This window comes from Amblyraja radiata, chromosome 30, assembly GCF_010909765.2.
Source record: "Amblyraja radiata isolate CabotCenter1 chromosome 30, sAmbRad1.1.pri, whole genome shotgun sequence".
In the NCBI taxonomy this organism is placed as follows: domain Eukaryota; kingdom Metazoa; phylum Chordata; class Chondrichthyes; order Rajiformes; family Rajidae; genus Amblyraja; species Amblyraja radiata.
In genome coordinates, this window is record NC_045985.1 from 21021217 (window position 1) to 21093305 (window position 72089).

Sequence of the window (72089 nt, forward strand, 5' to 3'; positions counted from 1 at the left end):
ATCTGACGCTGGAGGCAGGGCACGGGCCGATAGGAACGCACCCCTTTGTAACAAAATTCATGAAGGGAATTTCCAATTCAATACCTCCAAGGCCAAGGTACACGGACACATGGGATGTGAGCGTGGTACTAACCCTACTTCGTCAGTGGGAACCGCCTATGGCCTTATCATTGTCAAAACTAACACTGAAGGTGGTTATGCTAATGGCTCTAATAACAGCCCAAAGAGTTCAGACACTACAAAAGCTACGACTGGACTACATGACCAACTATACGAATAATATAACATTCATTATAAAGGACCTGATCAAACAGAGCAGGCCAGGAATGCCAGGGATGAAGATCCAGTTCCTGGCATATCCAGAGGACCAACGATTGTGTGTGGTAACATATTTACACCACTACCTGAGAGTTACGGAGAACCTCAGAGGCTCAGAACAATCGGTCCTCATCAGCCACAAAAAACACACCAAAAGGTGTCAACACAAACTATCTCCAGATGGTTATAGGAGGTAATGGTGGCAGCGGGAGTAAACACTCATATCTTCAAATCTCACTCCACCAGGGCTGCATCTACGTCAGCAGCAAGAACGATGGACGTACCCCTTGATGACATCCTAGCGGCTGCAGGATGGGCGAATGAAAGAACGTTCCAACGGTTTTATAACAATCCCATAACCGGACCAGGGGTATTTGCTCGTGCCATCTTAAGTTCTGTTACCTAGTTTTCCCGCAGGTTGGGAGGGGAAACTATTAAAGATGTTATTTTCTTTAAAGCTTCAGTGTCTTTACTAACTACGTAATGTCTGAATGCTTTAATAATACGCTCATCCATGGTCAATCCATTCAGTGTGTGATGCCTGGATTCGTAACCGGTGTGAAATCACAGAGCTTTGAAATCTTCATGTAGGCACTCACGTGACTCCAAAGTAAAATAGTAAGATTAAACGAGAACTTACCGGTTTGAAGTTTGATCTTGATTTTTTGAGGAGTTACGATGAGCGATTACGTGCCCACCGCTCGCACCTTCATACTATTAAGGCCATCTGGAAGTTCTAGTTTTCTTCACAATCTTACTATTCTCAGGTCTTCATTTTTATCTGTGATTTAACACCGCTGCTTCGAAGGCTGACGTGCACGCAGACGGACGGCCCGTCTTCACGTAATCGCTCATCGTAACTCCTCATAAAATCAAGATCAAACTTCAAACTGGTAAGTTCTCGTTTAATCTTACTATTTCCCTTCAGTCGAAAATACAATTAATCTTTGCATCTAGGCATTACTTAAAGATGTACAGGAATGAACTGCAGATGCTGGTTTAAACCGAAGATAGACTTAAAGAGCTGGAGTAACTCAGCGGGACAGGCAGCATCTCTGCGTGACGTTTTGGTTCAAGACCCTTCTTCAGACTGGTTAGGGATAAGGGAATCAAGAGATATAGGCGATGATGTAAAGAGATAAAGAACAATGAATGGAAGATATGCAAAAAATAACGATAAGATGAAACAGGCCATTGCTAGCTGTTTGTTAGGTGAAAACGAGAAACCAGTGTGACTTGGGTGGGGGAGGAATAGAGAGAGAGAGAGAGAATGCCGGTGCTACCTGAAGTTAGAGAAATCAACATTTCATACCATTGGGCTGTAAGCTGCCCAAGAGAAATATGAGATGCTGGTACTCCAACTGTAACTGCTCAGCAGGAAGGCTCTGCAGAGGGTAGTAAGGGGAGCAGAGAGGATCATTGGCATCTCCCTACCCTCGGTACAAGAACTGTTCCAGAGCCACTGTCTGAAAAAAGCTCTGAGAATAGCTAAGGACAAACTACACCCCCTCCATATACACCTGGATCTCCTGCCATCAGGCAAGCATCAAAGCCTGGACTACCAGACTGCTAAACAGCTTCCTGCCACAGGCTGTGAGGCTGCTAAGCAGTCACTCCACCTGATTCTGCGGCTTTGCACTGACATTTTAATAACTCTGGCACTGACCACTCAAATCAGCTGCCCTGGACATTTTAATGACTGTTTTTACTGTATTTTAATGTTGCTGTTTTACCTGCTTTTAACTATTTATACTGTTTCATCAGGGACTGGATTGTTTTTACTGTTATTATATGTGAAATGTTTTAAGTTTCATGTGTGGTGCTGTCTGGGAAACGTCTTCTCATTTTGCACTGTACAACTGTTGCTTTGTAAGATGGGAATAAAGGTTGATTGATTGATTGATTGATTGATTGATTGATTGATTGATTGTGTTTAAACTCACTCTGACAATGGAGGAGACCTAGGACAGAAAGGTCTGTGTGGGAAGGGGAATTAAAGTGTTCAGCAATTGAGAGATCAGGTACGTTCAAGCCGTCTGAGCGAAGGTGTTCAGCAAAACGATCGCCCAGTCTGCGTTTGGTCTCATCGATGTATAAGAGTCCACATCTTGAACAACGGATACAGTAGATGAGGTTGGAGGAGGTGCAAGTGAACTTCTGCCGAACCTGAAAGCACTGTTGGGGTTCCTGGAGGAGAGGAGGTACAGGGACCGGTGTTGCATCTTCTGCGGTTGCATGGGAACGTACTGGGGAGGGAGTGGTTTAGGTGGGAAGGGATGAGTTAACCAAGGAGTTGCAGAGGGAATGGTCTCTGCAGAAGGTAGAAAGGGGAGAGATGGGAAAATGTGACCAGTGTTGGGATCCCGTTGGAGGTGGCGGAAATTTTGGAGGATTATGTGTTGTGGCAGCTGATGGGGTGAAAGGTAAGGACAAGGGGGACTGTCTGTGTTGTGACTAGGGTGAGGGGGAGCAAGAGCTGCAGAGTACCGAGGAGACACGAGTGTGGGCCTCATCTACGATGGGAGAGGGGAACCCCCATTCCCTAAAGAATGAGGACATCTCTGATGTCCTGGTATGGAACACCTCATCTTGGCAGATGCGGCGTAGACGGAGGAATTGGGAGTAGCGGATGGATTCTTTGCATTAAGCAGGGTGGGGAGAAGTGTAGTTGAGATAGTTGTGGGAGTCAGTGGATTTGTAATAGATGTCTATCGATAGTCTATTTCCTGTAGTGGAGACTGAGATCAAGAAAGGCGAGGGAGGTGTCTGTGATGATCCAAGTAAATTTGATTGCAGGATGGAAATTGGTGGTGGAGTTGATGAAGTCCATGAGTTCTGCATGGGTGCAGGCGGTAGCACTGAGGCAGGCATCAATGTAATGGAGATAGAGTTCGGGGATTTGCCCTTGGAGGAAGTGGGAGGGTTCGAAGGAGAAATTATTAAGAGTGAGAACCAACTCCGCTAGGCGGAGTAATGTTAGTAGAGGGAAATTGGATGGTTCTGCGGTCGAGGAAGAAACGGAGGGCTTTAAATCCTTCCTGGTGGGGGATGGAGGTGTAGAGTGACTGAACGTCCATGGTAAAGATGAGGGGGTGGGGAATGGACCAGGGGGATAGGATGGAATTTATTAAAGGGACGAAGGGCATGCGACGTATCTTATAACCATATAACAATTACAGCACGGAAACAGGCCATCTCGGCCCTACAAGTCCGTGCCGAACAATTATTTTCCCTTAGTCCCACCTGCCTGCACTCATACCATAACCCTCCATTCCCTTCTCATCCATATGCCTATCCAATTTATTTTTAAATGATATCAACGAACCTGCCTCCACCACTTCCACTGGAAGCTCATTCCACACCGCTACCACTCTCTGAGTAAAGATGACCTTGGACATAGGTCGGTAGGAATTGGACCAGGGGGGATAGGATGGAATCGAGGTACGTGGATATCATTTCAGTGGGACAGGTCAGTTGTATTTATGGATTTTGTGGGGAAGTTAAAACCGGGCTGTTCGATGCTGGAAAATGATAAGGTGTCAGGTGTATGGCTTAAAGATGTCAGAAACAAGAATAATGGAAAAGGTAAAAGCTTTACCTTGCTTGCAGTCATCAGATATTTCTTTGAATGTCATGTTGAACGAAACAGGGCAATGAAACTTTTCAATCGGCAAGGCTTCATCTACCACCGACAGTGGTTTGGCTTCATCACAAACCCTGGAAATATTTAACAGCTGGTTATAAACAGAGCATTAGAAATGTTTTGAGCTGTTCGACAAAAATTTACAATGTTTCCATCAAGACAATGTCCTACCTTCGCTTACGACCAGCGTCCTCTAGGTATGTTGCAAAGCCTACCTGAAGCGTCGCTGAAAATCTGCCGTTGCGGGTGTGTGCGATTTTGGCGCCGTTTAGAGGGGGGCGGGTTTAAAACGCGATTTTCTCTAGGCTGTTCAAATCGAAGATGTTCAGATGTTAATTATTAACGAAAAATCGCTGGAAGACCCCGTCGCAAAAGCTATTATTAGTTTTAAAGGCCTCGTATAATAGTTATAGTAGTTTAAAAATCAATCTCTAAACCCGCGAACAACGGCAGCCGTCAGGGTCCCATAGAGCAAACCACAGAAGGTATGTAGCTTATTTTTACATTAAAAAGGGCTTCTTAACATCCCTTTATACAAAGTTTAATATTGCGAGTAGCTAATTTTGGGCCCATTATATCCCGCAGTATTTTTCTGGGCATTTGAGGCACAAATCTACCGCAATGTGAACGTTCTAAACCAGCGCGTTCACAGGATCCCACTAGAAAGCTGGTTTAAAATGGACTTTAATTTACAGCAATTAAACACTAAATTCCTTCCATTTGGCCTATAAATTAATGTAAATGAGATTTAAAAATCATGTTTAATTGTGAATTATTTATGAATATTATTTGCACACTTAGGCTATTTAAAAATGTTAATCATTTATTAAGAAATGGATAGATGTTTAGATCTAGTAATTGAAGTTTGAAATTAGCTACACTTGGGTAACTAACTAATTATATGCTTTAATTTCAGGTCATCCAAGTAAGATTATTTTATATTTGTTTCAGAATAGTTCAATCTATGATAACTGAAAATTTCATTCAGTTCTCTTAATTTTTAAGAAAGTTATGGGCTTTTGACTGTCCACGAATACAGCTTTTTTGTTACGTCCATAGAAAATCAATAGGGAACAAGATGCTAATTTCCGAGTATGAAAATGGCCATAACTTTTTAAATACATGAGATATGAAAGTGAATTAGGTGTCAAATTAAACTTCTTTTTATGCGTTATCTGATGGGATAAATTAGACTTGATTTTTTAAATCTCAAAATTTTGTAACATTGCTACACAGACCACCCCCACACACACACCACACACAGACCCCCCCACACACACACCACACCCCCCCCCCCACACACACACACACGCACAGACTCCCCCACACACACCCAGACCACCCCCCCCCCACACACACACACACTCCCCCCCCACACACAAACACAAACCACCCCCCCACACACACTCCCCCCCATACACACACCACCCCCCCCCCCCCCCCACACACACACACACACCCACACCCCCACATCCCACACACACCCTCCCCCACCAATCCCCTGTAGTGTGTGTGGGTGAGTGTGGGCACGTGATCAAGTCCCCCATGGCAGCTGATCCAGAAGATTAAGATACAAGAGATCCACGGTGATTTACTTGAGTTACTTTGGAGATACAGCATGGAAACAGGCCCTTCAGCCCACCCAGTTCATGCTGACCATCGATCACCCATTCACGGAGAGAGATGGGGGGAAAAGGGGGATGGAGAGGGGGGGATAGAGAGGGGGATAGAGAGGGAGATAGAGAGGGAGATAGAGAGATAGAGAGGGAGATAGAGAGGGAGATAGAGAGGGAGAGAGGGAGGGAGAGAGGGAGGGAGAGGGGAGAGAGAGATGGGAGAGAGAGGGTTAGGGAGTGGGGAGGAAGAAGTGAGGGGAGAGAGAGAGGGGGAGAGATAGGGAGAGAGAGGGGGAGATGGGGAGGGGGGAGAGAGTCGGGGGAGAGAGAGTTTGGGGGAGTGAGAGAGCAGAGAGACGGATGAGAGGGGGGGGAGAGAGTGGAGAGAGGGGGTGGAAGGGGAGAGAGCTAGGAGAGGGAGTGGGGGGGAATGGGGAAAAGAGGGGGGGAGAAAGGGGAGAGAGGGGGCAGGGAGAGAGGGAGGGAGGGAGAGAGAGGGGGGGAGAGAGGGAAGCAGGGTGAGGGAGAGAGGGAGAGGGAAGAGAGGGGTAGATGGGGAGAGAGAGAGGGGAAAAGAGAGGGGGGAGAGAGAAAGAGGGGGGTGAGAGAGGTGGAGAGAGTCGGGGACAGAGAGTCTGGGAGAGAGGGGGGTCAGGGGGAGGGGAAGAAGGGGGAGGGAGCGTGAGTGGGGAGAGAGGGGAGAGAGGAGGGGAGAGAGGAGGGGAGAGGGGAGAGAGGGGGAAGAGAAGGGGGAGAGAGGACAGAAGTGGGGCGAGAGGTGGGGGAGAGAAGGGAAGAGAATGGGAGAGGAGAGACGGGTGAGATCTAGAGGGAGAGAGGAGGGAGATTGATTGTGAGGGAGAGGAGAGAGGGGGTGAGGGGAGGGAGAGTGAGGGGGAGAGAGAGGGAGTGGGTGGGGTGGAGGGGGAGAGAGCGAGGGGGGAGGGATAGGGAGGAGATAGAGAGGGAGCGAGGGGGAGAGGCAGAGCGAGGGGAGTGGGGGAGAGCGGGGGGTAGAGAGGGAGGGGGAAGGGGAGAGATGTAGAGGGGGGAGTTGGAGAGTGTAGAGGGAGGGGGGCAGAGAGAGGGGGAGAGGGGCAGAGCGGGAGAGAGAGGTGGGAGAGAGAGGGAGGGTGTAGAGGGAGAGAGAGGGGGAAGAGTGGGGAGGGTGCGAGGGGGAGACGGAGAGGGGAAGGGGGGGCGAGATTGTGGGGGGAGAGAGTGAGGGGGAGGGAGAGGTGGGGAGAGAGATGGGGTGAGACTGAGGGGGAGAGAGAGGTGTGAGATAGAGAGAGGGGAGAGAGAGAGAGGGATGGAGAGAGAGAGAGGGATGGAGAGAGAGAGCGGGAGGGAGAGGGGGGGCTAGGGAGAGAGAGGGTGGGAGAGAGAGGGAAAGGCGGAGAGGTGGGAGAGGGAGAGGGGAGAGATGGGGATAGGATGGGAGATGAGGGAGAGAGTGGGGCGAGAAAGGGGAGCATGGGGGGAGAGGGGGTAGAGAGGGGGAAGAGGGAGGGGAGAGAGGGGGGTTGAGGGAGTGGGAGAGGGAGAGTTCCATGTTATCCCACTTTCAAATCCATTTCCCACACACCAGGGATATTTTACAAAGGCCAATGAACCTGCACAATGTCCCCCACTAGAGGGCGTAGTTATAACCATATAACCATATAACAATTACAGCACGGAAACAGGCCATCTCGACCCCTCTAGTCCGTGCCGAACACATAATCTCCCCTAGTCCCATATACCTGCGCTCAGACCATAACCCTCCATTCCTTTCCCATCCATATAACTATCCAATTTATTTTTAAATGATAAAAACGAACCTGCCTCCACCACCTTCACTGGAAGCTCATTCCACACAGCTACCACTCTCTGAGTAAAGAAGTTCCCCCTCATGTTACCCCTAAACTTCAGTCCCTTAATCTGTACAGGGAAAGGTTACTTTACACAGAGTAGTGGGGGCCTGGAACACATTGCCGGGGGTGGTGGTGGAGGCAGATATTGTGTACTCTGGCCGGCTCCTGCCCTCGCACTGCCCGCCCAACGTCCACGCCTCGCCCAGCCTCCTGCATGGCCGTGCCTCGCCCATTAACGTGCCCGCACTGAGCTGTGCCCAGCACTGGGTCTCGGGGGTAAGACTCACAATCGCACAGTTCAACTCTTGTCATTGTGTGGCACCTTTTACCTCTTCATCTCTGCCCTTGTCCATCGACCCATCACCCCCCCCCCCCACCATGTATCCACCTATCACTCACCAGTCCCCCCCCCCACATATTCCAGCTTTCTGCCCAACCCCCACCGCAATCTGTCTGCTGTCTGAAGAAGGACCCGGCCTGAAACATCACCTGTCCATTTTCTCCAGAGATGCTGCTGACCTTTTGTAAACCAGCATCTGCAGGTCCTTATGTTCCCCACCCATGTACCTGTCCAAATGTCTTTTAAACAGTGTCATCAAACATTAGACTCAACACTGGGAAAAGACTGTGAGCATCCACTTTATAGAGGCTTGAGCATATGGAGGTGTATAAAATCATGAGGGGATTATCCAGGCTCGGAGAATCAAGAACCAGAGAGCACAGGTTTAAGGTGAGAGGGGCAAGATTTAATAACAACTTGGGGGCAGCTTTTTCACTCCAAGGGTGATGGGTGTTTGGACAGAGCTGCCAGAGGCCGGGTCAAACCTGTCCTCACCCTCAACACTTCTCCTTTCACCTCTCACTTTCTCCAAGTTAAAGGTGTAGCCATGAGCACTCGCGTGGGCCCCAGCTGTGCCTGCCTTTTTATTATGTACATCAAACAGTCCTAGAAACATAGAATAGGTGCAGCAGTAGGCCATTCAGCCCTTCATGCCAGCCCGCCATTCAATATGATCATGGCTGATCATCTAAAATCAATATCCCGTTCCTGCTTTTTCCCCATATCCCTTGACTCCTTCATAAATAATCTGCCGGAAATAGCAGGGGACCGGGGGTCAAATGAGATGGAGGAACTGAGTGAAATCCAGGTTAGCCGGGAAGTGGTGTTGGGTAAATTGAATGGATTAAAGGCCGATAAATCCCCAGGGCCAGATAGGCTGCATCCCAGAGTACTTAAGGAAGTAGCCCCAGAAATAGAGGATGCATTAGTGATAATTTTTCAAAACTCTTTAGATTCTGGAGTAGTTCCTGAGGATTGGAGGGTAGCTAACGTAACACCACTTTTTAAAAAGGGAGGGAGAGAGAAAACGGGGAATTACAGACCAGTTAGTCTAACGTCGGTAGTGGGGAAACTGCTAGAATCAGTTATTAAAGATGGGATAGCAGCACATTTGGAAAGTGGTGAAATCATTGGACAAAGTCAGCATGGATTTACGAAAGGTAAATCATGTCTGACGAATCTTATAGAATTTTTCGAGGATGTAACTAGTAGAGTGGATAAGGGAGAACCAGTGGATGTGTTATATCTGGACTTTCAGAAGGCTTTCGACAAGGTCCCACATAAGAGATTAGTATACAAACTTAAAGCACACGGTATTGGGGGTTCAGTATTGATGTGGATAGAGAACTGGCTGGCAGACAGGAAGCAAAGAGTAGGAGTAAACGGGTCCTTTTCACAATGGCAGGCAGTGACTAGTGGGGTACCGCAAGGCTCAGTTCTGGGACCCCAGCTATTTACAATATATATTAATGATTTGGACGAGGGAATTGAATGCAACATCTCCAAGTTTGCCGATGACACGAAGCTGGGGGGCAGTGTTAGCTGTGAGGAGGATGCTAGGAGGCTGCAAGGTGACTTGGATAGGCTGGGTGAGTGGGCAAATGCATGGCAGATGCAGTATAATGTGGATAAATGTGAGGTTATCTACTTTGGTGGCAAAAACAAGAAAGTAGATTATTATCTGAATGGTGGCCGATTAGGAAAGGGGGAGTTGCAACGAGACCTGGGTGTCATGGTACACCAGTCATTAAAAGTAGGCATGCAGGTGCAGCAGGCAGTGAAGAAGGCGAATAGTATGTTAGCATTCATAGCAAAAGGATTTGAGTATAGGAGCAGGGAGGTTCTACTGCAGTTGTACAGGGTCTTGGTGAGACCACACCTGGAGTATTGCGTACAGTTTTGGTCTCCTAAGAGGGAGTACAGAGAAGGTTCACCAGACTGATTCCTGGGATGTCAGGACTTTCATATGAAGAAAGACTGGATAGACTCGGTTTGTACTCGCTAGAATTTAGAAGATATGGGGGGATCTTATAGAAACGTACAAAATTCTTAAGGGGTTGGACAGGCTAGATGCAGGAAGATTGTTCCCGATGTTAGGGAAGTCCAGAACAAGGGGTCACAGTTTAAGGATAAAGGGGAAATCTTTTAGGACCGAGATGAGGAAAACTTTTTTCACACAAAGAGCGGTGAATCTCTGGAATTCTCTCCCGCAGAAGGTAGTTGAGGCCAGTTCATTGGCTATATTTAAGAGGAAGTTGGATGTGGCCCTTGTGGCTAAAGGGATCAGGGGGTATGGAGAGAAGGCAGGAACAGGATACTGAGTTGGATGATCAGCCATGATCATATTGAATGGCGGTGCAGGCTCGAAGGGCCGAATGGCCTACTCCTGCACCTATTTTCTATGTTTCTATCCCTAAAAGCTAAATCTAACTCTCTCTTGAATACATCCAGTGAATTGGCCTCCACTGCCTTCTGTGGCAGAGAATTCCACAGATTCACAACTCTCTTGGTGAAAATGTATATCCTCATCTCATTCCTAAATGGCCTACCCCTTATTCTTAAACTGTGGCTAGACAAAAATGCTGGAGAAACTCAGCGGGTGAGGCAGCATCAATGGAGCAAAGGAAATAGGCAATGTTTCGGCCTCGGACGTGTCTCAACGCATCCAAGATATCCTGAAATCAGAGGGAGAGGAACCTGAGGTTGTGGTACATATAGGTACCAATGACATAGGCAAAAAAATGGAAGAGGTCCTGAAGGGAGGATTTAGGGAGTTGGGCGGAGAGTTAAGGAAAAGGACCAAAAAGGTAACAATCTCAGGATTACTGCCTGTGCCACGCGACAGTGAGAGTAGGAATGGAGCGAGGTGGAGGATAAATGCGTGGCTGAAAGACTGGTGCAGAGGGCAGGGATTCAAGTTTCTGGATCATTGGGACTTCTTTTGGGGAAGGTGGGACCTGTACAGAAAGGATGGGTTGCACTTGAACCCGAGGGGGACCAATATCCTGGCGGGGAAATTTGCAAAGGCCACTGGGGAGACTTTAAACTAGAATGGTTGGGGCGAGGGACTCAAATAGAGAAAGCTAGTAGACAGAATGGGAGGCAGGAAGCAGAAAAGGGAAGCACTCGGACACAAGAGGAGAAATAAAAAAAAGGAAATAAACAGAGAATAAGAGACGGGGTGTTTCTTAAATGTGCATATTTTAATGCTAGGAGCATTGTAAGAAAGGTGGATGAGCTTAGAGTCTGGATAGACACCTGGAAGTATGATGTTGTGGCGATCAGTAAAACATGGTTGCAGGAGGGCTGTGATTGGAAACTAAATATTCCAGGATTTCGTTGCTTCAGGTGTGATAGGATTGGAGGGGCAAGAGGTGGAGGTGTTGCATTGCTAGTCAGGGAAGATATTACAGCAGTGCTTTGGCAGGATAGATTGGAGGGCTCATCTAGGGAGGCTATTTGGGTGGAACTGAGAAGTGGGAAAGGTGTAGCAACACTTATAGACCGCCAAATGGGGAACGAGGATTGGAAGAGCAAATATGTAAGGAGATAGCAGATATTAGTAGTAAGCACAAGGTAGTGATTGTGGGAGATTTCAACTTTCCACACATAGACCGGGAAACACATTCTGTAAATGGGCTGAATGGTTTGGAGTTTGTAAAATGTGTGCAGGATAGTTTTTTGCAGCAATACATAGAGGTACCTACTAGAGGAGGGGCAGTGCTGGACCTCCTGTTAGGAAATGAGACGGGACAGGTGGCGGAGGTATGCGTTGGGGAGCACTTCGGGTCCAGTGATCACAATACCATTAGTTTCAATATAATTATGGAGAAGGTCAGAACTGGACCTAGGGTTGAGATTTTTGATTGGAGAAAGGCTAACTTTGATGAGATACGAGATGATTTAAAAGGAGTGAACTGGGACATTTTGTTTTATGGGAAAGATGTAGAAGAGAAATGGAGGACATTTAAAGGGGAAATTTTAAGAGCACAGAATCTTTATGTTCCTGTTCGGTTGAAAGGAAACAGTAAAAATTGGAAAGAGCCCTGGTTTTCAAGGGAAATTGGACATCTTGTTCGGAAAAAGAGGGAGATCTACAATAATTATAGGCAGCATGAAGTAAATGAGGTGCTTGAGGAGTATAAGGAATGTAAAAAGAATCTTAAGAAATAAATTAGAAAAGCTAAAAGAAGATATGAGGTTGCTTTGCAAGTAAGGTGAAAGTAAATCCAAAGGGTTTCTACAGCTATATTAATAGCAAAAGGATAACGAGGGATAAAATTGGTCCATTGGAGAGACAGAGTGGACAGCTATCTGCAGAGCCAAAAGAGATGGGGGAGATATTGAACAATTTCTTTTCTTCGGTATTCACCAAGGAGAAGGATATTGAATTATGTGAGGTAAGGGAAACTAGTAGAGTAGCTATGGATACTATGAGTTTCAAAGTAAAAGAAGTACTGACACTTTTAAAAAATATAAAAGTGGATAAGTCACCAGGTCCTGACAGGATATTCCCTAGGGCATTGAGGGAAGTTAGTGTAGAAATAGCCGGGGCTATGACAGAAATATTTCAAATGTCATTAGAAACGGGAATAGTCCCCCAGGATTGCCGTACTGCGCATGTTGTTCCATTGTTTAAAAAGGGTTCTAAGAGTAAACCTAGCAATTATAGACCTGTTAGTTTGACTTCAGTGGTGGGAAAATTAATGGAAAAGATACTTAGAGATAATATATATAAGCATCTGGATAAACAGGGTATGATTAGGAACAGTCAACATGGATTTGTGCCTGGAAGGTCATGTTTCACTAATCTTCTTGAATTTTTTGAAGAGGTTATTAGGGAAATTGACGAGGGTAAAGCAGTGGATGTTGTCTATATGGACTTTAGTAAGGCCTTTGACAAGGTTCCTCATGGAAGGTTGGTTAAGAAGGTTCAACTGTTGGGTATAAATGCAGGAATAGCAAGATGGATTCAACAGTGGCAGAATGGGAGAAGCCAGAGGGTAATGGTGGGTGGCTGTTTGTCGGGTTGGAGGCAGGTGACTAGTGGGGTGCCTCAGGGATCTGTGTTGGGTCCTTTGTTGTTTGTCATGTACATCAATGATCTGGATGAAGGGGTGGTAAATTGGATTAGTAAGTATGCAGATGATACAAAGATAGGGGGTGTTGTGGATAATGAAGAGGATTTCCAAAGTCTACAGAGTGATTTAGGCCATTTGGAAAAATGGGCTGAAAGAGGGCAGATGGAGTTTAATGCTGATAAATGTGAGGTGCTACACCTTGGCAGGACAAATCAAAATAGGACGTACATGGTAAATGGTAGGGAGTTGAAGAATACAGTTGAACAGAGGGATCTGGGAATAACCGTGCATAGTTCCTTGAAGGTGGAATCTCATATAGATAGGGTGGTAAAGAAAGCTTTTGGTATGCTAGCCTTTATAAATCAGAGCATTGAGTATAGAAGCTGGGATGTAATGTTAAAATCTGGAGCATGGTGTACAATTTTGGTCGCCCAATTATAGGAAGGATGTCAACAAAATAGAGAGAGTACAGAGATTTACTAGAATGTTGCCTGGGTTTCAACAACTAAGTTATAGAGATAGGTTGAATAAGTTAGGTCTTTATTCTCTGGAGCGCAGAAGGTTAAGGGGGGACTTGATAGAGGTCTTTAAAATGATGAGAGGGATAGACAGAGTTGATGTGGACAAGCTTTTCCCTTTGAGAATAGGGAAGATTCAAACAAGAGGACATGCCTTCAGAATTAAGGGACAGAAGTTTAGGGGTAACATGAGGGGGAACTTCTTTACTCAGAGAGTGGTAACGGTGTGGAATGAGCTTCCAGTGGAAGTGGTGGCGGCAGGTTCGTTGGTACTGTATCATTTAAAAATAAATTGGATAGGCATATGGATGAGAAGGGAATGGAGGGTTATGGTATGAGTGCAGGCAGGTGGGACTAAGGGAAAAAAGTTGTTCGGCATGGACTTGTAGGGCCGAGATGGCCTGTAATTGTTATATGGTTATATGGTTATATTAGATGTATGTGAGGGTGGGAGGGGGGAGAAGACAGGAAGAGGTGGAGCCAGAGGGCTGAGGGAGAGCTGAGAAGGGGAGGAGACAGTAAGGACAACCTGAAATTTGAGAAGTCAATGTTCATACTGCTGGGGTGCAAGCTGCCCAAGCGAAATATGAGTTGCTGCTCCTCCAATTTACTTCTCCCCCCCTCCGAAAAAGTTCCTTCTAAAACTGTGGCTCCTGGTTCTGGACTCCCCCAACAGCGGGAAATTTTTTCCTGAATCTATCCTGTCCAACCCTTTAAGAATTGTATATGTTTCTATAAGTTCCCTTCTCATCCTTCTAAATTCCAGTGAATATAGGCCCAGTTGACCAATTATTTCATCAAATGTCAGTCCCGCCATCCCGGGATTAACCTGGTGAACCTACACTGCACTCCCTCAATAGCAATAATGTCCTTCCTCAAATTAAGAGACCAAAGTTGCACACAATACTCCAGGTGTGGTCTCATTGTACCGGTACCAAAAAATGCCTCCCCAGCCTGTCTGAATGACTACCGTCCGGTGGCCCTTACCTCGATAGTCATGAAATGCTTTGAGAGGTTGGTGAAGAAACACATCTGCGCCTTCCTCCCTCGGAACATGGACCCGTTGCAGTTCGCATATCGTCCGAACAGATCCACGGACGATGCGGTCTCCCAGGATTTGCACACCACTCTCTCCCATCTGGACAGAAGCCCCCCATTGTTGGCCGGTGTGGGCGAGTTGGGCCAAAGGGCCTGTTTCTACACTGTATCACTCAATGACAGGCAGCATCTGTGCAGAACATGGATAGATGTCGTTTCACAGAGTGCTGCATTAACTCAGCGGGTCAGGCAGCATCTGTGGAGAACTTGGATGGGTGACGTTTCAGGGTGCTGGAGTAACTCAGCGGGACAGGCAGCATCTCTGGAGAGAAGGAATAGGCAACGTTTCAGGTCGAGACCCTTTTCCAGACTGATGTCAGGGGATGGGGCGGGACAAATAGAATGTACTCGGTGACAGTAAGACTATTGGGAGAACTGGGACGGGGGAGGGGATGTAGATAGAGGGAAAGCAAGGGCTTTCTGAAGTTAGAGAAGTCAATGTTCATGCCGCTGGGGTGTAACCTACCCAAACGAAATATGAGGTGCTGTTCCTCCAATTTGCGCTGGGCCTCATTCTGACAATGGAGGTGGCCCAGGACAGAAAGGTCAGATTGGGAATGGGAGGGGGAGTTGAAGTGCTGAGCCACTGGGAGACCAGGTAGGTTAAGGCGGACTGAGCGGAGGTGTTGGGCGAAGTGTCCGCTGAGCCTGCGCTTGGTAGATGGACTGAGCGGAAGTGTTGAGCGTAATTCAGCGAGGAGGAGGTCACTGCGAGGTCACCGACAGCGTTTGATGCCTCCCTGGTTGCTCTGAGCTACTGAACTCTGCTTCTTCAAGGCCAGCAGCGCTTTCTTCTGCAAACGGAACATTCCTGGTCAGGTACCGGGAGCCACAACGACCCTCTCTCACACCCTCCCCCTCCTCTCTCTCGCCCCCCTCCTCTCTCTCGCCCCCACCCTCTCACACCCCCCCCCCCCGTCTCACATCCCCCTCAAATGTCAGATATTCACTCCACAGACTTCCACCCTCGCCCCCAACCCCCCCCCTCCAAATCCTCCCCCTTGTCGTCCCCATCACCTCGCTCCCCTCCATCCGCCCCTTTCCTCCATTGCCTCTCCCTCCATCCACCTCCCTCACCCTCTCCCACTATCCTCCCTCCCCTCCATCACCTCCCCCCCTCTTCTTCCATCACTGGCCTCTCCTCCCCCTTCATCCCCCCAAATACCTCTCCTCCCAAACCCCCCCATCTATCTCCTCGCCCCATCACATCACCCCCACCCTCCTCTCTCCCCTCCCCGCTCTCTCCCGCACTGTCACCCCCTCGCCTGTTTCCTCAGCGTACTGTGCTTTCTCCTCTCTCTCTCTCTGTCTGTGCCCTCACCTTCCCCCTCTCTCCCCACTCCCTCCCTCTCTCTCCCCACTCCCTCCCTCTCTCTCCCCACTCCCTCCCCCTCTCTCCCCACTCCCTCCCTCTCTCTCCCCACTCCCTCCCTCTCTCTCCCCACTCCCCCACTCCCTCCCCTCCTTCTCTCCCCCACCCTTTCCTCCAATCTCTCTCCTCTCCCCAGTCTCCCACCCTCACCTCTGCCTCCCTCTCCACCCCACCTTCTTCCTCAGCATGATGTACTTTCTGCTCTCTCCTCCACACTCTATCTCCCCCCCTCTCACCCATCACACCCTCTCCGTCGCTCTCTCCCCAAAGTCAGTCAATTGTATTTGTCACATGTACATTACATGCAGTGATGTCCTCTGTCTCCCACCCCCTTCACCTCCCCTCCCCCCCCTCTCTCTCCTCCCCTGTGTCCCCGTGTCTCTCCCCACCCGCCTCCCCTGTCTCCCCGTGTCTCTCCCCACCCTCTCCACTCCAGCATCTTCCTCATCTTGCTGTACTTTCTGTGCATCGCCTCCTCCTCCTCGCTCCGCGCTCCGGGGAAAACCGCCATCGCTGCTCCTCCGCTCCCCCGATGACGTCACCGGCACCGGAAACGGCGGGGCGGCCATCTTTGTAGCGGGCACGGCTCATGGAGGCGGCCATCTTTGGTACAGGCACTGACGTCACTGAACTGATGGAGGTTTCGCGGCAGGAGGAGAATTTCTTCAAAGTCGGCAACTTGATGGAGGGCGGCCATCTTTGTTAGGGGTAGTAATGTCCCGGTACCCAGGGGAGGCGGCCATCTTTGTTAGGGGCAGCTCTGCCCATTCGTTCCCATTATCGACGCTTCCCTCCGCCATTTTTGTTGTGGGCAGTGAAACAACTTAAAATAATTTTAAAAGAGGATGAAATCCTTCCAAAGGGAACATCTAATCTGTCTTGAAGTCGGCGCGGAGAGACGTTTGTTTCTGTCTGGCGCTGGTATGTTGTGGTTAAAGGCCGTGAACCCTCTGGGGGTGAAAGGTCATCTGTGGTTGCCTGGCAAAGGTGGAGATGGAGAGACTGAGTGAGAAAATAGAGAGAGAGAGGGGGGGGCAGAGAGGGAGGGAGAGAGAGAGAGAGAGAGAGAGAGAGAGAGAGTCCACACTCTCCACACCCTCCACATTCTCATTGAAAAACATGTACACCAAGCGAAAAATGGGAAAATATTTGCCTGTTTTATAGAAACATAGAAAATAGGTGCAGGAGTAGGCCATTCGGCCCTTCGAGCCCACACCGCCATTCAATATGATCATGGCTGATCATCCAACTCAGTATCCTGTACCTGCCTTCTCTCCATACCCCCTGATCCCTTTAACCACAAGGGCCACATCTAACTCCCTCTTAAATATAGCCAATGAACTGGCCTCGACTACCCTCTGTGGCAGGGAGTTCCAGAGATCCACCTCTCTCTGTGTGAAAAAAGTTATCCTCATCTCGGTTTTAAAGGATTTCCCCCTTATCCTTAAGCTGTGACCCTTTGTCCTGGACTTCCCCAACATCGGGAACAATCTTCCTGCATCTAGCCTGTCCAACCACTTAAGAATTTTGTAAGTTTCTATAAGATCCCCTCTCAATCTCCTAAATTCTAGAGAGTATAAACCAAGTCAATCCAGTCTTTCTTCATAAGACAGTCCTGACATCCCATGAATCAGTCTGGTGAACCTTCTCTGCACTCCCTCTATGGCAATAATGTCCTTCCTCAGGTTTGGAGACCAAAACTGTACGCAATACTCCAGGTGTGGTCTCACCAAGACCCTGTACAACTGCAGTAGAACCTCCCTGCTCCTATACTCAAATCCTTTTGCTATGAAAGCTAACATACCATTGGCTTTCTTCACTGCCTGCTGCACCTGCATGCCTACTTTCAATGACTGGTGTACCATGACACCCAGGTCTCGCTGCATCTCCCCTTTTCCTAATCGGCCACCATTTAGATAATAGTCTGCTTTCCTTTGCCACCAAAATGGATAACCTCATATTTATCCACATTATGCTGCATCTGCCAAACATTTGCCCACTCACCCAGCCTATCCAAGTCACCTTGCAGTCTCCTAGCATCCTCCTCACAGCTTACACTGCCCCCCAGCTTAGTGTCATCCGCAAATGTGGAGATATTGCCTTCAATTCCCTCATCCAGATCATTAATATATATTGTAAATGGCTGGGGTCCCAGCACTGAGCCTTGCGGTACCCCACTAGTCACTGCCTGCCATTGTGAAAAGGACCCGTTTACTACTACTCTTTGCTTCCTGTTTGCCAGCCAGTTCTCTATCCACATCAATACTGAACCACCAATGCCGTGTGCTTTAAGTTTGTATACTAATCTCTTATGTGGGACCTTGTCAAAAGCCTTCTGGAAGTCCAGATACACCACATCCACTGGTTCTCCCCTATCCACGCTACTAGTTACATCCTCGAAAAATTCTATAAGATTCGTCAGACATGATTTACCTTTCGTAACTCCATGCTGACTTTGTCCAATGATTTCACCACTTTGAGAAAGCATTTGACTCTATTTGGCATGAAGGGCTCTATTACAAACTCCTCGGCTGTGGTATAGGAGGAAAGGATTATCAATGTATCTGAATAATAAATGTGGCGGTTAAAATTGGGGACAAACGCACTGATCTCTTTGCCCAGAGAAGAGGTGTCCAGCAAGGCTGCAATCTGAGCCCGACATTCTTTAATGTATATATCAACGATTTGGCAGTAAAGTTGGACCAGAGCACAGCGCCGGGCCTCTGTCTTCTGGACGGAGAGATAAAATCCCTGTTTTATGCGGATGACTTGGTTCTGCTGTCCCCCACAGAACTGCAGCAATAGTTGGACCTTCTTGATGAGTACTGCCAAAATTGGGCCCTGGCAGTAAATCTAAAGAAAACCAACATCATGATTTTTCAGAAAAGACCCAGATGTCAGGAAGATAAATACAAATTTACTCTCAATGGTATTGTAATCGAACACACTATGAGCTATACTTACCTTGGTCTAACTGTTTCAGCATCAGGGAGCTTCAATATGGCAGTGAATGAACTAAAAGAGAAAGCTCGAAGAGCTCTGTATGCAATAAAAAGAAGATTCTACAAATTCCAATTAAAATCTGGCTTAAAATATTTGACAGTGTAATCCAGCCTATTGCGCTTTATGGTAGTGAAGTATGGGGTCCACTCAGTCACCAGAGTTATAGTAAATGGGAAAAACATACAACGGAGGCCCTGCATGCGGAATTTTGTCGGAACATCCTCCGTATCCAAAGGAAAACACCTACAAACGCATGTAGGGCGGAATTAGGCAGATACCCACTGATAATAAATATCCAGAAAAGAGCACTAAATTTTTGGAATCACCTTAAATCTACCCTCCAGTTTAAAGCCCTTCAAACACAAGAGGAGAGCCCAGAAAAGAGTTCCCTTTGTCAGTTGGTACTGAGACTAACTACCCCTATTCAGTTAAACCCTATCCAGTTAAATCCTGACCGGCCTCAGATCGATACTGACCCCCCAATCACCAGTTAGAGTGAACCAAATTATCAAACAATGAAAAGAAACGTACTTGGAACATTGGGATAAAGAAACCAAAAGCCAAAGCAGATTAGAATGTTACCGTTCCCTAAAAAGAGATTATAAATTGGCAGACTATCTCTCAACTGTTAGAGACATAAAGCAGAGACAGATCCTCACCAAATACAGGTGAAGTGACCGCTATTTGGCAGTTGAAAAAGGAAGACAGAAGAGATTCTGGCAACCAAGAGAAAACAGAATATGCGGCCACTGTTTGACAGATGAGGTTGAAACAGAGGTGCACTTCCTCCTAAAATGCAAAAAAATTTGACAAAACAAGGAAAGCATACTTTGACAAACTCAGCGTGGCAACCCCTGATTTTAAAGAACTAGATGATACATCAAAACTAAGAATAATCCTTGGCGAAGGAAATACGGCACATCTTGGTGCACAATACGTAACAGCATGCCATAACCTGAAAGACGGTGAATGACCAAAATGCACATATGTACGCACACACTAATTGACATTAACTGACACTAAGAAATTGATATTGAATTGCTAAACTTGCTATTGTGTTGTACTGCTTACAGCTGCAAGAACGTGTAGCAATCAATAAAGGGCTATAGGCCTATTGCAAGTTTATGTACAGGGACAAATCTATCCATGCACTGTATACTTGTATTGATATTTATGCATTTTAAATATGTATGTCATGTTTTATACTTTGGCAATATAACAATGTATTTTTATCATGCCAATAAAGTTTCTAAATTGAAATAAATGTTTTGAATTGAATTGAGTGGAGAGAGAGACACACCCACACACAGAGACAAATACAATGATAGTGTGTAGAAACGAACTGCAGATGCTGGTTTAAACCGAAGACAGACATAAAATGCTGGAGTAACTCAGCGGGACAGGCAGCATCTCTGGAGAGAAGGAATGGGTGACGTTTCGGGTACTTCTTCATTACAGTGTTTGCTGCAGAGTAATGTTATTGTGCAGCCTAATATAATGAACAATTCACAAGAGGAAATACGGATGTATTCAGTTTAAGGGAATGAAATTTACCCGAAGCTGATTACAAATGACATCGGCTTTCTGGTCAGGGCTGTGATTGACGGGACTGAGCCCCGCCTCCCCTCAGCCGGGCCCCGCCCCTTTCATTGATTGTTCGGCCGCCGTTTCGCGCCCGAAACCCCATTGACCGCGGGTTCAGCAGCAGCCGCGGCGGCTCCACAGCTCCGGGCTCCCCCGGGTCCTAAAGCCCGTCCACACCTTGTTGTCCAGCCTCACTTACCTCCTCTGGCAGCTTGTTCCATTTCCCCACGACCTTCCGTGTGAAAATATTGTTCCTCAGGTTCCGATTAAATCTTGCACCTCTCACCACAAACCTGTGTCCTCTAGTTCTCGACTCCACTACTCCGGGTAAAAGACTGTGTATTCACCCTATCCATTCACCTCTTGATCCCATGCACTTCAGCCTCCGGCGCTCCAATTACTTGCTGCAGTGGTCAGCAGTTTCAGCGAATGGGAATGCGTTTTGAATCAGGAAGTAGCGGATTAAAATGGCTTCGAAACACCAGGTCGAGAGTTTAACTGAGGAGATAATTTGTCCCATTTGCCTGGATTTCTTCACCGACCCGGTGTCACTGGAGTGTGGGCACAACTTCTGCCGCTCCTGTATCACACAGAGTTGGGACAGGGAGGGTAGAAACTCCTGCCTGGAATGTAGAGAGGAGTTTACAGACCGCACCATCAGGGTGAATCGGGCCTTGGCGAGACTGTCTGAGAAAGCTCGAACACTGAGCCTGAATCGGGCAGAGAAGGAAAGTAAACTTCAGTGCGAGGAACATCAGGAAGAACTGAAGCTGTTTTGTGAATTGGACAAGAAGCTGATCTGTGTGATTTGTGCAGGTGGGCGGGAACACAGAGATCACCGCTTCATGCTGGTGGATGAAGCTGTTGAAACCTACAAGGTAAAAGCAAACCGATTTTGATCGCATTATTATTTAAATCCATCATTATAATCTAACATGTTTATTCTCTGATTTTCAATCACAATCCCAGGATCAGGTGAAATCTTCCATCCAGTCTCTCACAAAAAATAAATCAGAGATCCAGCGAATGGAGCAGCAACAGAAACAGAAGATTTCTGGAGTTCTGGTGAGGCTTTCCAGTTTCGATTTCCTGATCTTGTGTAGATTTGATCCCTGTGATGCGTGTAATAATACGGCAGCGCAGTGACACAAGTGGTGCTGCTGTCTCCTAGTTCTGGTGAGCGGGTTCGATCCTGACCTCGGGTGCTGCCCGTGTGGTTCACGCATTCTCCCTGTGACCGCGTCGGATTCCTTCCACATCCCCAATACACGCTGGTTCAATAATAATAATAATAATAATAATGGATGGGATTTATATAGCGCCTTTCTAATACTCAAGGCGCTTTACATCGCATTATTCATTCACTCCTCAGTCACACTCGGTGGTGGTAAGCTACTTCTGTAGCCACAGCTGCCCTGGGGCAGACTGACGGAAGCGTGGCTGCCATTCTGCGCCTACGGCCCCCCCGACCACCAGCAATCACTTACACACATTCACACACAGGCAAAGGTGGGTGAAGTGTCTTGCCCAAGGACACAACGGCAGTATGCACTCCAAGCGGGATTCGAACCGGCTACCTTCCAGTTGCCAGCCGAACACTTAGCCCATTGTGCCATCTGTCGTCCCAATGGTCATAGCAACACAGAAAACATGTCCAGCAGTAGGCCATTCGGCCCATCGAGCCAGCACGCCATTATGACCATGGCTGATCATCCAAAATCAGTACCCCATTCCTGCTTTCCCCCCACATCCCTTGATTCCATTTGCCCATACAGCTAAATCTAACTCTTGAAAACATCCAGTGAATTGGCCTCCACTGCCTTCTGAGGCAGAGAATTCCACAGATTCACAACTCTCTGGGTAAAATGTTTTTCCTCATCTCAGCCCTTAAGAGAAAATAGAAATATTGAAAAATAGGTGCAAGAGTAGGCCATTCGGCCCATCGAGCCAGCACCGCCATTCAATACGAACATAGCCTACCCCTTATTCTTAAAATATGGTCCCTGGTTCAGGACTCCCCCAACATCGGGAACATTTTTCCTGCATCTACCCTCTACAATCCCTAAATAATTATATATATTTCTATTGTAAGATACCCTCTCATCCAAATTCCAATGAATACAAACCCAGTTGACCCATTCATTAATCATATGTCAGTCTTTCCATCCCAGTAATTAACCCGATGAACCTTCACTGCACTCCATCAATAACAAGAATGGCATTCCTTAAATTAGGAGACGAAAACTGCACAATACTCCAGGTGTGGTCTCACCAGGAACCTGTACAATTGCAGCAGGGCCTCCTTCCTCCTAAACTCAAATCCTTTCGCAATGAAGGCCAACATGTCATTAGCTGTCTTCACTGCCTGCTGTAGCTGCATACTTACTTTCATTGACTGGTGTACAAGGACACCCTGGCCCCATTCTATCTCCCCTTTTCCTAATTTGTCCATTCAGATAATAATCTGCCTTCTTGTTCTTGCCACCAAAGTGGATAACCTCACATTTATCCACATTATACTGCATCTGCCATGCATCTGCCCACTCACCCCACCTATCCAACTCACCTTGCAGCCTCACAGCATCCTCCTCGCAGCTCACACTGCCGCCCAGCTTTGTGTCATCTGCAAAGTTGGAGATGTTACATTTAATTCCCTCGTCTAAATCGTTAATATATATTGTAAATAACTGCCATCCCAGCAATGAACCTTGCGGCACCCCATTAGTCATTTGTCGACTGTAACTTATCCCTGCAAAAGTGGGTAGTGAGCGGATTAATGGGAATTAATGGGAATGTGAAAAGGAATAGGCAGGGAATAGTATTGGGGATTGATGGGTCATAAGATTACCCTCATCACATTTCAGAAGCATTTAGACAAACTATTGAATTGCCAATGCAAATAAAAACAGCACAGGGCAAATGTCACCGTCAAAGTCTTAGGGAAACACAATCAGTGACATATATTGTTCAAAAGGGAACTGCAGATGCTGGAATATCGAAGGTACACAAAATTGCTGGAGGAACTCAGCGGGTGCAGCAGCATCTATGGAGCATCTATGGAGTCTGAAGAAGGGTTTCGGCCCGAAACGTCGCCTATTTCCTTCGCTCCATAGATGCTGCTGCACCCGCTGAGTTCCTCCAGCAATTTTGTGTACCAGTGACATATATTGATCTTCACCTTTCATTTCACAGGAACAGTCACACAACCTTCAGTCCAAGATCACATCCCAGTATGCTGAATTGCACCAGATTCTCACGGAGAAAGAACAGCACGCATTGGCAGATATTCGGCAGGAAGAGAAGAAGATTCTAAATACAATGGAGAAAAATCTTCGAAAGATTGAAAAAAAATTAAATTCCATTCAGATGGATCTCTTAAAGTTGCAGCAACAGATGCATCAAAAAGACAGTGTGGTATTTCTGAAGGTGAGGGGTTGGACTACATTACATTTCAGCTTTGATTTTTGGTCTCACCACTAGTGGAGATATTATTTCATCCCCACCCATTTTAATCCACCGACAATCTTAAATTCTGTCTCATCCTTCCTTGCATCTTTTCCAGATAATATCCCACGACCTGCCCAGTCTTTTCATTAAGTTCCATCCTCTTATGATGTCATTCTCACAAATATTCCTTGTGCTTTCCCCCATCGTTCTACGTCTCGGCGGCTACACCCGCTTTCTGTCTGCATGACAGTGGAGATAAGAATTGGTAAATGGGAATTATCAGAGAGTTGTAGAAATTTGGTGAAATTCCCGCTGTCGGGATGAGGATGGTCCATCTCAGTCAATTGAGATTTGTGTTTTATTTCTTTCAGGAGGAAGCTGGTCCCAAGCAAAGGTAAGACATTGTCTTGATGGAAACATTGTAAGTTTTGGTGGAACAGCATAAAACATTTCTAATGCTCAGTTTATAACCAGCTGTTCAATATTTCCAGTGTTCGTGATGACGCCAAACCACTGTCGGTGGTAGATGAAGACTTTCCGATTGAAAAGTTTCATTGCCCTCTTTCGTTCAACACGGCATTCAGAGAAACATCTGATGACTTCAAGCAAGGTAAAGCTTGTACCTTTTCCATTATTCTTGTTCTGGTATCTTTAAGCAATACCTAGATAACTATATAACAATTACATCACGGAAACAGGCCATCTCGACCCTTCTAGTCCATGCCGAACACGTATTCTCCCCTAGTCCCATATACCTGCGCACAGCCATAACCCTCCATTCCTTTCCCGTCCATATAACTATCCAATTTATTTTTAAATGATAAAAACGAATCTGCCTCCACCACCTTCACTGGAAGCTCATTCCACACAGCCACCACTCTCTGAGTAACTAAGTTCCCCCTCATGTTACCCCTAAACTTCTGTCCCTTAATTCTCAAGTCATGTCCCCTTGTTTGAATCTACCCTACTCTCAGTGGGAAAAGCTTATACACGTCAACTCTGTCTATCCCTCTCATAATTTTAAAGACCTCTATCAAGTCCCCCCTTAACCTTCTGCGCTCCAAAGAATAAAGCCCTAACTTGTTCAACCTTTCTCTGTAACTTAGTTGCTGAAACCCAGGGAACATTCTAGAAAATCTCCTCTGTACTCTCTCTATTTTGTTGGCACCCTTCCTATAATTAGGCGACCAAAATTGTACACCATACTCCAGAATTGGCCTCACCAATGCCTTGTACAATTTTAACATTACATCCCAACTTCTATACTCAATGCTCTGATTTTTAAAGGCCAGCACACCAAAAACTTTCTTTACCACCCTATCTACATGAGATATTCCAAGATCCCTCTGTTCACCTGCATTCTTCAATTCCCTACCATTTACCATGTACGATGCAAACATTAATAGTCTTTTCGACTGAAGGGAAATTGGAGATTTGATCTACCACTAAACCCATCAGCTGGGAAGCATCACAGAGTCAGACGTTCATACTCTCCTGCTTTGGGTGAAATACAGTGGCTAATCTCCCTGTCTGTGCACCTTATATAGATCTTACTAGACTAAGTGGGACCCGTTGGGTCCCATGTTCACATGGGAGGGCTAGTCCCCCAACGCAATATTCCACCTTTTCACCAATTCCAATATTGGTAACCAGTGGGGGGGCTTTCTGGAGCACTAGTATGGGTGTTGTGGGCCGAAGGGACTGGTTTCCAGAGGGTTAGAATGGACATTGTGGGCCGAATGGAATCTTGGGCTGGCAGCTCAGTCACTCAGGCATGGTGGGCTGGCAGCTCAGTCACTCAGGACAGGTAGGCTGGCAGTTCCGTGAAATTCAATTTCAAGCAGAGTGCAGGCCACCAGATTCAATTTCATGGCATTTTATTAATGGCTAACAAATCATTTATTGCAAATACATTAGACTCACAGTTCAGTTGATTCACAGCAGATTGACAGTTGTGGCCTCTCACTTGCAATCTTCCAGAATGACTGACTCGCGTCCAGGCATCTGGGGGTTTTATAGTCCTGCCCACCCCCGGAAGGGGGGTAACCATCATCGTGGTGGTTGACAGGCGAGTGGACTAATCGCAATCAGCTGATCTCAAGAATTTTTAAACACTCATAACTTTTATATAATTCATCGATCGGAAAAATCCACTGGGCTGCCTCAGCGGGGGAGGACTGAATAAGACGGCCAAACGTTATAGCGATATAGGGTAGCTTTTTGTCTAAAATCAATATACGGCGCCGACAGGAAGTGGTCAAGATGAAACTTTTAGTTATACAGATACACATCTATAAAAACTCTCGGATGGGTTCCAAAGACAAATGTCCCTGCCTGTCCAACGTCTCTTGATAACCCAGTCCTTCAGACCTGATGAAATTATCATAAATCCTATTGCACCCTCTCCAACAACGTTATTGTGTCAAACGCTGTATGTAATATCCTGAACAAGGAAAGCATGAGTGACAAACTCATTCTTCATCACCCTGCCTGTCACTGTTGCAACTTCCATGGCACTGTGTACCTGCAGCCCGAGATCTCTTAGTTCTATAAAGTTCCTAATTTATTGTCTATGTCCTGCCCTGGTTTGTCTCAGCAAAGTGCATCACCTCACCTTCACATAAATAAATCCCACCTACCGTACCTGAGCCCATTGGCCCAGTTCACAGGGATCACATTTACTCTCACATAACCTTCTTCACTCTCCACAATGTCACCAATTTTAGTTCCATCTGCAAACTGACTAACCGTGCAACCTACAGACACACCCAATCGTGTATATAAATAAAGAAAATTAAAGCAAAGAAGTACAACGTAGCAAAGATGAGCGGGAAGCAAAAGGATTGGGTAATGTTTAAAGAACAACAGAAGATAACCGAAAAGACAATATGGGAAGAAAAGATGAGATACAAAGGTAAGCTAGCCAAGAATATAAAGCAGGATAGTAAAAGCTTCTTTAGGTATGTGAAAGAGGAAAAAAATGGTTGGACACTTGAAGACTGAAAAAGGTGAATTTATGATGGGGAACAAGGAAATGGCAGATGAGTTGAACAGGTACTTTGGATCTGTCTTCACTAAAGGGGACACAAACAATCTTCCTGATATGGTAGTGGCCAGAGGATCTGGGTGATGGAGGAACTGAAGGAAATCCACATTAGGCAGGAAATGGTGTTGGATAAACTGATGGGACTGAAGGCTGATGAATCCCCAGGGCCTGATGGTCTGCATCCCAGGGTACCTAAGGCTCTAGATATCGTGGATGCATTGGTGATAATTTTCAAATGTTCTATAGACTCAGGATCAGTTCCTGTGGATTGGAGGGTAGCTAATGTTATCCCACTTTTTAAGAAAGGCGGGAGAGAGAAAACAGGGAATTATAGACGAGTTAGCCTGACATCGGTGGTGGGGAAGGGTCAATTATAACAGATGAGATAGCCGAACATTTGGATAGCTGTAACAGGATCGGTCCGAGTCAGCATGGATTTAAGAAGGGGAAATCGTGCTTGACTAATCTTCTGGAATTATTTGAAGATGTAACTAGGAAAATGGACAAGGGAGAGCCAGTGGATGTAGTGTACCTGGACTTTCAGAAAGCATTTGATAAGGTCCCACATAGGAGATTAGTGGCAAAATTAGGGCACATGGTATTGTGGGTAGAATGCTGACATGGATAGAGATGTGGTTGGCAAACAGGAAACAAAGAATATGGATTAACGGGTCCCTTTCAGAATGGCAGGCAGTGACTAGTGGGGCACTGCAAAGCTCGGTGCTGGGACCGCAGCTATTTACAATATAAATCAATGATTTTAGTGAAGGGATTCAAAGTAACATTAGCAAATTTGCAAATGACACCAAGCTGGGTGGCAGTGTGAACTGTGAGGGGGATGCAATGAGAATGCAGGGTGACTTGGACAGGTTTGGGGAGTGGGCAGATGCATGGGAGATGAAGTTTAATGCGGATAAATGTGAGGTTATCCACTTTGGTAGCAAAAACAGGAAGGCAGATTACTATCTAAATGGCGCCAAGTTGGGAAAAGGGTAAGTACAACGGGATCTGGGGGTTCTTGTACATCAGTCTATGAAAGTAAGCAAGCAGGTACAGCAGGCAGTGGAGAATGCGAATGGCATGTTGGCCTTTTAACACGAGGAATCGGATATAGGATCACAGAGGTCCTTCTGCAGATGTACAGAGCCCTAGTGAGACCACACCTGGAGTATTGTGTGCAGTTTGAGGAAGGACATTCTTGCTATTGAGGGAGTGCACCATAGGTTTACAAGCTTAATTCCCGGGATGGCGGGACTGTCATATGCTGAGATGATGGAGCAGCTGGGTTTGTACACTCTGGAGTTTCGAAGGATGAGAGAGGATCTCATTGAAACATATAAGATTGTTAAGGGTTTGGACACGCTAGTGGCAGGAAACGTGTTCCCGATGATGGGGGAGTCCAGAACCAGTTTAAGAATAAGGAGTAAGCCATTTAGAACGGAGACGAGGAAACACTTTTTCTCACAGAGAATTGTAAGTCTGTGGAATTCTCTGACTCCAAGAGCAGTAGAGGCAGGTTATCTGGAAGCTTTCAAGAGAGAGCTAGATAGGGCTCTTAAAAATAGCAGAGTCAGGGGATATGGGGAGAAGGCAGGAACGGGGTGCTGATTGGGGATGATCAGCCATGATCACATTGAATGGCGGTGCTGGCTCGAAGGGCCGAATGGCCTACTCTGCACCTATTGTCTATAACAGTGGACTCTGTCTCTAGTCTGAAATACAGTCTTCTACCAACATCCTCTGTCTGTGACCTTCAGATAAATGTTCTATTCTATCGACTAGTTCACCCCGGATTTCATGAGATCCAACCTTCCAGAGTGGCCTCTCATGCGATGTGTAGAAGTTGCATCTCTCAGAGGGCAGTGAATATCTGGAATGTTGTGCCCAAGATGGTGGTGAAAAGCTGAGTTATTGGATATGTGTAACTTGGCGACAAATAAGTATTTGATAGATAATCTTTAATATTTAAGATTATGGGGAACTCACACAGAAGAGGAATTGGTGCCAGCTTAGATCACCCATGATCACATTGAATGGAGGGGCAAGCCTGAGGAGTGGATCCTAATCCTGCTCCTGTTTTCTTGTGTCCCTATGCTCCTGTGTACCGATAAATAGACAGAATTGACACAGAGGAAATGCAGCAAAGGTTAACAATCCTTGCTCCTGGGACAATGAGTTTGTTGTGTGGGGTGAGAGTGAGTAGACTAGGCCTGTGTACTCGAGAGTTTGGGTGTATTGGAGGAGATCTCAGTGAAACACAAAGTTCTAACAGGGCTCAGTGAGCTGGATGCAGGAAGGATGTTTCCCTGTCTGAGGGGCCTGGAGAACAGGCACCCTCTCAGAATGTGGGCTGCAACATGTAGGACAGTGATAAGGAGACATTACTGCACGCAGAGACTGGGGATCCTTTGGAATTCCCTGCACCGGTGGCTGTTGTTGTTATATTTTAAGAGTTATTCACATGTTAAGCTTTGATAAATCCCTTTTCCACTTGCCATGCCTGTCAGCTGCACCTGCGCAGTAATACCTGCGTGTTCTGCATCACAATGGGAACCCAATGGGAAGGAATGGCTGCACCGCCAGAGAGCCGCTAAGAGAGGATCGGGAGGATTTGAGGTGGGGATGGAGGGGGGGGGGGGGAGGGGGACGGCAAGGGGCAGATTGGGGGTGTGTGAGGGGAGCAGGGGGGGATAATGAGCGTCACCACAGGAATCCGTCAGCCGCGCCTGCATAGTTGAGGGCTAGGCGTGAGTGGTGGAATATTGGAATTGCTGGAGAGGTGGATTATTGCGTTGGGGGGATCAGGCCTCCCGTGTGAGAATGGGACCCAACGGGTCCCACTTAGTCTAGTATTACATAAACAGCAAAGGTTGCAGCACCGATCTCTGCTGCACTCCACCAGTCACAGTCCTACAAGCTGAAAAATTATCCTTCGACCGCTACCTTCTATCTCCAAACTCCAAGCCAATTTTGGATCCATTTTACCAGTTCGCCTTGGATTCCACCTGCAATTACTTTCTGGACCAACCTTACATCCCTTCAGTGAAGTTAATATATTGGTTCACAATGAGATCAGTGTGCTCTTGGTTGTACACACCACCAAATACATCCGTGAATCCCCTCTTTCAGCAACCCTACAACCACATGTCTCCCCCAATCCTGTCTAACGCCCGATCATTCAACCTCTGCTTCCTTCCATGGTCCAAGCCACCCCTCCCTTTCCCTCACCCTCCACTCAAAGAAAAAGGGGCAGGTCATCTGGCCATTCATCTCCCCCCATTCACTATGATCATGGCGACTCCACCCCACACATCTACCTCCTCTTTAACAACCTCAAATTGCCAGTCGCCTCAATATACTCTTGCTCCGATCTGCCTCCATATCTGAATAACCCGCTTCATTTCTCGATCCCCACCGCAATCTCGCAATCCTCCTCACTCACCGCATTCGTCCTCCCCGTCCACCCTCCCCCACCTCACGAAATTCCCCTCTCCATCCCTGGATTAAAAACTCTGGGAGAGATGTCTGTGGTTCACTCGATGTGGTTGGGGTAAGACCACGGGCAAGGTTTCAGTTGTCCGCCCGCCTGTGCCTGAGGCCAAGTGGCCTCTCCCCCCGGTCCCGCGGCCGCGCTGCCCGGGTCTCCGCCCGACCCCCGGGGACTCTCTGATTCTCTGCTTCTCCCCCCAGTCTCCGTCACCCTGGATGTGGAAACAGCGCATCCGCAGCTCGAGGTGTCTGAGGATGGGAAGAAGGTGAGACGGACCGGGATCCGGGGTCTCCCTGATACCGGGAAGAGGTTTACACACTGGCAGTGTGTGCTGGGATCTGAGGGATTCACATCGGGGAGACTTTACTGGGAGGTGGAGGTAGCAGGGTGTGAGCTGTGGAGTCTGGGAGTCGCCGCAGAGTCTGTGGACAGGAAGGGACCGGTCAAACTGAACTCAGAGAATGGAGTCTGGAGCATCAGGCGGCGGGATGACGTGTTTGATGCATTCACCTCCCCTCCATCCCGTTTCCATGACCGTCTCTTCCCCAGGAGGGTGGGAGTTTATCTCAGTTACGAGTCCGGGACAGTTTCATTTTATGACGCGGACACCAAGTCCCATCTCCACACCTTCACTGAGAATAAATTTACGGAGAAACTTTATCCTTTCTTCGAGACTATGTATGAACACCGGTTGCTCAGAATCTGCCCCAGTTCCGCTCCGGGTGTGTAAAAGGGTCGGCGTCAGGAGCGGGGGCTCAGGGGCTGTGGGGCAGAAACCCGGTGGGCAACAGGTCGGCGCTGAACTACTCTCATTTAATCCCCAAATTCTGCGTCGTAAAACCCCAGTGAACGCGGAAATAAAACCAGGGGGGGATGTAAATATGGGAAGAGTGAAATAAAAAGCAGCTGAAATCAGAGTTGTCGATCCGTTCATTTCAACGCGTTAACCAAAGATCCTATAGTGAAGAAAGATAGCCACTCCTGCAAAATCCAATAGGCTGACGTGTAGTACTGCCATTTCAGTAATCCCGACCCGACTTTGGTTCTCCCTCTCGCAGTGTAATCAGCGTAGCGGGGGAACAGTTTATGTGTGATATAGGGTTAGATTCATAATTCATAATTCTGTTAATTCATAATTCTGTTAATTTTTGTTAATGATTAATATGTCAATAAATTATAATTCTGTTAATTTTCTTTTATTAATGCCTTTTTTAATTTTCTTTTTAAATGGCTCGTGTGCTGTGAGTTGATTTATGTATTACGCTTGCACTCTAATTCATCTCATCACACTGTTCACAACCGCGGTATTTGGTAAAATAATAGCAATATGAATATTCCAGTTGCTCTACTCTTGGAATGTTCCTTCACGTTTTTTTGTGTCTATCGAAGTGTTTTTCAACAATAAAATGGGTCTGGTCTTCCCAATAGCCAGAGAGTGGAATGAGATCTGTCTGTAATGGTGGGGTTATCGAAATGAAGTATTTAACAAAATAAAATTTTGAGCAAGATAAACAAATGATGTATAACTTAAGGATGATATTATTCAGCGACCATACAACTGATTAGATTGTGTAGGAAACGACATATAAATGAATGTGATATAGATGTATATAATCATAGAACACACACATATATATATCTGCAGATTTTTATATATAACTAGACTAAGTGGGACCCGTTGGGTCCCAGCATCACACGGGAGGACTGGCCACCCAATACAATATTCCACCTCTCCACCAATTCCAATATTGCTCGCCAGTGGGGAGTAGTGGGGGGGGGGGGGGGGGCTTCCTGTTGTGCTAGTATGTGTGTTGTGGGCCGAAGGTACTGATTTCTAGAGGGCTATTATAGACATTGTGGGCCGAATGGATTCTTGGGCTGACAGCTCAGTCACTGAGGCCTGGCAGTACAGTCACTCGCCATGGGATCCAGCAGGGGATGTGGGCGGCTGCAGGAGGGGGCCCATCCTATAGCCAGGCGGAGGGCAGCGTCTTGAGATGGGGGATGCCAGTGGAGGGGGGCAATGAGTGACTTACTCATGACCTCTGGACTCACTCACTGCCTTGGGATTAACTAATGTCCTTTGGACTGACTGACTCTCACTGCTTGTGGACTGACTGATGCCTGACTACTGGAGTTACACGACTGACTTTGTAAACTGAAAACTGTAACATCTGCATTGAGGAACAGTTTCTTCCTGACAGCCATCAGGCTATTAAACATAACAAATAAGCTCTAAACTACAAAAGACTATATTATTTGTGCTATTTGTTGATCACACATACACATTCACACACACACACACAGACCCATTCACACACACACACACAGACTCATTCACACACATTTACACACTCATTCACACAAACACACACTCATTCACACACACACTCATTCACACATACTCATACACACACAGACTCATTCACACACACATTTACACAGACTCATTCACACACACACATACTCATTCACACACACTCATTCATTCACACACACACACATACTCATTCACACACACACTCATTCATTCACACACACACACATACTCATTCACACACACAGACTCATTCACATTCACACACACACACACAGTCACACACAGACTCATTCACACATACATTCACACAGACTAATTCACCCACACACAGACTCATTCACACACAGAGACTCATTCACACACACATCCGCACACACACACAGAGAGTCATTCACACACTCACACACACTCATTCTCACACACATTCACACACACACACACACACACCCAATATTAAAATGCCAAGTAACTTCAGAACGTGTTGAATGTACAGTGTGTAAAACAAATCTTTAAGGCCTGCTGTGGAGGCTGCTGCTGAAGCAAAATCATGCTTTTAATAACGTCCAACAAACACACTCACCATAGACAGAGCAGTTTAATAGCGCCTGCACTTGCAGCCATCTTGACGTCACACTCTCGCTGCTTGCCACGAACCGGAAATGATGACATCAGCGCCATCTTGCCACCAAGCAAAAATCACAGAATGAGTGCCAATTTTGAAATTAAACACAGTTCTGATCTAATACAATGTTTATTCACTCTATCCATCCGAAAACTGTTGCAAGCAAGCAATTGGGGGGAAAAACACTGAGCAATCAGGCAAGCAGACAAAAAACACATCCCTTCGCTGAAATGCAATAAAAGAAATGCCAAGCAATTTGGGAAAAAAACACTGAGAAAGCAAGCAAGCCGATAAAAAACACATCCGTTCGCTGAAAAGCAATTTTAAAAAATGCCAAGCAATTGGGCAAAAAAACACTGAGCAAGCAATCCAGCCGACAAAAAACACATCCCTTCGCTGAAACGTAATTGACAAATGTGGAAGTCTCTTGGGTGAATGTCTGACATTTGGGGGGGTGGGAGATGGTGTGGGAGAGGGAGGGAGCGGTAAGATAGGGGGGTGAGAGAGAGGGTGGGGTGTGAGAGAGAGGGAAGGGGTGAGACAGGGAGGGGGTGAGAAAGGGGGAGTGAGAGAGGGGGGGGTGAGAGAGGGAGGGTGAAAGAGGGAGGGGGCGAGAGAGAGGAGGGGGATGGTGTGAGAGAGGGTCGTTGTGACTCTCGGTACCTGACCAGGAATGTTCCGTTTGCAGAAGAAAGCGCTGCTGGCCTTGAAGAAGCAGAGTTCAGGAGCTCAGAGCAGCCAGGGAGGCATCAAACGCTGTCGGTGACCTCGCAGTGACCTCCTCCTCGCTGAATTACGCTCAACAATTGTAATACGTTGTCAACAATTGCGCTGAATTACGGTCCAAACTCTCCTCAAGGACCGCAACACCGCCTTCAGGTCTGGCGACAGAGCCCTGTACAGTGATGCTAGAGCCAACCTGAAGAAAGGCATCAGGGATGCCAAAGCGGCCCACAAGAGGAAGATAGAGGACCACTTTAACAACAACGATCCACGGCGGGTGTGGCAGGGCATCCAGCACATCACCAACTACAAGCCCAGTAACAGCACGACGGCCGATGGCGACGCCTCACTGGCAGAAGAGCTGAATTGCTTCTTTGCTCGCTTCGAGGCAGAACCAGAAGAGCTCGTCACCATTCTCCCACCAGCCCCTAACAACAACAACTACACCCTCACTGTGCAGGAGCATGAAGTGAGGCGGGTGCTCAGGGCGGTGAACCCGAGGAAGGCTGCGGGCCCGGATGGCGTGACAGGAAGGGTTCTGAAGGAATGTGCAGACCAGCTCTCCGAGGTCTTCACGAAAATCTTCAACCATTCCCTGTCCAAATCCATCATCCCACCGTGCCTGAAGTCTGCCACAATCATCCCACTACCAAAAAAAGCCTGTTATCAGCGGCCTTAACGACTACCGACCATTCGCTCTCACACCAGTCATCATGAAGTGTTTCGAGAGGCTGGTCCAGCAGCACATCAAAGCCAGCCTCCCGCCCACCTTCGATCCCCACCAGTTTGCCTACAGAGCAAATAGGTCCACTGAGGATGCCATCGTCACTGCTCTTCATACTGCACTGACCCACCTTGCACACCAGGGGAGCTATGTGAGGATGCTTTTCATTGACTTTAGCTCCGCCTTCAATTCCATCATCCCCAGCAGACTGGTCACCAAACTCATGGATTTAGGATTCTCCCAACCCATCTGCCTCTGGATCAAGGACTTTCTGTCTAACCGCCCAATGACCGTCAGACTGGGCCATCACATCTCCACCCCCATCACCCCCATCCCCACAGGCTGTGTGTTGAGCCCCCTCCTCTACGCCCTCTACACCCACGATTGTGCCACCGCCCACTCTACTAACACCATCGTCAAGTTTGCGGACGACACGACTGTGGTTGGATGTATCTCATGAGGAGATGAGACAGCCTACAGGGAGGAAGTCCAAAGACTGGCAGCGTGGTGTTCAGACAACAACCTCATCCTAAACACCACAAAAACAAAGGAAATTATCATAGACTTCCGTAAGAACAGTGCAGCCCCCAAACCCCTATTCATCAATGGGGACTGTGTGGAAAGGGTCTCAGACTTCAGATTCCTGGGCACACAAATTAAGGAGGATCTCCCCTGGACTACAAACACCACCACAGCAGTCAAGAAGGCCCAGCAGCGACTTTACTTTCTGAGGATCCTCAGGAAAAACAAACTGGAGGAGAAGCTGCTGGCGTCCTTCTACCGCTGCTCCATCGAGAGTGTGCTGGCGCACTGTATAACCACATGGTATGCCAGCTGCTCTGCAGCGGACAGGAGAGCCCTTCAAAGGGTCATCAACACCGCACAAAAAATCACTGGCTGCCCATTGCCCTCCCTGAAGGACATCTTCAGCTCTCGCTGCCTTGGCAGGGCAGCCAACATCCTGAAGGACCCTTCCCACCCTGGACACAACCTGTTCCACCTGCTGCCCTCAGGCAGACGGTACAGGTCTTTCAAAACTCGCACAAACAGACTCAGAGACAGGTTCTACCCCATAACCATACGTGAACTTAACGATGCAAAATAAGAAATAACACTCACATTCAACTGAATGGTTCTACCTCAGCTGCTATTGTTATTTATCTGTAATTTTTTTAAATTTCTTTTTTATATGTATATATTTTTACCTTTTCTCATATATTTAAAATTGCTCTTGTGAATCGCACCGTGGAATTGACTTTTAAATTTCGTTGCACCATGTGCAATGACAATAAAAAGAGATTCATTCCATCATTCATTCATTCATTCATTCATTCAACACCTCTACTCAGTCCGTCTACCAAGCGCCGGCTCGGCAAACGTTTCGCCCAACACCTCCGCTCAGTCTGTCTTAATCCACCTGATCTCCCGGTGGCTCGGCACTTCAACTCCCCCTCCCATTCCCATTCTGACCTTTCTGTCCTGGGCCTCCTCCATTGTCAGAGTGAGGCCCAGCGCAAATTGGAGAACAGCACCTCATATTTCGCATGGGTAGGTTACACCCCAGTGGTATGACCATTGACTTCTCTAACTTCAGATAGCCCTTGCTTTCCCTCTATCTACATCCCCTCCCCCTTCCCAGTTCTCCCACAAGTCTCACTGTCTCCGCCTACATTATTTCTTTGACCCCCTCCCCCCTCCGCTGACATGAGTCTGAAGAAGGGTCTTGACCCGAAACGTCGCCTATTCCTTCCCTCCAGAGATGCTGCTTGACCAGCTGAGTTACTCCAGCACTCTGTGAAATGTCACCTATCCATGTTCTCCATGGATGCTTCCTGACCCGCTGAGTTACTCCAGCACTCTGTGAAACGTCATCTATCCATGTTCTCCACAGCTGCCTTTCATAGAGTGATACAGTGTGGAAACAGACACTTTGGCCCAACTTGCCCACACCAGCCAACAATGTCCCAGCTACCCTAGTCCCACTTGGTCCATATCCCCCCAAACCTGTCCTATCCATGTACCTGTCCAACTGTTTCGTAAATGATGGGATAGTCCCAGCCTCAACTACCCCCTCTGGCAGCTTGTTCCATACACCCACTACCCTCTGTGTGAAAAAGTTACCCCTCGGATTCCTATTAAATCTTTTCCCCTTCACCTTGAACCTATGTCCTCTGGTCTTCGATTCCCCTACTCTGGGCAAGAGACTGTGCATCTACCCGATCTATTTCTCTCATGATATTGTACACCTCTATAAGATCACCCCTCATCCTCCTGCGTTCCATGGAATTGAGACCCAGCCAACTCAATCTCTCCCTACAGCTCACACCCTCTAGTTCTGGCAACATCTCTGAACCCTTTCCAGCTTGACAATAGGTGCAGCAGTAGGCCAATCGGCCCTTCGTCCCGCGTAAAATATTTGTGTGTGTCTTCCCCCACCCCAACGCCCTCCCTCCCTCCCGGCCGCAGTGGCCCCTCTCCCCGCTCCACGCTAACTGTTGTTCTGCCTCTTTCCCCCCCCCCCCCCCCCCCCACCGCCCAGTGCTCTCCCACCAGCCGCTGATCGACACTGCCACGTCCACAGTGGAGGCCAAGATGCTGGTGAAGACGGGAGCCATCAGTGCCATCAAAGCAGAGAACAAGAACTCCGGCTTCAAGTGCTCACGCACCCTGGAGGGGAAGCTCAAGATGAGAGAGTGCGAGTGGCAGTGGTGGTGGCTTTAGAACCCACATGACATGCTCCCCCTCGGCCTGCCCACCCTTCACCAATCAGTGCCCCGTTCCTGCCTTCTCCCCATATCCCCTAACTCCTCTATCTTTAAGAGCTCTATCTAGCTGTGTCTTGAAAGCATCCAGAGAACCGGCCTCTGAGGCAGAGAATTCCACAGACTCACAACTGTCGGTGAGAAAATGTTTCTCCTCATCACCTTCTAAATGGCTTACCCTTTATTCTTAACCTGGTTCTAGACTCTCCCAACATCGGGAACATGTTTCCTGCCTCTAGCGTGGCCAATCCCTTAATAATCTTACATGTTTCAATAAGATGCCCTCTCATCCTTCTAAACTCCAGATTATACAAGCCCAGCTGCTCCATTCTCTCAGCATATGACAGTCCCGTCATCCCGGGAATTAACCTTGTAAACCTACGGTGCATTCCCTCAATAGCAAGAATGTCCTTCCTCAAATTAGGGGAACCAAAACTGCACACAATACTTCAGGTGTAGTCCCACTAGGGCTCTGTACAACTGCTGAAGAACCTCTTAGGTCCTATACTCAACTCCTCTTGTTATAAAGGCCAAGATTCGCTTTCTTCACTGCCTGCTGTATCTGCATGCTTACTTTCATTGACTGATGAACAAAAACCCCCAGATCACTGTTGTACTTCCTCCTTTCCAATCTTTTCCAAATCTTAGTAATCTGCTTTCCTGTTTTTGCTACCAAAGTGGATAACCTCACATTTATCCGCATTAAACTTCATCTGCCATGCATCTGCCCACTCACCCAACCTGTCCAAGTCACCCTGCATCCTCATAGCATCCTATTAACAGTTCACACTGCCACCCAGCTTTGCGTCATCTGAAAATTTGCTAATGATACTTTGAATCCCTTCATCTAAATCATTGATGTATATTGTAAATAGCAGCGGTCCCAGCACCGCCTTGCGGTATCCCACTAGTCACTGCCTGCCATTCTGAAAGGGACCCGTTAATCCCTACACTTTGTTTCCTGTCTGTCAACCAATTTTCTATCCATGTCAGCACTCTACCCCCAATACCATGTGCCCTAATTTTGCCCACTAATCTCCTTTGTGGGACCTTATCACAAGTTTCAATCTTTATATTTTCACAATAGTATGTCTGTTCCGTTGATGGACGCAGTTAACGAGTTAAAATGAACGGATCGACAGACAGCTCTGATTTCACATGGGTTTTGCGATGTGGAATTTGGGGATTAAAATAGGAGCCCCGTTTCTTTCACCGGTCCCGGGATCCGACTCTTTTACACACCCGGAGAGTAACCGCCGCAAATACCCAGCCACTGGTTTGGTTCCCAAGGCCCGAAGAAAGGATTAAGTTTCTCCATAAATTTATATCCAGTGAAGGTGTGGAGATGGGACTTGGTGTCCGCGTCGTAAAATGAAACTGTCCCGGGCTCGTAACTGAGATAAACTCCCACCCTCCCGGGGATGGGACGGGCGGGGAGAGGGGATGGAGGGGAGGTGACTGAATCAAAGTTGTCACCATCCCGCCTAATCCTCCAGACTCCAGTCTCCGGGGTCAATGTGACCCGTCTCTTCCTCTTCCCAGACTCCCCGCCACCTCCACCTCCCAGTAATGTCTCCCCGATGTGAATCCCTCCGATCCCAGCACACACGCCCGGACTGTAAATCTCTTCCCGGTGTCAGGGAGACTCATCCAGTTCCCGGCTAATCTCACCCTCAGCGGGACTGTCATCTGTTGAGAAAATGGAGCGGCTGGGCTTGTATGCTCTGGAGTTCAGAAGGATGAGAGGGCATCTTATTAAGAAATATAAGATTATTAAGGGTTTGTACACGCTAGAGGCAGGAAACATGTTCCCGGTTTTGCGGGAGTCCAGAACCAGGGGCCACAGTTTAAGAATAAGGGGTAAGCCATTTAGAACGTATATGAGATTACACTTTTTCACACAGAGAGTTGTGAGTCTGTCTCAGAGGGCGGTGGAGGCGAGTTCTCTGGATACTTTCAAGAGAGAGCTAGATAGAGCTCTTAAAGATAGCGGAGTCAGGGGATATGGGGAGAAGGCAGGAACGAAGTACTGATTATGGCTGATCAGCCATGATCACATTGAAGGGCCGAATGGTCTACTCCTGCACCTATTATCTATTGTCCATAGCATCATCCGTGGTTGTTCTGAACTGCAAAGAATACAACCATCACGTGCTTACCCTCGACTGATAAAATCTGAGAAGTCTGTAACTTTCATTTTTTACTTTTTATTTCCCTCTAAATTAATTTTTTCCACAATAGATATGGAAACCCAATGTCAGGATAGATGGGGATGATTCGGGAGTGTGGGTGGGAGGAGGCGCTGAAGAAAAGGTTTGCCAGAGTTACTGCCTTCCAGCGCTGAAGACCCTGTTTCGATCTTGAATAAAGTGCGCAGATTGTAAGTTCTCCCCGTGACCTGTGTGAGGTTTTTCCGAGATCCCCGGTTATATCACACACTCCAAAGTCCTACAAGTTTGGAGCTTAACTGGTTTGGTATCAATGTAAAATTGTGCCTTGTGTGTGGGGGGTAGTGTTAATGTGCGGAGACCGCTGGGCCGAAGGGCCTGTTTACGCGCGGTATCACAAACTAAACTAAAACTAGGGGTCATTAGCTATAAGGAAATGTTCGAGGGAATTGTTGTTAGTAGCACAAAATATGGTCCCTTCCATCTGGGAGAGGAACCTGCACCAAAAATCGTATGTCCTCCTCGGAATCACAGCCCACGAAAGCATCTCGTTGCGCTTCACAAACGTCCTTTTATTCTAGACATTAACATTATATAATGACAAATACTCTGAGAGAACCCAGAGTATTTCAATGACTCACACTGCCGACAGGCTTTTTATAACCGGTGACACAATGGATGAATGAGGATTTTATTGTTTTCAAATAATGCAGTAATCAATCTATTCTTGTAGTCTTCATTCCTTGTACCCCCACCCCACAAGGTAAAATATTTTAAATTCCCCAGATTTATGGTGAGTTGTACATGCAATCTGGTAAGAAATCATACTTGCATGTTGTAGGATAAATAATGCCATGATTGTGCAAAGACGGCCTTATCTACCAGGAGCTAATGCGCCTGCAGACTCCTTCCCACCCTGACCGCTGATGAAATTGTGAAGATTCCCCACGAAACGTAATGCCACCACAATGAGTTCTCTGGATAGACACAAGACGATGGAGTAAAGCAACGGGACAGCCATCCTCCAGAGATGCTGCCTGTTCAGCTGTGTTACTCCAGCATCTTGTGTCTCTCATTGCTACATAAACCAGTATCTGCTGCCCCTTCATGAACAGAACACAGGACCCTCTCGGGCACCAGTTTTATCGCACGTCCCAATGACGCAATTGGTTGGCAGAGTAAAAGACCTCTGTGATATGATGCTAAGTTGGCATTTAGTTGTCATGTAAAAGGAGAAATTGGATTGAGGTATGGAACGGAAAAGAACTGAAGGTTTAAAGCCCCTGTCCCACTTAGGAAACATGAACGGAAACCTTTGGAGATTTTGCGCCCCACCCAAGGTTTCCGTGAGGTTCTCGGAGGTTTTTGTCAGTCTCCCGACCTGTTTCCACTACCCGCAACCTCCGGCAACTAACCTGCAACCTCCGGGAACCGCACGGAAACCTTGGGTGGGGCGCAAAGTCTCCAGAGGTTTCCGTTCAGGTTTCCTAAGTGGGACAGGGGCATTACTCTCGCAGCCGGCATAGACTCAATGATGAGAACAGAATGTCGGAACGAAAGTCGCAGTAATAAAACATGGAAGACAACGACATTTCAAAACCCGTTCACAGTTTCACTGAGAAATTAAAGGCACTTTATTGAATTAGAAACTAAAACGAATTTATTTTTCATTACAGTTTCAATTTCTTCCCTGAATTTGTTCTGCGACATTCCATAAATAAACGTGTTGGTGCAGGCGCTCAGACACCTGAGCATATACCCGGTCTGTTCTGCAATTGTAAATGGGTCTTTGTAATCTGTTGCGAGAAGCTGAACGTCTATGAAGTAGACACTTACGAAACACACGAAGGTAACCATCCACAATAGTACGAAGCTACCAGATATGGCCAGCAGTAGAAGAATGGTCTTCCTCCTGTTCTCCACCTCTTGATCTGCGACACTTTCGTCAGTGTTGCTCCCTCGGAGACCGCTCCTCACTCTGTTAGCTTGTATACTGTGCCTGACTGTCAGAGCGTTGAGGAGAATGATCAGTAGAAATTGTACAAATGGGGTTATAATGGGTTGGACCGAGTAATATGCTACCCATATCGGTAAGGTAAAGAAATCTGCGATTATGGAACAGGACCAATGTACGTTGTCAATTATTTCTCGAGGTTCATAGGCGAAATACATCGGGACATTTCGAATAAAACTTAAGATACACGTCACTGCTATCACTAAAGACGCAGTTTTCTCGGTGCAATATTTTGCTCGTAACTTGAGATTACAAATGGTGACAAATCGATCGAAGGTGAACGCTACGGTTAGCCAGACCGAGCAATCAATGGAAGTCATAATAATGATTATGATCAGAGTACAAATGGTCGTTAAGTTCAGGAATGAATAAGGAAAATAGCCATCATTAATCTCGTAGAGAATTACCTCGAAGATCAGAACCATTAAATCAGCTACGGGCATGGATACCAGGTAGAGGGTGATCCCTTTGGAGAGACCACACTTTCCCCGGGAGAGAATGACGATGGCCAACAGGTTAGCTGTAGAAAGTACGAACATAAATTTACCAACATTGAATGTTCGTGGAAGACATTAGTTAGACATTTCTTTGTACGAAAGTGAACGGATTATTTAATTCTGCAACGTGTCTCATTTCATTGCACAAACATCTCTGAATCTGAAACAAATATATTAAATATGCAATTCACAAACTAATGATTACCAAAATTCTGCGGCGACGTACATCAGGATAAATGGTCTCTACCCGAATCATCATTTATCATTTTTTATCCAGAGATCCTGCCTGACGGACAAGCAGAGTTACTCGAGCATTTTCTGTTTAACTTCCGCCGAGGTCATTACCGGATTTGCTGACTCAAGGGGTACCGTGGTTTTAAAACTAAGTCTGACGGATATAGTAATTTGTCCATACGTTTTAGGAGAAGAGTAGAGCCATTCGGCCCATCGACTACTCCTCCATTTAATCATGGCTGATCTATCTTTCCCTCTCAACCCCATTCATCTTCCTTCGCCTCATATCTCATGGCACCCTTATTAATCAGAAAGTATGTCAATCCCAGCCTTAAAAATATACGTTGACGGCCTCCAAAGCCATGTGTGGCCACGAATTCCTCAGGTTCACCAACGTCTGCCTACACAACCCATTATTATTTCATTCCTAAATGTACGTCCTTTAATTGTGAGGCTGTGGACATTTGTCCTAGATTCCCCCACAAGTGGAAACATCCTCGACACATCCACGGTATCCATGCCTTTCACTATTTTGCAAGTTTCAATGAGAGACCCCCTCGGGTTTCTAAACTAATGCGTGTACAGGCTCAGTGCCTTCAAACGCTCATGTTAACCCGATCATTCCTGGGAACATTCTAGTAAACCTCCTCTAGACTCTCTCCACTGCCAGCGCTTCCTTCCTGAGATATGGCACACAGATCTGCTCATAATACTCCAAATGCGGCATGACCAATGCCTTCTTAAAGTTCAAATTTCAAAGTCAAAATTTTATTTTGGTCACATATAACCATATAACCATATAACAATTACAGCACGGAAACAGGCCATCTCGACCCTTCTAGTCCGTGCCGAACACATAATCTCCCCTAGTCCCATATACCTGCGCTCAGACCATAACCCTCCATTCCTTTCCCATCCATATAACTATCCAATTTATTTTTAAATGATAAAAACGAACCTGCCTCCACCACCTTCACTGGAAGCTCATTCCACACAGCTACCACTCTCTGAGTAAAGAAGTTCCCCCTCGTGTTACCCCTAAACTTCAGTCCCTTAATTCTCAAGTCATGTCCCCTTGTTTGAAGCTTCCCTACTCTCAGTGGGAAAAGCTTTTCCACGTCAACTCTGTCTATCCCTCTCATCATTTTAAAAACCTCTATCAAGTCCCCCCTTAACCTTCTGCGCTCCAAAGAATAAAGCCCTAACTTGTTCAACCTTTCTCTGTAACTTAGTTGCTGAAACCCAGGCAACATTCTAGTAAATCTCCTCTGTACTCTCTCTATTTTGTTGACATCCTTCCTATAATTAGGCGACCAAAATTGTACACCATACTCCTTTCGGTGCAGTGAAATTATTTTTGCCATGCAGCACATAAAAAAAGATTACAACATAACAATAAAAGATAGTTTCAACATCAAAACATAAAGGCACATAGTCCAGTCCCATCCCCAAGTCCACCCATAGTCGGGCCTCCTTACTCGAGACCGTGGCTTCCGGGGCCGACAGGGCCGCGCCGAATGGAAAGTTCAGCGCCGCCGCCCGCAGCCTCTCCACAGCCCCGCAGCTCCGCAACGGACCCAGCTCCAGTTCAGCGAAGTCACCGCCGTCCTCCGACCCCATAGCTCCGCCGCCGTCGCCGGTGCTCAGCCGGTGCCGTCGCCGGCGCTGAGCCGGTGCCGCCGCCGGAGCTGAGCCGGTGCCGTCGCCGGCGCTGAGCCGGTGCCGCCGCCGCTGCTGAGCCGGTGCCGCCGCCGGTACTGAGCCGGTGCCGACGCCTCTGCTGAGCCGGTGCCGCCGCCGCCGGTGCTGAGCCGTTGCCGCCGTCGGTGCCGCCGCCGGTACTGAGCCGGTGCCGCCGCTGCCGCCGATGCCGAAGCTCCAGACGGTCCCCTCAGGAGACAACGCTCCAGGCCCGCCGGTAGGCCGCTGGGACGGGTCGAAGCGCAGCCCGGAGAAAAACCGCATCTCCGACCAGGTAGGGACCCTGAAAATTAGTTTTCCCCTCCCCTCCCCCACACATAAAAAGCTAGAACTCCTCAAACCAAAACACCAAACTAACTAAAAATAAGAAAAAGAGACGAAAAAAAACAGACAGCTGCAGGCTAGGCAGCCATAGGACGGCGCCCCTACTCTTGTAGGTATAGGGGCAGATTAGCATGATATCGATATTTTGCTATCTTAGCCCTCTCGAAATAAATGCGAGTACTCCACTCGCTTTCTGTACTACAAATTCAATTTGCAAACGTTTGGTTGAATCCTGCACCAATACTCTCTATCCTTCTCCACCTCGGTTTTTTTAAATTATCTCATCATAGAGGAGAGTACCTGCCTTTATTCCTACTACAAAAATGCACGACTCTGTATTTTATTAGCGGTATTTCATCTGCCATTCCTCAGCAAACTCTCCCAACCTGTCAAAGTATTTCTGCAAATTCCCTGCTATCTCTACACAACCTGCCGCTCCATCTCTCTGTGTATCATCCGCAAACTTGGCCACAAAGCCTTGTATCTCCTCGTCCAAATCATTAATATACAACGTGAAGAGTAGCGGCTCCAGCACCGACCCGTGGGGAACTCCGCTATCACTCGCATCCAGCCAGAAAAAGTTCCCTTTATTTCCGTTCTCTGTCTTCTGCTATTCAGCCAAACTGCTACTCATGAAAGTATCTTCCATCCAATACCGTGGTGTCTCAACCTGTGTATGTCTCACCTACGACACCTTATCAAAGGCCTGTGGAAAATGCAGGTAAGCCACAACCGATGACGTCCCTTCGTCTATCCTGCTATGTACTTCTTCAAAGAATTCCAACAGGTTCGTCACGGAGATCAGCCATTCACAAAACAATGTTGACTTCGGCCTATTTTATCGTGTTCTGCTAAGAATTCACAAACCTCGCCATATGAGCAACTCTAAAATATTTCCAACAATTCAATCAATTCAGAGCAATTGTGACTTCTTGATCACAGAGGAATGTGATACGTAAAGAATATCGTCTAATTGGTTTTATTGGACTCCAGCGCCATACCTTATGTTAAATCCTTCAATCTGCAGACAGAACGGAGCATCAGCTTTAACACAAAGAGCGTTAGATGATTATCTCAGTTCAAATGTATTGGATATAGAGGTACCTGTAAATCGCATTGAGATGTATTTCACAGGCTTACATTCATCAGCATCAGTTGCAGTTTGATTAGTTGCATATTTTTCCAGTAACGGCTAGACGGCGAAACTTCGGTAGAAAATAATAAGGGGCTTACCAGGAACACCAATGATAGCAAGGATAGGGTAGAAAATGTTCTCTACCTGGTTGAGTACCGGCAGTTCCATGCCCAGAGATAATCCACGTTTCCTGACACTGGTCTGACAGGTCGCTTACATTTAAAGTTGGCAGCTGATTCTCCAGAGAAACCACATGACGCATAAGCAAGCGAAATTAATTGGAATTAGTGCAGGTCATTTAAACAAACAATTGTTTTCCAGATCACGTTTGCTGCTGGCTAATTATGGAATTACGTAATAACTGCCAGCAAAGTCGGATATTCTGCTAAATCAATATTTTAATACAATATTTAGACAAATAAAGTGAATTATAAGTAAGAATCTACATATATTGCTCCAAATGCGTTCGTTCTTCCCTGCAGAAATATAATGTTGAGTTATCCATACAGGTCCATGTTCTCATCTAAACACAGTAAACGCCACTCTTACACCTGCGTTCCGCGTTGCAGTTTCAGGCAACTCTCTGTAAAATATCTTGCAGCGTGTCCCCTTCAACATTTGTTCCTCTCGCCTTAATCAGAATCAGAATCAGAATCAGAATCAGAATCAGAATCAGAATCAGAATCAGAATCAGAATCAGAATCAGAATCAGAATCAGAATCAGAATCAGAATCAGAATTACACTTTATTTTTGCAACATACGAGGAATTTCATTGGCCAGGTCAGTCATACAATTAAAAGCAACAGATCACTCAAAACACATTTTAACATGAACATCCACCACAGTGACTCCTGCACATTCCTCACTGTGATGGAAGGCGAAATAAAGTTCAAGTCCTTCCTTTTGTTCTTCCTCGGTCGGGGGCCTCGAGGATTCCGTCGACGGGATCATCTTGACTCCCGTAACCGGCGGCGTTCGGGCCCTCCTCCTCGAGGCGATCATCTCCTGCATCGGGGGGAAGTCAGCTCCCCGGCGCCGGGCGATCGAACCTCGCGTCGGGGCTGGTCGAGCCTTCCGCGGCGTTGGAGCTCCCCACTCGGCCTCACCCGAGACTGCGAGCGCTTGATCGTAAGTTCGCGGTGGGAGCGATACCAGGCAAGGTATCCGCTCCGATGTTAAGTCCACCAAACATGTGCCCTCTAATCCCTTCCACATTGGAAAATGTTTCTGATTCCCTATACACGGCGGTATACACACAGTGGCGCAGCGGTAGAGTGTGTGCCTTACTGCGAATGCAGCGTCGGAGACCCGGGTTCGATCCCGACTGCGGGTGTTTGTATGTACGAGTTTGTGCGTTCTCCGCGTGACCTCCAAGATCTCCCTTCAATCGAGCCATAGAGTGATACAGTTTGGAAACAGGACCTTCGGCCAAAATTACACACACTGACCAACATGTCCCAGCTACACTAGTTCACCTGCCCGCGCTTGGTCAATATCCCTCCAAACCTGCATTATCAAGGTACCTGCCTAACTGTTTCTTAAACGTTGAGATAGAACCAGCCTCAACTATCTCACATGGCAGCTGGTTGCATGCACCCACCATCCTTTGTGTGAAAAAGTTACCCCACAAATTCCTATTAAATATATTCCTCTTCATCTTGAACCTTTGTTCTCCGGTCCTGGATTCCCCTACTCTGGGCAAGAGACTGTGTGCATCTACCCGATCTATTCCTTTCATGATTTTGTACACCTCTATAAGATCGCGCCTCATCCTCCTGCGGTCCAGGGAATAGAGAGCTAGCCTACTCAACCTCTCCCTACAGATCACACCCTCTTGTCCTGGCGACATCCTCGTAAATCTTCTCTGAACCCTTTCAAGCTTGACAATGTCTTCCCTATAGCATGGTGCCCAGAACTGAGCACAATATTCTAAATGCGGTCTCACCAACGTCCTATAAAACTGCAACATGACATCTCAACTTCTACACTCTATGCTCTGAGTGATAAGGGCCGATGTGCTATCAGCCTTTTCGACCACTCTTCGACATTCCAGAGGAAGCAATCCAAGTTTGTTCTGCATCCTTGTACCTGTCCAACCCAGGAAGCATTCTGATAAACGTGTACTGCACTCACTTCATAGCTTCCAATTTATTGCTGGAAGAGGGCGAGCATAACTTCACGCTATCATCAAAATGCGGTCTACCCATAGCGTATCGAGCTGCAAAGTGCCTTCATGAAAATTGGAATACTGGTCCAGTCAAAAAGGAGCAACCTACTGTAATGTCATCTTCCATTACTCAGTGTGTCGTCAGCTTTGGAGTTTACGTGACCGAAGCAAATACATTTTAAACGTTAATTTATACTTCTACACCTGGGCAGACTGTGGCTGAAATTTGGAAGCAATTTTCATTAAATCGCACTATTTCTATAAATACTTGGATAAAATATCTGAATCACGAAGAAGCCAACCAAAATCTGTAGAACGATTGAATATGACGCGTCGCAACACCTTCATCAAGTCAAGTCACTTTTATTTCTACAGCACATTTAAAAAACAACTCTCGTTGAGCAAAGTGCTGTACATTGGTGGAGGTACTAACATTATACAACATTGGTTCATAGATTAAGTACATACATAAATACATACATATAGCCCTCACTCAGAGGACATCAAGAAAGGCTTGAGAGTAAAGATTAGTTTTAAGTCTCAACTTGAAGGAGTCGATGGAGGGGGCAGTTCTGATGGGAAGAGGGATGCTGCTCCACAGTCTAGGAGCCGCAACCGCAAAGGCGCGGTCGACCCTGATCTTATGCCTAGACCGCGGGATGTTCAGTAACCCCAATTCGGCCGATCTGAGGGACCTGGAGGTGGTGTGGCGGGTAAGCAGACTTTTGATGTAGGTGGGGGCAAACCCGTTAAGGGTTTTGTAGACATAAAGAAGGGTCTTGAAATGTATTCGGAACCGCACAGAGAGAGGCCAGGATCGGCGTGATGGGGTGCCTTTTTCGGCTGCCCGTCAGGAGTCTCGCAGCGGCGTTTTGGACCAGTTGCAGGCGGGACAGGGAAGATTGGCTGATGCCAGTGTAGAGGGAGTTGCGGTAATCTAGGCGGGAGGAGATAAATGTGTGGATGATCTTTTCGAGGTCATCAGACATGAGGAATTGTTTTATTTTAGCTATTGTCCGAAGCTGGAAGAAGCTAGTTTTTCATCATATCGTCTATCAGTTTCCGGTTAGTTCTAATTTTTAGATTTCCTGTGTCTGTATTTATTATACACTAGACCAAGTGGGGCCCGTTGTGTCGCAGGCACACGGGAGGCCTGGGCACCCCCAACGCAATTGGTCCAAAACGCCGGCAATTGGTCCAAAACGCCGCAGCGAGACTTCTGATGACTACCCGTTAAAGGGACCACATCACCCCGATTCTGGCCTCTCTCCACTGGCTCCCAGTACGGTACAGAATCAATTTCAAGCTTCTCCTATATATATACAAAGCCCTTATCGGGCTTGCCCCCATCTATATCAAAAACTTCTAACCCACCATTCTACCTCCAGGTCCCTCAGGTCGGCCGACTTCGGGCTACTGACTATCTCGCGATCCAGGTTTAAGCTCAGGGGCGACCGCGGCTTTGCGGTTGCAGCACCTAGACTGTGGAACAGCAACCCTCTTCTCATCAGAACTGCCCCCTCCATCGACTCCTTTAAGTCTAGGCTTAAAACCTATTTCTTCTCACAAGCGTTTCTTGAGGTCCTCTGAGGGAGCGCTGTATGTATGTATTTATGTTTGTATTGTTAGATCAATGTACCATTGTATGTTGCACGTGAGTACCTGCATTGATTTAAAGCACTTTGGTCAACGAGAGTTGTTTTTAATTGTGCTATTGAAATAAAATTGACTTGATTTGACTTGACTTGAACGCAACCCATTTCCCAACGCAATATTCCACCACTCACCCGTTCCCCCAATACAATATTTCACCAGCTACCCATAGCCTTTGACTGTCCATGCGCGGCTGACGTGTTCCCATTGTGACGCCCCGGATACCCCCTCCTCCTCTCACCAACCCCACCCCCACTCCGTCTCTTGCCTTCCACGCACCCCCCCCCCCTCACCCGCTACATGCTTGAAATGTGAATAACTTTCAAGGGCACGGCTTGAGACAGGGGCTGTGGGGTGCTGGTGGGGAGGGCGTCCTGCAGCCGGGGAAGGGGACGGCCTGTCGGGGGCCGGTTGACGAGCGCTACCGTGGCCTACCGTTGCCGTAGCATTCCACTGCCGTAGCCTACAACTGCCTACCCCTGCCGCTGTCTCCCCCTGCCGCTTCCGTGGCTTACCGCTGCCTACCACTGCCGCAGCCTATCGCTACCGTGGCCCTCCGTTGTCTTGGCCTATCGCTGTAGTGGCCTACCGCTGCCGCTTCAGACGGGGAGCGATGTGGAGCATCCTGCAGCTGGGTACGGGACGGCTTTAGGCGGGGGGCGTCCTGCAGCGGGGGAGGGGGACGGCTTCAGCAGGCGGCTGTTCGGGGCCGTTGTGGGAGGGGTACAGTTTCAGACGGGAGATACGGTGACCTATCCATGTCGTTCGTGGCCTACCGCTGCCGCTGCCTATCGCTTTTCTGGCCTACTGCTGCCGTGGCCCTGGCCTGTCGCTGCCGCGGTCTACCGCTGCCGCTCCCCACGGCTTCAGGCGAGGATCGGTGGGAAGTATCCTGCAGCTGGGGCGGCTTCAGGCGGGTGATGGGGGGAGGGGAAGTCCGGAAGCTGGGGACGGGAGGGCAACAGGTGGGCACCGGGGGGGGGGGGGGGGAGGGGGGATGCAGCTGTGGACGGCTTCTGTCTGTGGCCGGGGGGGGTCCTATATCCGGCGGAGGGGACGACTTCAGCTGGGGACTGTCTGGGTCCTTTGTAGGGCGGGGGAGAGCGTCCTGCAGCCTGGGGATGGGGACGACTTCAGGCGGAGGCTATCGGGTCCCGGTGGGGGTGGTGGCGGCGTCCTTCAGCCGGCGGACGGGGACGGCTTCATGCGGGGGCTGTTGAAGGACGATGGCGGTGGGACGTCGTCCTGCAGCCGGGGTAGGGTGGCGGCTTCAGTCGGGGGCTGTCGTGGGTCCAGTGCCGGATTTACGTATAAGTTAAACAAGCTATAGCTTAGGGCCCCCACTTTCTAGGGGGCCCCCCGAAAAATTTGAAAAAAAGGGGTGTACATTTCCAAAATATAAGCGCCTTGCACATGCGCACAACCACGGCCAGCACACCATCGGCCGCCCTGCGCATACGCACTGCAACGGTAACTGGTCCACGCTGGGCACTTTCTCTCTCGCTTTGAATTGTGGGAGATTTGGCAGCCATGGCTGTCCGGTCGCTGGGGGCCTCACAAGTGGAACAGCTTAGGGCCTCTCTGCATCTAAATCCGGCACTGCGTGGGCCGGTGGGGGGGGGGGGGGGGGGGGGGGGAGCGTCCTGCATTCACTGAATCCCTTGTCAACCCCTCTCCCACCATCCACTTTTCGCGGCTCTCCCAACCCGCCCAATGGGTTCACACTGTGATGTAGAACACACAGGTATTACTGCGCAGGCGCAACTGTCGGGCAAGCAAGTGGAAAAGGTATTTATTAAAGCTTAAAATGTGAATAACTTAAAATATAACAACAATTCAAACGTTAAAAATTAGGATAATTCAGTCCTTTTTTTCTCGTTGCGTCTCTTGCAGCCGGGGAAGGAGGACTGCTTCTCGCGGTGGCTGTCGGTGTGGAGCAACCTGCAGCTGGGGGCGGCACGGCTTCGGGCGGGTGTGTGGGCGGATTGTGTTGGCGGGGGGGGGGTTGTTTGTGCGGCGGTGAGACGGGTGTGTGGGCTGTGGGGGGTTGTTGGGGGAGGGGGTGGGTGGGCGAGGTGGGTGTGGGCGGTGGCTGTGGGTCGGTGTGTATGTGTGGTCGGTGTATGTGGGGGTGGGGGTTGAGGGGATTTTGTGGCCGGGGGAGAGGGGGATGTGTGAACGGGGAGATTGTGGTGTGTGGGCGGGACCGTGTTGGCGCGTGGGGGGGGGGGGGAGGTGGGCGGGATCTATGGCGGGGGGAGGGGATGCGAGAGCGCAGGTATGGAGAGGTGTGTGGACGGGGGGGGGGGGGGTAGGGGGTGAGGGGGTGTGGGGGCCGGGGGGAGGAGAGAGCTCGAAGAAAAGACGGGGATTGTGGGGTAGAGTGGTTTCACGAGGGAGCGGGACAGGAGCCAGCGAGGAGGACCAGAGGGTAATGGGCTAGAGCTGGGGTCACAGAACTGTCGTTGGTCGCTGGTCGTTCACCTCCGCCGGGTTCAGATTCTCCGCTTTCCGTTTGGCGACATTTCCCGCGCAGGGCTGGACCGTTTCCCGTCCCTCCAAAAATTGTGTCCGGATGGAAACCTCCGCCGGTCATCCTCAGCTCCAGTAAAGACGTGATGGGGCCGGAAAGGGCGGACCGTCCGCGGAGCGACAAGAGAAAACACCAATCTAGGCGGCGCTGAACGGCAGGAGAGGAGATCGACCTGCGCACGTGCTACCTTTTACATTAGACAACCGATCGGACCGAAACCTGGCGCCATCGCAGCATAGGGGAACGATGTGTATGCTATGAAAAATAGCTGAGCACAAGTCAAGGAGCCTTGAAAGAAAAATGCCATGGAAAAGACAACGGATGGAAGAAATGTGTGAATCAGAAGGATTGAATTGTTGCGAATTGTGAAGTCGCAATAATGAATGTAAGTGGATGGCGAGGCGATGGGGAAAAAGAGTTGCGCGTGTAGGTGGTGGTAGAGGAGGAGAGACATATGGCGATATGGGAGTGAAAGTGGAGGGTGAGTGGAGTTGTTAGTGATTACAGAAATCTAGAGGTTTCAATGATAATAACTTTGGGTTGTACGCCAGCGGAATATGAGGATCGTTTTTTAATCCAGTTTAGTTGTGACTTGACTCTCAGTGGAGTAGGCGCTGGACAGCAAGTGCATCAAGTTTTATTCCAATCGGCTAAATATTACAAAAGTTATTGGTCTGTTATCCACCGGGACGGCGACGTCCCCTTCCGGCACCCGCTGTAAATCACCGCGGGGAGAATAAAGCTGAAGTAACGGATTTCGGGAGGGTGCTGCTGTATTCGCGAGCGGGTGCTGCTGTATTCGCGGACGGGGTTTGCTGTGATCGAGGGCTGCTGTGTTCGCGGGCGGGGGCGACGACCACCACGCCAAGCCGGTGCCCATGAGTGCAGCTGGAGCTGTGAGCCACTGAGTGCGACATGCGCCAGGTAGTGGAGCCGATGAGTGAGTCCGGAGCCGCTGAGCCCTCATAACACCCCTCCCTCCATTCACCCCCGCGACACCTCACCCCCTCCAACATACACTCCCTCCCCTAACCCCACAAGGGAGACTCCCTCACACAACTTCTCCCACCTTCCCCGCCCCACACACACCTCCCCCACATATCCCCCACCCCCTCCCCCACAACCCCCATCCCAAACACTCACCCCATCCCCCACACAACTCTCCCCTACACACACCCATCCCCTACAACCCCCTCCCCACCCACCCTCCCTAACCCCCGCTCACCCACACCCCTCCCTCACAACCCCTCACACACCCCATCTCCCCATACCCCTCTCCCCCACACTCCTCCTCCCTCACACCCCCTCTCCACATCCGTCCTCCCCCCCACACTTCTCCCTCCCCACACCTCCCCCCCCCCCCCCGCACATCCACAATATTGCAATAATGGGTTGCGTTGGGGGTCCCGGCCTCCCATTTGACGGTCCCAACGGGTCCCACATAGTCTAAAATACTGATCTTGTTATGTTCCGGTTTGTGCGGTCTTTCTATTTGCGCAAAAACGGATGGCGTAGCGCTAGTTCACTCACAATTCTCCTGTGTTCCGATCGGTCATAAAAGTTAGCGAGGTTTATAAATTCTTAAAAACCGCGCGAGAGCAGATCGATCTCTTCTCCTGCCGTTCAGCGCCGCTTGGATTCCTCTCTTCCCCTGTCACTTCCCGGGCCGGTCCGCCCCTTCCTGCGCAATCGCGTCTTTACTGGAGCTGAGGATGGCTGACCGAAGTTTCAAACAGGACATAAATCACAATTCCAGCCACAGTCTGCCAAGGAATCAACGTTTAAAATATATTTGCTCCTGCCAAGTAGACTGCAAAGTTGACGACACACTGAGTAATGGAAGATGACATTTGAATAGTTTGTTCCTTTACGGCTACTTGTAAGGGTAAGCTAAACAGTGATCGCTATTCCAATTTTCAAGAAGACACTATGCAGCTCGTTCCGCTATGGGTAGATTGCGTTTTGATCGCACCTGGATCGCCGGCGGACCTATGCGAGGATTTTGTTTGTTGATTTTAGATCTGCATTCAACACCATTGTGCCAGAGCTACTTCACTCCAAACTTTCCGAGTAGACTGTGCCTGGTCCACCCTGTCGCTGGATCACCAGCATCCTGACAGACAGGAAGCAGCATGTGAGGCTGGGAAAGCACATCTCGGACCCGCAAACCCTCAGCATCAGAGCACCGCAAGGCTGCGTAATCTCACCTCTCTATTATCTCTACACCAATGACTGCACCTCCACTGACATCTCTGTCAAGCTTCTCAAGTTTGCGACGACACAACCCTGATTGGACTGATTCACGATGGGGAGGAATCTGCCTACAGACAGGGAGTGTCACATCTGGCGTCCTGGTGCCATCGCAACAACTGGAGCTCTTAAGACAGTGGAATTGATTGTAGACGTTAGGAGAGCTCCACGTCCACTCACCCCACTCACCATCAACAACACCGCAGTCACATCTGTGGAGTATTTTAAGCTCGTGAGAACCATCACCTACAAGGACCTTAAATGGGGGGGCCACCACCGTCAAAAACGCACAACGGACGATGTACTTCCTGCGGCAGCTGAGGAAGCACAATCTGCCACAGGCAATGGTGTTCCAGTACCATGCGGCCATCGTAGAGTCTGAACTCACCTTCTCCATCATGGTTGAATTTGGCTCAACACGACATCCGGAGGCTGCAGCGAATCGTCCGATCAGCTGAGAAGGCTGCAACCTTCCTTCCATTGAAGAACGTACACTGCAAGGACCAGGAAGCGAACCAGTAAGATCAACTCTGACCCCTCTCAACCTGGCCACGAACTTTGAAACACTTTCCTCTGGAAGGGGACTCCGGACTGTCAATGATGCCACAGCCCGACATAATAACAGCGTTTTACACGATTTGTAGCTCTCCTCAATAACCAACAATCTGTAGCTTCCTTTTCTCCGTGCGTGGACGTGGCGACGAAGGACGAGAAGCCGAAGCAAAGAAGTAGAGGCCAAATAACCGAACGGAAACGAAACCGTTCCGGTAGTGGTAGCTGTGTGGAATGAGCTTCCAGTGAAGGTGGTGGAGGCAGGTTCGTTTTTATCATTTAAAAATAAATTGGATAGTTATATGGATGGGAAAGGAATGGAGGGTTATGGTCTGAGCGCAGGTATATGGGACTAGGGGAGATTATGTATTCGGCACGGACTAGAGGGGTCGAGATGGCCTGTTTCCGTGCTGTAATTGTTATATGGTTATATGACATAGTTTGTCAACAAGATGCATTACATCAATAAACCGAAAAGCACAGTAACCGAAAGCGTACGAAGCCGAACTGCCAATTAAACGAAACGGTGGGACGCCTAAAAGCCAACTAACCGAAAGGGTTGGACGACTCAAAGCAAACTCACCGAAAGTCTGCTATGCCGAAACACCAACTCACCGAAAGACTGCGTCGCCTACAAACCAACTCACCGAATGCCCGCTCTGCAGAAAAGTCAAATAACGGACATGACGTCGCCGGGGGCCGTGGGAGACTGGGGGCTGGCCCGAGGGATGCGCTCCTTCGGCCGCTTACAACTTGGTGCTCCGGTTCCGAATGCCCAGTCATCTATGGCTTGTGTGGGAAAATGACAACCCTCCCTCCCGTCTCCACCAGCCAGTGATGTGATGGACGCAGGAGTCTGGACCAATCGCTGACAAATCCCGCCCTCCGCGACGTCATGTCCATTATTTGACTTTTCTGCCGAGCGGCGATTCGGTGAGTTTGCTTTTAGACGTCCCACCCTTTCGGTTAGTTGGCGTTTCGGCTTTGTATGCTTTCGGTTATTCGGCGTTTCGGCTTCGTTTCCGTTCGGTTATTTGGCTCCCACTTCTTTGCTTCGGCTTCTCGTCCTTCGACGCCACGTCCGGGTACACCCCCCCCCCCCCCACCAGACCTGCACAGTCCATGTCTACCTGCTCCCCACGATTCAATAAACTGCAGCCGATTTTACTCCCAGCGACTAGGAAGTGTTGCACTTTGGGAGGTCAATGTATGGGGAATTGTGATGTTGGTGGCATGAGGGTTAACATATAACCATATAACCATATAACAATTACAGCACGGAAACAGGCCATCTCGGCCCATCTAGTCCGTGCCGAACACTTATTCTCCCCTAGTCCCATCTACCTGCACTCTGACCCTCCATTCCTTTCCCGTCCATATAACTATCCAATTTATTTTTAAATGATAAAATCGAACCTGCCTCCACCTCCTCCACTGGAAGCTCATTCCACACAGATACCACTCTCTGAGTAATGAAGTTCCCCTCATGTTACCCCTAAACTTCTGTCCCTTAATTCTCAAGTCATGTCCTATTGTTTGAATCTTCCCTACTCTCATTGGGAAAAGCTTATCCACGTCAACTCTGTCTATCCCTCTCATCATTTTAAAGACCTCTATCAAATCCCCCCTTAACCTTCTGCGCTCCAAAGAATAAAGACCTAACTTGTTCAACCTTTCTCTGTAACTTAGTTCCTGAAACCCAGGCAACATTCTAGTAAATCTCCTCCGTACTCTCTCTATTTTGATGACATCCTTCCTATAATTAGGCGACCAAAATTGTACACAGTACTCCAGAATTGGCCTCACCAATGCCTTGTACAATTTTAACATTACATCCCAATTTCTATACTCAATGCTCTGATTTATAAAGGCCAGCACACCAAAAGCTTTTTTACCACCCTACCTACACGAGATTCCACCTTCAGGGAACTGTGCACAGTTATTCCTAAATCCCTCTATTTTTCAACTGCTTCCTCAATTCACTACCATTTACCATTTACGTCCTATTTTGCTTTGTCCTGCCAAGATGTAGCACCTCACACTTATCAGCATTAAACTCCATCTGCCATCTTTCAGCCCACTCTTCCAAATGGCCTAAATGTCTCTGTGGACTTTGAAAATCTACTTCATTATCCACAACACCAACTATTTTAGTATAATCTGCATACTTACTAATCCAATTTAGCACACCATCATCCAGATCATTGATGTACATGACAAACAACAATGGAACCAACACAGATCCCCGTGGCACCCCACTAGTCACCGCCCTCCAACCTGCCAAACAGCCATCCACCATTACTCACTGGCATCACCCATTCAGCCACTGTTGAATCCATCTTGCTACTCCACCATTAAAGCCCAACAATTGAACCTTCTTAACTAACTTTGCATGAGGAACCTTGTCAAAGGCCTTACTGAAGCCCATGTATACCACATCCACTGCTTTACCCTCATCATTCCAGGCACAAATCCATGTTGACTGTTCCTAATCAGACCCTGTTTATCCAGATGCTTATATATATTAATGGAAAGTATCCTTTCCATTAATTTGCCCACCACTGACGTCAAACTAACAGGTCTATAATTGCTAGGTTTACTCTTATAACCCTTTATAAACAATGGAACAACATGCGCAGTACGCCAATCCTCCGGCACTATTTCCGTTTCTAATGACATTTGAAATATTTCTGTCATAGCCCCTGCTATTTCTACACTAACTTCCCTCAATGTCCCAGGGAATATCCTGTCCGGACCTGGAGACTGCTGTGATCATATTGAATGACGGTGCGGGCTCGGAGGGCCGAATGGACTACTCCTGCAGCTATTTTATATGTCCCTATGTTTCTAAGACAAGGCAGGCGTTGATGTTAAGGCTTTTACGGCAGCATAAGGGAAGGCATCGAAGGCAATGCATTAAATGCAAGACGTCATTGAGCGCGCGTATTAAAGGCAAAGCCAGGCAAGGCATTGAATGCAATCCTTGACGCCAAGGCAATGAATTGCAGGGGAGGCAAAGCAGGGCATTGAAAGCAAAGCAAGGCAGTGAATGGAATTGCAATGCATGGTATTGAATTCAAAGGCAAGACTCGGCATTGAAGGGAAGACAAGGTATTGAACCTACACAGGGAGAAGGTGCAAACTCCACACAAACAATTCCAGCAATCAGTATCGAACCTGGGACGCTGGAGCTATCAGGATTGCTCTCCATTTGCTTTGAGGGAAACGGATGGTAAGAATTGTACGTCTTGTAAAGCAAATTGGGCCGGAGATTACGCAGAGAGTGATGAATCTGTGGAATTCTCTGCCACAGAAGATAGTTGAGGCCAGTTCATTGGCTATATTTAAGAGGGAGTTAGATGTGGCCCTTGTGGCTAAAGGAATCAGGCGGTATGGAGAGAAGGCAGGGTTGGGATACTGAGTTGGATGATCAACCATGATCATATCAAATGGCGGTGCAGGCTCGAAGGGCCAAATGGCCTACTCCTGCACCTATTTTCTATGTTTCTATGTTTCTATGTAAACAGAGGTGTAAATTGAATGAAACATTTGCAATCACATGCGCACCCTGAAATCATTCTGCGATTTATACTGGCATTCCTCTCGCTGTAGACACCTGTGCCGACATCTCGATCTGAGATATAGATTCAAATGATCCACTCACGTTCGTTACAAGAAGTGTCAAAGTAACATGCTCCTTGAACAATCCAAGATGGTCATTGGTTTTAATTTCGTCTTTTCTATAGCAAACCTGTTGGCAATCGTCATTCTCTCCCGAGGAAAGTGTGGACTCTCCAAATGTATCACCCGCTACCTGGTATCCATGGCCGGAGCTGATCTAATGGTTCTGATCTTCGAGGTAATTCTTTCAGAGATGGCAGGTGCCTATTATCCGTATTCATTCCACAACCTATCTCACATTTGTAAGCTTCGTATTTTGTTTAATTGTATTTCCATTGATTGCTCTGTCTGACTAACGGTGACGTTCACCTTCGATCGATTTATCACTATTTGTAATCAGAATTTACGAGCTAAATATTGTACTGAGAAAACTGCGGCTGTGGTGATAACAGTAACGTGTATCTTAAGTATTATTCAAAATATTCCACTATATATTTTCCTCGTACCTCTGTACATAATTGACAACGTGGCTTGGTACTGTTGGGTATCATCAGATGTCTACACCTCACCGATATGGGCTGCACTTTCTGTGTTCGAAACCATTTTAACCCCAGTTATACCAATGTTACTGATTATTCTACTCAACGCCCTGACAATCAAACACATTATACACGCTAATAGAGTGAGGCGTGGTCTCCGACAGGATAATAAGGCCGATAGCGGGTCAGATCAGGAGGTGGAGAACCGAAAGAAATCCATCATTCTATTGCTGGCCATATCCGGTAACTTCGTACTACTGTGGATGGTGACGTTCGTGTGTTTCATGAGTGTAAACTTCCTGGACGTTCATCTTTTAGGGTTAAATTACAACGAACCATTCACCATTGCAGAATTGTCCGGATACATGCTGAGAGCCCTGAGTGCTTGCACCAACACCTTTATTTATGGGATGTCCCAGAAAAAATTCAGGGAGGAATTTAAAAATGTGTTTAAGAGAAGATTCATTTTAATTTCCAAATCAATTGCACGGTAAATCTGAAATTTCCTTTCGAAATTACGTCTTCTTTAAAATAGTGTTATTGCATCTTACTGTCCGAACGGCCGTTAGTACCTTCCACTCAATACCATCCACATCAGGATAATCCATTCAGCAATTAACCTACGCACGCCCAGTCAATGTATCCGAAGACAGACACAAAAAGCTGGAGTAACCCAGCGGGACAGGCGACATCTAAGGAGAGAAGGAATGGGTGACGTTTCGGGTCGAGACCCTGTATGAAAAAGTGGCTCGACCCGAAACGCGACCATTATTTCTCTTCAGAGATGCTGCCAGTCCCGCTGAGTTACGGCAGCTTTTTATGTCTATCTCGCATTTAAACCAGTATCTACTGTTCCGTCCTACACTTTCAACATATCCATTTGAATCGAACTCTAATGACTAAGGCAATTTACTCAGTCAACTAATTGAGTCGTTAAGCCGTGGAGAGGATCAGCTGGCCACGAAATAAATCCCCGCGGAGCAGGGGGACCATGCGAAATCCACACAGCATCAGTCGGCAGGATCGCAAGGAGGAGCCTGCAGGTTCATCATGGATAGACAGATTTGCAGAATGATTTCATTGTTTGTCAACCACAACACGTGACATAGAATAGCAATTATCAGGATAGATATCTTGCTAGAATTGAATCTGCATGTAATTGAGCGACGGGTAATTTATTGTAATTTAACCCAAGTACCTGCAGATGTTCGTTTACGTAAAGAGCGCACAATATGCTGGACTACCTCTGCCGGTCAGGCAGCGTATGTGGGGAAGATAGACAGCTGACGTAATAACAAGGAACAACATTGTATGGTTTATACCGAAGATGTTGAAGACATTCACCAGGTCGGGCAGCATCTCTCGACAACATAGGTAGTTGACATTTCTGGACGGAAAGCTTCTTCAAACTGAACAAGGTTTCGGAACCGAAAAGTCGCCTCTCCATGTTCGCAAGAGATGCTGCTGATCAGCTGGGTTTGATCCAGCATTTTGTAAATATCTATAAATGGGTGACGTTAGGGGTCGTGACCCTTCTCAGATACAGTAACGCCCTGAAATACAGCGTGCTCGCAATTAACCAATTTTATTCTTACGAAAGGCCCAGGCGACATTGGGTGGAGCGCTGGTAGAGTTGTTGGCTCACAGCGCCAGTTTCCCGTGTTTGATTCTGACATGCAGTGCCGTCTGAATGGTGTTTGCATGCCGGGTTGCTCTCACATTCCATAGATTTGTGAGTTTTATAGGATATTGACGTGTGAACGTTGCTCCTGGTGTTTAGCGATTGGGCGAGGCAGTGGATAACATAGATCCAGTCTCACTCATCCGCCGGTACCACGAAGATGTTGCCGCCACCGGCTACCACCATCATATAGTCCGTCGTTGCTTATCGTAGAGTCATAGAGTGATGCAGTGTGGGAACAGGCCCTACAGTCCAACTTTACCACACCGGCTATCATGTGCCAGCTACACTACCTCCACCTTCCTACGCTTGGTCCATGTACCTGCAAACCTGTCCTATCCATGTACCTGACTAACATTTTTATAAACGTTGTAGTAGAACCAGCCTCAACTATCTCATCTTGGAGCTAGTTCCAAACACCCACCACACTTTGTGTGAAAAGGTTACCAGTCACCTTCCCATTAAATATTTTCCCCTTCACCTTCAAGTTTGACAATATCTTTCCTATAACGGTGCCCAGAACTGAACACAATATTCTAAATGCGGTCTCATCAACGTATATACAACTGCAACATGACCTCGCAAATTCTATACTCAATACTGTGACTGATGAAATCCAAAGTGCCAAAACATTTGTAACCACCTTATCGACCTGCAACTCGACCTTCAAGGAACCATGCACCTGCATTCCTCGACCCCCCTGCTCTACAACACTCCCCAGAGGCCTACCATTCGCTGTGTAAGTCCTGCTCTTGTTCGACGTCCCAAAATGCAACATCTCACACTTCTCCGTATTAAATTCCATCAATCTTTCCTCAGCCCACCTGGCTAATCGATCCAAATCCTGCTGCAAAATTTCACAGCCATATTCACTATCTGCAAAACTATCCTCTTGTATATCATCTGCAAACATGCTAACCTTGCCCTGTATCTTTTCATTCCAATCATTGGAGTAGATGACAAAGAGTAACGGGCCCAGCATCGAACCCTGAGGCACACCACTAGCCACAGTCCTCCAGCCTGAGAAGCAACGTTCCACCATCACTCTCTGTCCTTCCATGTGGCAAATTTGCTATCCATTCAGCTATACCTCCTTGGATCCCGTGCGATCCAACATTCCAGAGCGGCCTAGCATGGGGGATCTTGTCGAATCTTTGTCCAGACCTCCCCTTCTTCAGCATCACCCCGCCGGTTCCAGCCAATGTGCACTGTTTTCACCGCGGCCCCCTGGCCTTGCTTGCCGGCCGACCGCACCGGCGCCCCTTGCCTGCAAACCGTCTGCCGACGGGAGGCATACATTGACTCAGCCGATCCTTGACTCTCCACCGGCCACCAACAGCCTGGAAGCATCCGCTTATCCTGGTTCCAAACTCTGGTCTCTGCAGCGGGTTCCACCTTGCCAGATCCGGCAACATCACATGGACTCACTGCCCTGCAGAATCTCCTGGGTCCCGCTGCTCTCACTGCCAACAGGGAACTTCAGGAATGGCACCACCTTTACACTACCCGTCATTGCCCCTCCTATCTCAGTGCCCATCATTTCTCCATCGAACTTCACCCTCGATCCTCCCCCCGATCCTCACAACACCACCCTGCCGCCATAATATAGAGGTATTATTTTGGCGCTCACGTCACCGGGCCTTTATCTGTGGAAAGGGAGTACCCTTCAAAGTGACGACATGTTTCCCCGCCTCCAATATTTCTCCTCCACTTGGCCTCATCCTGACGGCCTTTGACCCACTCTGGTCTTTGTTCTTTAGACCTAATGCCGCGAAATCAATAGTGATGAATTATCTACGATCTTGGCTCACGTTGATCTTACCTCTCTCAACGCACAGCTCTCCTCTCACTCAACCATAACCCGGCCATTGTCACTAAACTCGCAGACAAGCCAAACATGTGGCCATATTCGCTCAGACTCTTTCTGATCCTATCACCTCTAGCGATCTCTGCTCCACAGCCTCCCAGCCTCTCAGCCACATTCCTTAGCACCGCAAAGCCCGTTTTTTTTAATCTCTTCCCGAAGATTCAATAAATTGCAGGCGGATTTACAAACCAAACTCAGAGCTCCCGTGGATTTTGAACAAACAGCAACAAAGAGAAGCAGGAGAAAGCACTGATTGGCTCTAGTCCAAGTGTGAGGAGAGTTAGAAGTGAGTCAGAGGGGGGAAACAGTTGAAAAGGAGAGGCAAAGCACAGGCAGACTTAGCTCCGAGCTCCCGTGGATTTTGAAGTAACAGCAACAAAGAGAAGCAGGAAAAAGCACTGCTTGGCTCTGACCCGAGTGGGAGGAGAGTTAGAAGTGAGTCAGAGGGGGAAAACAGTTTAAAACGGAGGAATTTGATTTGTAAATTGGTAAGTCGGTAAATTAGGCAATTTATCAGTCAATTTAAGCAAGACGACTCTTAGGGAGCGGCAGTGAGGGAGCGGCCGTGTGAGGGAAGTGCCGTGTGAGTCTTTGGCTCGAGAGGCTACACATAACGTTTGAGAGGACGGAACGTGGTGAACACATGTCGGGGCAGATGAGACAGTGTGAGGCTTGCAGAAAGTGGGAGCCCAGGGACGCAGATGGAGCCTCTGGCTGCTACAACTGTGGCAAGTGCATCCAGCTTTTGCTCCTAAAGGACAGTGTTGGGGCACTGGAGAAGCAGCTGCATGAGCTCAGAGCCATCCGGGAAAGCGAGAGTTTCCTAGACAGGACATACAGTGAGGTAGTCACGCCGAGGTTACGCGAAGAACCAAGATGTGCGACGGAGAGAAAGGGTGGAAATCGTGGAGTGCAGAAGACCCAGATGGCGGTGCCTAATGTAACAGGTACGCCATCTTGGGAACTGTTCGCCGAGACGATGTTTCCAGTCCGAGCGGCGGACACGTCGTTGGCTCCAATCCTGGAGATGGGACTCGACCGCCGAGACCGACGTCGGGCAGAGCCCTAGTGGTGGGTGACTCTATTGTCCGAGGAGCGGACAGGAGATTCTGTGGCAGCAGACGAGATACGAGGATGGCCTGTTACCTCCCTGGTGCCAGGGTTCAGGATGTCACGAGCCGAATTTTGAGCATCCTCGAGAGAAAGAAGGTGAACAGCCGGCAGTAGTAGTACTGCACGTAGGCACAAACGACATTGGGAAGAAGAGGAAGGAGGTTCTCCAACATGAGTTCAGAGAGTTGGGAAGAAGACTGAAAGGCCGGACTTCTAGGGTGGTTGTCTCTGGATTGCACCCAGTACCTCGTGCCAGTGAGGACAGGAACAGGGAGATGGGGGATCTGAATGTGTGGGTGAGGGGCTGGTGCAGGGAGCAAGGATTTAGATTTATAGACAACTGGGATCTCTTCTGGGGTAGGGGTGACCTGTACAAAGGGAACGGGTTACACCTTAACTGGAGGGAGACTGACATTCTGACAGGCAGGTTTGCTCGGGCTACGCGTGGCGGTTTAAACTAAATAGGGGGGGGGGGGGATTGACAAATTGGGAGTATAATGATGTAGTTGAAGGGGAAGTTGCTACAGGAAAAATTACAAAAGATTCTCAAATTAATGGGAAGGAAAGCTTAAGAATGGACAACAGAGTACGGTCTGGGCCAATTGCGAGGGGGGAAGTGAATACGGAGGTAAAAGTGCTGTATATGAATGCGCGAAGTATAAGGAATAAATAAAGTGGACAAGCTTGAGGCTCAGTTAAAAACTGGCAAGTATGATGTTGTGGGAATTACTGACACATGGCTGCAAGAGGGCCAGGGCTGGGAACTGAATATTCAAGGGGATACCTCCTATCGAAAATACAGACAGGTGGGAAGAGGGGGTGGGGTTGCCCTGTTGGTGAGGAATGAAATTCAGTCCCTTGCAAGGGGTGAAATTGAAACAGGAGATGTGGAATCAGTGTGGATAGAACTAAGGAATTGTAAGGGTAAAAATGCCCTAATGGGATTAATCTACAGGCACCCAAACAGTAGCCTTGACATAGGGCGCAAGTTGAACCAGGAGTTTAAATTTGCATGTAGCAATAGTAACGCGGTGGTTGTTATGAGAGATTTCAACATGCAGGTAGACTGGGAAAACCAGGTTGGTACTGGACCCCAAGAAAGGGACTTTGTAGTGTGCCTTCGTGATGGATTCTTTGAACAGCGTATTGGAGCCTACCAGGCAGAAGGCAATCTGGATTTAGTGTTATGTAATGAACCGGATTTGATAAAGGATCTCGAGGTTAAAGAGCTATTAGGAGGCAGTGGCCATTACATGGTCAGGTTTAATCTACAATTGGAGAGGGAGAAGGGTATATCGGATGTGTCAATGTTGCATAAGAATAAAGGGGACTATGGGGCACGAGGGAGGAGCTGGCCAAAGTTGACGGGAAAGATACACTAGCAGGGATGACAGTGGAACAAAAATGGCATGTATTTAGAAACATAGAAACATAGAAATTAGGTGCAGGAGTAGGCCATTCGGCCCTTCGAGCCTGCACCGCCATTCAATATGATCACGGCTGATCATCCAACTCAGTATCCCGTACCTGCCTTCTCTCCATACCCTCTGATCCCCTTAGCCACAAGGGCCACATCTAACTCCCTCTTAAATATAGCCAATGAACTGGCCTCGACTACCCTCTGTGGCAGGGAGTTCCAGAGATTCACCACTCTCTGTGTGAAAAAAGTTCTTCTCATCTCGGGTTTAAAGGATTTCCCCCTTATCCTTAAGCTGTGACCCCTTGTCCTGGACTTCCCCAACATCGGGAGCAATCTTCCTGCATCTAGCCTGTCCAACCCCTTAAGAATTTTGTAAGTTTCTATAAGATCCCCTCTCAATCTCCTAAATTCTAGAGAGTATAAACCAAGTCTATCCAGTCTTTCTTCATAAGACAGTCCTGACATCCCAGGAATCAGTCTGGTGAACCTTCTCTGCACTCCCTCTATGGCAATAATGTCCTTCCTCAGATTTGGAGACCAAAACTGTACGCAATACTCCAGGTGTGGTCTCACCAAGACCCTGTACAACTGCAGTAGAACCTCCCTGCTCCTATACTCAAATCCTTTTGCTATGAAAGCTAACATACCATTCGCTTTCTTCACTGCCTGCTGCACCTGCATGCCCACTTTCAATGACTGGTGTACCATGACACCCAGGTCTCGCTGCATCTCCCCTTTTCCTAGTCGGCCACCATTTAGATAATAGTCTGCTTTCCCGTTTTTGCCACCAAAATGGATAACCTCACATTTATCCACATTATACTGCATCTGCCAAACATTTGCCCACTCACCCAGCCTATCCAAGTCACCTTGCAGTCTCCTAGCATCCTCCTCACAGCTAACACTGCCCCCCAGCTTAGTGTCATCCGCAAACTTGGAGATATTGCCTTCAATTCCCTCATCCAGATCATTAATATATATTGTAAATAGCTGGGGTCCCAGCACTGAGCCTTGCGGTACCCCACTAGTCACTGCCTGCCATTGTGAAAAGGACCCGTTTACTCCTACTCTTTGCTTCCTGTTTGCCAGCCAGTTCTCTATCCACATCAATACTGAACCCCCAATGCCGTGTGCTTTAAGTTTGTAAACTAATCTCTTATGTGGGACCTTGTCGAAAGCCTTCTGGAAGTCCAGATACACCACATCCACTGGTTCTCCCCTATCCACGCTACTAGTTACATCCTCGAAAAATTCTATAAGATTCGTCAGACATGATTTACCTTTTGTAAATCCATGCTGACTTTGTCCAATGATTTCACCACTTTCCAAATGTGCTGCTATCCCATCTTTAATAACTGACTCTAGCAGTTTCCCCACTACCGATGTTAGACTAACTGGTCTGTAATTCCCCGTTTTCTCTCTCCCTCCCTTCTTAAAAAGTGGGGTTACGTTTGCTACCCGCCAATCCTCAGGAACTACTCCAGAATCTAAAGAGTTTTGAAAGATTATTACTAAAGCATCCACTATTTCTGGAGCTACTTCCTTAAGTACTCTGGGATGCAGCCTATCTGGCCCTGGGGATTTATCGGCCTTTAATCCATTTAATTTACCCAACTGGTGTTGGGTAACCTGGATTTCACTTCCGGGCTAACCTGGATTTCACTCAATTCCTCCAACTCCTTTGACCCGCGGTCCCCTGCTATTTCCGGCAGATTATTTATGTCTTCCTTAGTGAAGACGGAACCAAAGTAGTTATTCAATTGGTCCGCCATATCCTTGTTCCCCATGATCAACTCACCCGTTTCTGACTGCAAGGGACCTACATTTGTTTTAACTAATCTCTTTCTTTTCACATATCTATAAAAACTTTTGCAGTCAGTTTTTATGTTCCCTCCCTGCCAGTTTTCTTTCATAATCTATTTTTCCTTTCCTAATTAAGCCCTTTGTCCTCCTCTGCTGGTCTCTGAATTTCTCCCAGTCCTCCGGTATGCTGCTTTTTCTGGCTAATTTGTACGCATCATCATTCGCTTTGATACTATTCCAGATTTCCCTTGTTATCCACGGATGCACTACCTTCCCTGATTTATTCTTTTGCCAAACTGGGATGAACAATTTTTGTAGTTCATCCATGCAGTCTTTAAATGGCTTCCATTGCATATCCACCGTCAACCCTTTTAGAATTAATTGCCAGTCAATCTTGGCCAATTCACGTCTCATACCCTCAAAGTTACCTTTCTTTAAGTTCAGAACCATTGTTTCTGAATTAACAATGTCACTCTCCATCCTAATGAAGAACTCAACCATATTATGGTCACTCTTGCCCAAGGGGGCACGTACAACAAGACTGCTAACTAACCCTTCCTCATTACTCAATACCCAGTCTAAAATAGCCTGCTCTCTCGTTGGTTCCTCTACATGTTGATTTAGATAACTATCCCGCATACATTCCAAAAAATCATCTTCCTCAGCACCCCTGCCAATTTGATTCACCCAATCTATATGTAGATTGAAGTCACCCATTGTAACGGTTTTGCCTTTGTCGCACGCATTTCTAATTTCCTGTTTGATACCATCTCCAACTTCACTAGTACTGTTAGGTGGCCTGTACACAACACCCACCAGCGTTTTCTGCCCCTTAGTGTTTCGCAGCTCTACCCATACCGATTCCACATCCTGCAAACTAATGTCCTTCCTTTCCATTGCGTTAATCTCCTCTCTAATCAGCAACGCTACCCCACCTCCTTTTCCTTTCTCTCTATCCCTCCTGGATATTGAATATCCCTGTTTCTAGGAGTAATACAGAAGGTGCAGGATCAGTTCATTCCTAGGAGGAAGAAATATTCTAAGTGGAGAAATGGACGACCATGGCTGACAAGGGACGTCAGGGACAGTATAAAAATTAAAGCCAAGAAGTACAACGTAGCAAAGATGAGCGGGAAGCAAGAGGATTGGGTAATGTTTAAAGAACAACAGAAGATAACCAACAAGACAATACGGGCAGAAAAGTTGAGGTACGAAGGTAAGCTAGGCAAGAATATAAAGCAGGATAGTAAACGCTTCTTTAGGTATGCGAAGAGGAAATAATTAGTTAAGACCAAAGTTGGACCCTTGAAGACCGATAAAGGTGAATTTATTATGGGGAACAAGGAAATGGCAGATGAGTTGAACAGGTACTTTGGATCTGTCTTCACGAAGGAGGACACAAACAATCTTCCTGATATAGTAGTGGGCAGAAGATCTGGGGTGACAGAGGAACTGAAGGAAATACACATTAGGCAGGAAATGGTGTTGGATAGACTGATGGCTATAAATTCACCAATAACCAATTCACACTAGTTATGTGCTACAGTACTTCCGCATGGCTATAAAAGGCTGATAAATCACCGGGGCCTGAAGGTCTGCATCCCAGGGTACGTAAGGAAGTGGCTCTAGAATTCGTGGATGCATTGGTGTTAATTTTCCAATATTATATAGACTCAGGATCGGTTCCTGTGAATTGAATTGTAGTGGAGTGGCAAATGTTATCCCACTTTTTAAGAAAGGCGGGAGAGAGAAAACGGGGAATTATAGACCAGTTAGACTGACATCGGTGTTGGGGAAGATGCTGGAGTGAATTATAAAAGATGAGATAGCCGCACATTTGAATTACAGTAATAGGATCGGTCCGAGTCAGCATGGATTGACGGAGGGGAATTCATGCTTGACTAATCTTCTGGACTTTTTTGAAAATGTAACTAGAAAAATCGACAAGGGAGAGCCAGTGGATATAGTGAATCTGGACTTTCAGAAAGCATTTGATAAGGTCCCACATAGGAGATTAGTGGGCACATGGTGTTGGGGGTAGAGTGCTGACATGGATCGAGAAGTGGTTGGCAGACATGAAACAAAGAGTGGGAATTAACGGGTTCCTTTCGTTGGGAACCTGATAGCCATGTTCATGTTTTCTTTGGCGCTGTCAACGCTCAAGATAACAGGAGAATGGAAAATATGATATCGTTATGCAAGTGCAATAGCACGGATAAGTCTAGTACCAGTGATAGGGAAATTATCTAAAACGGTGTGAGGGAGAGGAGTGTTGATTACATTGGTTGAAATATGCAGCATATAAACGATACCACCGAGTCCACGCAATCGATAACCAATTCACACTAGTTATGTGCTACAGTACTTCCGTATCCGCCCCCTGCATATGATGGACACTTTATAGAGGCCACAAACTTACGGCAATCCATCGACTCGCTCGCACAGTGACAGTTCAAAACGTTGGATGACGAAGCTTAAATACTTCGAATAGTAGATGCAGAATTTTCTATGAAAAAATGGCACTGGGTTATTTTCGAAGACTATAGATAACTCTGGGAAAGATGACAGATTACGCTGGTGTGGTGGCAGCTGTCAATACTGGAAGACGGCCAGTATACGTTGATCATTGATACATTATTATAAACAATCAGCGTGTAAATATTGTGTACCGGATATATACAATCTGTAGGTGCTTTGAATCATTATACACGCCTGGTACTCTCAGTGTTTCGCGGTACGTATCGTTGAGGTATTGAAGTAACGCACTTATTTGATAAACTCAAGACTGCTGGTTGAGACAGATCTTTCTGTCTGCCATTATGAGCTGTCATTTAGAGCGCAAGTGGGTCGCAGGTGAAAGTGAGATTTGGGTTACAATTTAAAGAGACAACTCCGTCAAACCTCTTATAGCTCATAATCTCAGATACGGGCAGAATTCTGGCCTCGTCTGCACCCTCTCCAATGCCTCCCCATAGTCTCTGTAGCATAACTATACGGAAAGCTACAAATTGTGAACGATCTGTGCCTTTTAGTCCTTCCAAAGTACATCACCTAAAAATTGTCAGCATTATCTTCGACCTGCCCTTGTTTCCCCAAGTAATCAATATCATCCTACAACCAATAATTATTTCCTCATTGTAAACCATACCATAATTTTTGTAGGAACCTGTAGACTTACTGATCATATCGCCCTGTGCTCATATGCAAAGCATAACAGCAATAAGGGGGCCAGTACTGATTCTTTTCACACACAACTGGATATAGCTTTCTAAATAAACATATGGCAAATTAGTCCTGAGAATGGTAGGTGCTAGAGGTGACGGTGGAGACAGATGGCAACGTGGAATGAAAGTTGCTTTTGGATAAACACGTGGATATTCAAGGAATGGGAAGGTATGGATCATGTTCAGGAACACGAGATTGGTTTATGTTGCCATCATGTTGGACAGTTGAGGTGGAAGGGCTTGGACCTGTGCTATACTCCCCTGTGTTATGTGTTTTATAGCAAATGGTGGTCCGAGAGAATATTGAGCAACAGAGGGTCATTATGTGAAGGCCTACGGACATCTGAAAGTGGCAAACATACATTGGTAGAGGAACAGCCATATGGACAGATTACAGAAGGATACACGACCCACAGTGTTTTTGCAGAGGGTGACGTTAACTTTCCGCATATGGATTGGGCCTTATTCGGTGCAAAAGGATTGGATGACGCAGGGCGGAACGGTAGCGCAGCGGTAGAATTGCTGCCTTCCAGCGAATGTAGCGCCGGTGACCCGGGTTCGATCCCGACTACGGGTGCTGTCGGTTTGATAATTAGATAATTCAACGTTACTTTTCTGCAGGGAACTTAGAATGCAAATAGAATAGGAAGTGTATAGAATGCGAATCATCACTATATTCTATAATTTAATAATGTAGTCTATTTTACTGAACGACCAACATTGCTGGCAGTTATGACTAAGAAAGAACAGCAGATGATGGAAAATTCGAAGGTAGATGGAAAATTATGAAATTGCGTAATAACTGCCTGCAAAGAAAGACAACAATGCTGGAGAAATTCAGCGGGTGAGGCAGCATCTATGAAGAGAAGGAATAGGCGACGTTTCTTCAGACTCTCGATCCGAAACTTCACCTATCCCTTCTCTCCGTATATGCTGCCTCACCTGCTGAGTTTCTCCACCAATTTTTTGTCTACCTTTGCAGGCAGTTATTACGCAATTCCATAACTGAAATAGCAAACGTGATCTGGCTAAATGTGTTTGTTTAAATCACTGAAGCTAATCCAGCTAGAAAACGTTTTCTACCCCATTCTTGTCATCATTGGTGCTCCTGGTAAGCCCTTTAAAATTCTCTGCCGATATTTCACTGTCTAGATTTTATTGTTAAAAATATATGTGCTATTACTTATTGCTTGAGTATCTGACCCAATTATTGACACCGAAAATCTAAAATGCACAATCGCTTCTATGGTCGGTAGGTCCAGTGACATATTCTCCCAGTTTCTCATTCACTCCTTGCGTACGTTGGACAATTTTTTACGGAGGCGTTTTTACCTACAAATCCACGCGTTTTTCGGATGATAGAAGAATCGGTACCACCTGGAGGAAATTGATGCGGCCACATGTAGAACGTGTAAGATTCACACAGACAGGAAATGAGACGGGTCAGGTGGCAGAGGTATGCGTTGGGGAACAGTTCGGGACCAGTGATCACAATACCATTAGTTTCAATATAATTATGGAGAGGGTCAGGACTGGACCTAGGGTTGAGATTTTTGATTATAGAAAGACTAACTTTGAGGCGATGCGAAAGGATTTAAAAGGAGTAAATTGTTTTATGGGAAAGATGTGGAAGAGAAATGGACGACATTTAAAGGTGAACTTTTAAGAGTACAGAATCTTTATGTCCCTGTTCGGTTGAAAGGAAATAGTAAAATTTGGAAAGAGCCATGGTTTTCAAGGGAAATTGGACACTTGGTTCGGAAAAAGAGAGAGATCTACAATAATTATAGGCAGCATGGAGTAAATGAGGTGCTTGAGGAGTATAAAGAATGTAAAAATAATCTTAAGAAGGACATTAGAAAAGCTAAAAGAAGATATGAAGTTGCTTTGGCAAGTAAGGTGAAAGTAAATCCAAAGAGTTTCTACAGCTATATTAATAGCAAAAGGATAACAAGGGATACAATTGGTCCATTAGAGAGTCAGAGTGGACAGCTATCTGCAGAGCCAAAAGAGATGGGGAGATATTGAA

The 72089-nt window shown here is 47.4% G+C and overlaps 1 protein-coding gene and 1 long non-coding RNA gene across 2 annotated transcripts; both read left to right on the top strand.

Annotated features, from left to right (window-relative positions):
* Positions 1-21189: 21189 nt before the first annotated feature.
* LOC116990037 (tripartite motif-containing protein 15-like) lies at positions 21190-23909 on the top strand. Its single transcript, XM_033047561.1, has 3 exons — positions 21190-21307; positions 21399-21494; positions 23622-23909. The coding sequence occupies exons 1-3, from the start codon at positions 21275-21277 to the stop codon at positions 23907-23909; spliced, it is 417 nt and encodes a 138-aa protein (XP_032903452.1). The 5' UTR covers positions 21190-21274.
* A 10104-nt stretch (positions 23910-34013) lies between these two features.
* LOC116990186 lies at positions 34014-57932 on the top strand. The gene is made up of 4 exons (XR_004416459.1): positions 34014-34112; positions 37341-37494; positions 43319-43321; positions 57921-57932. It is a non-coding gene; the product is annotated as an uncharacterized LOC116990186 (long non-coding RNA).
* The last annotated feature ends 14157 nt before the right edge of the window (positions 57933-72089 follow it).

What these genes read in the sequence shown, in the direction of transcription:
- LOC116990037 (XM_033047561.1), top strand. Translation starts at nt 21,275, where the DNA reads ATGCTGGTGGATGAAGCTGTTGAAACCTACAAG. An exon ending in AAGCTGTTGAAACCTACAAG is followed by an intron (nt 21,308 to 21,398) that starts GTAAAAGCAAAC and finishes TCACAATCCCAG; the next exon opens with GATCAGGTGAAATCTTCCAT. An exon ending in AGAAGATTTCTGGAGTTCTG is followed by an intron (nt 21,495 to 23,621) that starts GTGAGGCTTTCC and finishes TTCATTTCACAG; the next exon opens with GAACAGTCACACAACCTTCA.